At 33.5% G+C, this 72,089-nt stretch overlaps 2 protein-coding genes and 1 pseudogene across 3 annotated transcripts; 2 read left to right on the top strand and 1 right to left on the bottom strand.

Annotated features, from left to right (window-relative positions):
- Positions 1 to 24,581: 24,581 nt before the first annotated feature.
- Positions 24,582 to 30,740, top strand: LOC143560687 (amine oxidase [copper-containing] zeta, peroxisomal-like). The gene is made up of 11 exons (XM_077048934.1): positions 24,582 to 24,813; positions 25,701 to 25,810; positions 25,891 to 26,196; positions 26,819 to 26,931; positions 27,040 to 27,370; positions 27,912 to 28,127; positions 28,209 to 28,445; positions 29,306 to 29,632; positions 29,721 to 29,989; positions 30,060 to 30,141; positions 30,443 to 30,740. The coding sequence occupies exons 1-11, from the start codon at positions 24,654 to 24,656 to the stop codon at positions 30,575 to 30,577; spliced, it is 2,286 nt and encodes a 761-aa protein (XP_076905049.1). The 5' UTR covers positions 24,582 to 24,653; the 3' UTR covers positions 30,578 to 30,740.
- A 5,123-nt stretch (positions 30,741 to 35,863) lies between these two features.
- LOC143560692 (transcription factor MYB86 pseudogene) lies at positions 35,864 to 37,156 on the bottom strand (annotated as a pseudogene). Its single transcript, XR_013140170.1, has 3 exons — positions 36,997 to 37,156; positions 36,657 to 36,786; positions 35,864 to 36,557 (listed from the first exon to the last, which is right to left on the bottom strand). The product of XR_013140170.1 is annotated as a transcription factor MYB86 pseudogene (transcript).
- A 5,158-nt stretch (positions 37,157 to 42,314) lies between these two features.
- On the top strand, positions 42,315 to 45,296 carry LOC143560691 (uncharacterized). The gene is made up of 5 exons (XM_077048938.1): positions 42,315 to 42,448; positions 44,450 to 44,711; positions 44,792 to 45,010; positions 45,087 to 45,179; positions 45,246 to 45,296. The coding sequence occupies exons 1-5, from the start codon at positions 42,315 to 42,317 to the stop codon at positions 45,294 to 45,296; spliced, it is 759 nt and encodes a 252-aa protein (XP_076905053.1).
- Positions 45,297 to 72,089: the final 26,793 nt, after the last annotated feature.

Here is a 72,089-nt window from a genome sequence, read left to right as displayed (position 1 = left end):
AGAGCAACTGGAACGGATGGTTAATCTTAATTTGTATGATTACAGAGACAGATTCAGGACTGCTGGAAGGCAGATGAACGATTTGACAAAATTTCTGCTAAAAGAAGCTAAGAATGGATTCAAGTTCCTAAAAGAAAAGAGAACCTGGAGAAAAGTCCAATTTCACAAGTCAAAGAGGACTGGAAAGCTGAGAAGAATGGACATTGCTGAAAGAGATTATTCAATGAAGGTCAAAGACAAGAATCCATTGTCAAATATGAATACTTGTATAAGTCTTGGAAGAAGAATGACACGCCCCAATTATACAGTGCAAAGAAATGGTGTTATTACAGAAGTTGAATACAAAGAAAGTAATGACCATTATTTGCTGAGGAACTCTGATGGCAAAATACTGGGGATTATCAAGAAGGATGAAGACTTAAACTGCCTGCATGATGAAGATCTAATGGATATAAGGGACTTGGTGATACCAGAAAGTCACACTCACTACCGAGCCCTTAACATCTTTAAAATGAAAGCTGCATCAGTCATAAACAACAGAAAGCAAGTAGCCTACAATGCATGGAAAAGACAGAATTCCTAGATTAGGCTTTGTTTTATAATGTCTTCGGACAACTTTCTGATTATGTAATTTGCTTATATTATTTGAATATGTAATTTTCATTTTTGATTTGATGTGTATTTTTGCTAAGTGTAAGTAACCATAGAAATGTTTTGGGTCAGCTGAGGTGTTCCAATCTAGGGGGAGATTGTTGAGTCAAGAAATTGACCTAAGAGGGAGATTGTTGAGTCAAAGATTTGACCTAAATGAAGTACATGGAAGATTGGAATCTTCTCAACCTCCTCTGATTTCGCTAAGTAATGGATCCGAGCACACCTTAGACATCCGAGCAAGCTTTTACTTAGCCGGGTACGATATTTTGCCTATCGGGCAAGGTTTACTTCAAGTAGTCTTCTTTAGTCGATATCCGAGCAGGGTTTGCAAATTAGTGCATTGCCGGGTAAGGTACACTAGTTTATGTAAATCCGGGCAAGGTTCACTTTATCAAGCAAGTCTGTTCTTCAGAACCAAGTATTTTACTCTTCCGAGTAAGGTTTGGCTGACCAAGTCCAAGAAGCCAAGTGATTGGAAGTCCGGGCAAGGTATTCATTAATAAGTATGATCCAAGTATGCTTGATAATCTAAAGGAATATCTCTAAGTAATATCGGGCAAGGTTCAGCTCAAGCAAGGAACAGTACTCCCGAGTACACTTTGCTAATAAGTTATTTTATAGCAAAGAGCTGAAATGGATCATTGAAGAACAAGGTTGCTCGAAAGGAGTTGTCGGGCAAAGTCTGGCAAAGTCAAGAAGACTGAAGTCTACTCGGTGAGTATTTTACTTGGTGAAATACTCTTCAAGCAAAGTCTACCCGAAAACTGATCCCAAGCACACTTCTATGTTACCAAGTCATGAAGGATGGCAGAATACACAGCGTACTAGGAAAATGAAGATTTATGAAAAGCCTACCCGGAAGACTTGTTTTACACTTAGTTTATTTTGAATATGTATGATTGTATTTAGGGTTTTTAGAAGGAATGACAGCTGTCCTAGGTTGGCAGGCCTATAAATAGAATGTTTATGGCACGCCGCCAAAAAAGAGAGAGAGGACACGGATTTTGAGCCTTTACACTTTTCGAATAAGAAAGAATATTTCTTGAAAGTGACGGCTGTCCTAGGATTCCTAGAACCCTAAATCGATTATCCACTTTGTATGATGAAAATTATATAGATGGAAATCTTTTGAGTGATCCTGTGTGTGCTTTCTACCTTTGATTATTCTTTGCAACCGTATGTTTGTTATTGATTCCGCCTTTAACAAATGGATATCTTTCTAAATATAGCAACCTGTTATTAACTCTCTTGTCAACACATTAATCTGTGTGAGTTATGACTTGATTAATTAAGATCCAGCTAGAATCGAGGGGACTGACACATTTGTATAAGAACACTACGTTGAATAAAGGATGAGTAGAGTGGTTTAATTTGGTTGCGTAAAATGAATGGAGAATTTTTAACTATATTTAAAAAAACTGTTTTTATCCTTCCTTTTTTTAAGTTTTAACTTTTCGTTAGATCATTGAACGTCAAAAAAGTTTTGAACCCACCGGGTTCCATACTTGCTCGCCTAGCTTAGAATGGGTACTCATGATCTGGGGGCGTGTTATAACTTGTTTATAACCCACCGGGTTTCATACCCACGCACCCTATGAGGACGGAAATTGTCACACACTGACTTAGGGCATAGAAATGCGACACCCGTTGGTACATTTTTGTAAATTTCATGAAAGTTGCGTGTTTGTTTTAGCGGATAACTTGTTTATAATAAAATATTAATTTACATTGAAAATTTACTCGAGAATTAAATACCCAAGTATTCGGTTTACAAAACATTGTTTCATATGATTACAAGGATTTAATAACAAAAAGGAGACATCTTCATATAATGGGGGAGGGGAGGATGAGGAATACGTCAACGATGTGCCGGTGAAACGTCTTACTCTTAAAAACATTGAAGTAAATGTTTCGTTAAATACAAATATAGTTTTTTAACAACTAAGCGGGAAAGTCGTTTATTCTCGGGATTATATCACTTCTATACACACACAATTCAAGGGTTCTTCGAGCCACGTAGCCCGTTGGATGTAACAATCCAAAATGTGTGATTAAGAACGTGAACTATGGAAAATTGGGTTTGTCACACATTCGTAAAATGGAAAATGGTTTGTCCGACAATGATAGAATGATAAACTTGTGAGCTCCTTATAAGGAGGAGGGCTCACTAGATGATATTCTTGTATGACAAAACAACACTGTGTGGCATTAGCAAGGGTGTAGTAGGCGTGTGCACGGTTCGGTTCGGTTATTAGCATTAAAAGTACATGAAATGAATTAATATATGAAATTGAGATATTGTACATGAAATGGAGATATAAATACATGAATATGATAGGATTAAATAATTAATACATATAATACATGAAATAGAGGGAAAAATGCTTGGAAATATGAAAAAAAAAATGAAGAGTTCGGTACAAGTCAGTTAATTTCAGTTATATCTGTTTTTGTTTTTTTTCAATTCGGTTTCATCAGTTTTCGGTTAACGATTCGGTTATTGCTCACCCATAGGGTGTAGAGCACCCAATGCGCACGCGCACTATCTCGGGCGAAGTGCGATGGACACAATGTAACGCTTTGATGGCGCAATTTGCACTTTACATCACCGAAAGCCGCCTTAGTATTTTTATGGAGTGGGACCAGGTCATGACATGTGTCGAGCCGAGTGGTAAGTCAATTATGTTGTGCTACGTGATGGATAATTACAAAGCTCGTTGCGATACGCGAAGCCTTGTAATTATCCGGACATTTTGGTGGTCTTCACGCCACGCGATGGTAGGGATGGCAATGGGTCGGGTTTGGGTATTCCCAAACCCATACCCGTTATTAAAGTTCATCCCAAACCCGTCGGGTTTTAATCGGGTAATTACCCGTCGGATTTCGGGTTTTCCCAACGGGTTTCGGGTTTCTTATTGGGTTTGATAAAATACTCGTCGGGTATACCCGGCTCAAAACCCGCCGGGTTTAGACAAAATATAACTAACCGATTACAAATATGGTTATAATAAAGATAAAATATCTCAAATAATTAACATAAACAAGTTTCGACAAATAATATATTTGGAATATAGTATATATATAATATAATAAGCTATATCGGGTACATCGGGTATATAATCGGGTAAATGGATTTATGTTATCGGGTAATCGGGCATATTAGAAATCCCAAACCCGCGAAAAATTTTAAAACTAATCCCAAATCCTAATGGGTCGGGTATTACCTGTCCCATTTATGTCGGTTTCGGGTTTTTTCCATCGGGTTCAGGTTTCATTGCCATCCCTACGCGATGGGTACTCAATTGGCCCATCGCGCTACGTGATGTGCTAGCAAAGTAACCATGGCACGTTGCGTGCCACGTGGCATAGCAAGGGCTCACTCGGAAAACCTATAAGGCCATCACGCTATGTGATAACTTTCCTTTGAGGCCGTAGCAATATGCGTCCGAATTCAGCTATAAAAAGGGAAGTGATCAACGCATTGTTTCTTCGCTCATTCCACTCGCTCCCTCTTGTTTTCTTATACAGTAGTGTAGATATAATACCTCTAGTAGCCGCAACGATACCCTATTCGATTAATCGAAATTTTGAAACACTAATCCAAATCTCTACAATACTAATGGCCATTAATACTAATCGAAATTTTGATACACTATTCGATCTACCTCTAGTATCTGCAACGATACACTAATGGCCATTAATATTCTTTGTATGACAAATTTTTAATTGACTCTATATTTTACAATTAAAAATTGTATAATCAAGAAACATAAAAACCGAAAATTTAAATATAACAAAATGATTTGTTTATTTCATATGAATGTAATTGCCAAGAAAATTAAAAATACTGATGTGCTAAAAGTAGTCAAATAATAAATAACTAAAATTATACTAATCTAGACACTAAGTAATACTCTAGACCCATAAACTACTAACCAGCAAGTGAACCGGTCGACTCCAGTACAACTAAGTAAGTCTGGATATCGAACCCACGAGACTCTTTAAATTACGAAACTAGCAAATTAGACTCAATTACAAGACACGACTATTTATTAATAATATTTGAGGGGGATTTTAAGTTAACAATTACTTTATTTAACTAATTATTAAACTAATTAAAACAAACCCTAATTAATAAAATAAGAATAAAACATAATCATTACTTAAACTTAATTAATTAATTAAAACTTAACCTAATTTAATTTATCTAATAAACAATTTAGAAAACTTGGATTAATTCAGATGATTAAAATAACTACTCAGGCCAGAATCCCCAAAGTTACGGTTATTAATTTAAATGGAAAAACGCAAGTTATGAAACTGGGATCATAAAATAGACCCTTGATAGAAAACCCGAACAGGACCCTTGAACTTCAAGAAGACGCCTATGGATTTCTAACAAGTTTTAAGACCCACCAGTTTATTAATTAAACTTCCTTACGGTTATTTAATCGCTTATGTCTAAGTATCTTTTATGACGAAAACCTACCTTACAGCGCGGAATTCAAAAGATAGCAAAGCAAACCCAATTAATTTAATAGACTAAGCTGACAATCAAACATAGACGGACTCCTTACGAAGAACTAAATCTAGCAATCCCGACAAGCAAAGATCTATTAATAGCCTATCACTTTACAGCTTTTTAGACTAGCAGCTCACTTTTATCTATTTACTTGATTTTAATGTTTCTATGATTTTAATGCATATTAATCACAAACTAGTCAAGAACACACAGTAAATGACCTAACAAAACCCTATCCTATGAAACAATCAACAAGGGCAATGTGAAACAATAAATTCAAGTAAACAAAACCAAGTAATCATACGCATCAACCAATTCAAACTTAACAATTTACTTAGAACATAAAATCCATAACGAAACGAAAATCCAAATAAAAATCAAACCGAACTAAGGTTCATCACGACCTAGGTAGTTTAGGAAATTTAGCCTAGCATCTTAAAGTTTAAATCAAACAAAACAAGTAAATAAGAAAACATGGTTAAAATCTAATAAACGAAAGATTAAAGGTGATAAAACCCGTAATCTCCAAACGTGAACGTGCAAGTCTTCACCGGCTGTCTTCTTTCCTTCAAAATCACCACGAAACTCGAAAGATGGCTTCAAGAACTCTAAAATTCGGATTGTGGCTTTCAGGTTATGTCAGGATTAAGTTTTTAAATACCCAAAACAAGGCCCGACAAGAAGCAAAAACGAAAATAATCTAGCCCAGATGTGCCTAGGCGCCGCGCCTAGGGCTTTTGGCCTTTTGCCTAGGCGCGGCGCGGCGTGCTCCTCCATGGGGGCCGGTCAGACCGGCCCGGTCTGACCGGTTCTCTGTCTGGTTCCTTTCTGATGCGTTCCGGATCTTTGTTTCGGCTCGTTTTTCGCCCTTTTTCATCACGATCAAATCCCGGAACCTACAAAACATAAAAACGTTAGTAGTATACAAATCTTGACTAAAAACGAACAAAAACAATTAAAATATTAAATAAAATAAACAAGGGAAACATATATATTTAGCATTATATCAAATATCCACACACTTATTCTTTTTTCGTTCCTGAAAAAGTTTGATGCAGTTGGATCAGAATCGGAAAATAAAGTCTAACAAACATATAGGTTAATTTTTAAAGCTCAGAAAAACGCAAAAACCGTGATTACTGGTATTGTTGTCCACTTAAACCCGTGCCTTAATCTTTACCGGGAAAATATGATCCGACAATTTTTTACTCAGTGGTTTACACAGTTAAGACCCGCTTATTTTCAGCTTTTACCAGACCAAACCACCCCAACTTGACTTAAACCTCAAAATTAGCAGATTTAAAACTTTTTATTGCTCTATTTTTTCATGAATAGTTAAGACGATCAAGGGTATTGTTTATCCACCTAAGCTTAAGCATCAAAGTCTACCAATCAGCCATTAGATATTATTTAAGGTACAATTATTTTATAGCTAGTGTTCCCCACAACATGACATACCCGCGTTATCAATCAATACACCGAACCATTACCATAGGTGAGTATGCAAAATTTCATCTGTAGGGCTTACATGTGGCGTGTCCCTTGTGGTCCGTTTCTTATTGGTAATGAGACGCAAGCAAGGGGACCCCACATGACTAACAGCGTGGATGATCAAGTCTGTAATGCATTTGTACTTTTGTACTTGTTGTGATCATGGTTAAAGACTTAAGTGGCAGAAAACTGCGGGTTTGCTCCTTTTTTTTAGCTTTATTTAAATATTCACAACCCCATTTGGAATTGTGAATACCCAAATGAATAGTCGGCATACAGATCCATGGTCTCCGGACCCGGGGCATTCCATCAATACAAGATTTAAGGTTATAAAACCATACGCCAATGATGTGTAAAACACTAAAGCTAAGCAGTTTAAGTTTATATCAAAGGCTACACGGCATACTCTAACGTTAAACCTACCCAAGCATCATATGATAACGTATTCAATTTTTTTAAACTTTTCAAACTTTATGATATTTTTCACTTTTTCTTACCAAAAATTGAGGCTTGAGTATGGCTGACCTTTCATTACTTATTTTCTACGGACAAAACGTTTTACCCACAAGAGATTTCCGACCCATCTTATCAAATTTGTCTTTTCATTTTCAAGGCTGAGCCTACCGACACATCCCAAGTTAAGTGCGCTTTCTTTTATTTATCTCATATTATTAGTAGTTTGAAAAACCAATTTCCGATAAATATCATCATTTCCCACTTTAACGCAAAAAACTATATTCAAGGGACATTTTTTTAAACATTTTTCAATTTTTTTTTAATTTTTTTTATTTTTCCCATTTTTTTTGTTTTTCTTAATTTAAAGCAAAATTAAACTACGACTCAAATATCCTATCCCCACACTTAAATTTTGCATTGTCCTCAATGCAAGGATAAGGACGACTTAAAATAAAAATAAAACTAAAATAAAGTCGGACTACAAAAAACTAAAAACTAAAAACTAAAAATTAAAAACAGAAAACAAAATAAAAAAAAATTAACAAGCTAGATAATGGAAAAGACTTAGCTGGTAATATGCGAATGAAACATGATGCCAAAGTCTTCTTTCCATGAATTCCCTCCAACTACGAACGTGCTCAGCAAATAGTAACTCCTTCTCTCTCACACGAACGCAAGCGGCAAAACAAAACAAACATATCTAAAAATGTATCTTATCATAATGATAGATATTATGCAATTAAAGTTTTTCCACAATCCACAAATATAAAACATGAATAATCAGGAGCAAATATATAAATATAAAGTATACGGCTCCACTGCTCCATCATTTCCACGCTTATTATTTTCATTAAATTCTTCCTTGGGGATCGTCTCTAGCTCAATCTTTCTTCAAACTAGCAAAACTTAAAAACACAAAAATAAAGACGAACTACAAAAAACTACGTTGGTGACACGATTAAATATACAAACTGGACCCTATCTAACCCGTTTAGTTCCACCCGGAATTTATCAAACAGTAATATATCAATGATGGAACCGTAAAATATTAAATTAGAATTAAAAATCAGTTCGGGTCAGGCCACCTATATTTAAACTTACCTGGCAAAAGCCGAATGCGTTGTATGTATCGAGAAGACTGGTCGTTTTTGACATTTAATGACTTTTTCCCGAATGCGTTGTATGTCACTTTTACCCGTATCATGAAACCCAACCCAAGAAAACTCGTACCTGAACCAAACTAACCCGACCCGAGAAACTCGAACCTAAGAAAATACTAACCCGAACCTGAACCGAAGTAATTCGGGTTGGTTCTTGGGTCCGAATTTTAGGTTTCGGGTCAACCCGGAAAACTTTTAGTTTTAAAAACATATGTATTTTTAGGTATTAAAAGCTAAGCCTTAGCCGCTGACGTTATTAGGATTTAGTCCAAGTCGATTGTTCTCAATCCACATATTATGAATCGAATGTTTATTGTTTATTATTTTGAATATAAACCATAATAACCACTTTAATTAACACTTCAAAATTCACTAATCGTCTCTTGTCAATCTATGTGGAGAATACTTATTATATGTAGTAATGGATTTAGTTGGAATAGATCTATAATTTTAATGTCATATATTGAAGTGACTTAAAAGATAAGAACCATATATGAAAATTGGTTGAAAAAAGGTGAGAAGGGCTATGGTATTGACAAGTGGCAAAAATGGTAGGTTTTTATTAGAAAAGATAGATGTACTACATTGAATTAAATCAGGTACTTAACATCGGAAAGCTCGTAATTATAAATTTGCAATGTGAGACATTCGAGTTTTTCTACAACTCACATTTGTGTGAGACAATCAATCTTCCAACACTGTCATTGAGATTTTTAAACATGTATAACTCATGACAAAGTATAACAGTCCAAATGTTTTCAAATGATTTTCATTACGTTACAGTGATTAAGTCTTTGTAGACTTAGGGGATGGTTACTATTGATATTGTGGGGGTTTTGTATACAATACTTATTTATTTCGTTACTTATTGGACAAAGAGTTAGCCAACAAGTAATATGATTACAGTCACAGATACGGTTGGGTAACGAATATCTTTTAGTAATTTGTATGCAGGAAAATGTAAAAACATCTTAATATTGTATTGTAAAAATATTTTTTTACAAATGAATTTACTCTTCAGCATTCCCATTAATTGTTTTGAAGAAATAAAAACAATGCTGCAGGACACTCTAGCTTAAATAAATGGTTTGTCATCAAAATAAATAAATATGTTTTTTTTTGTAAATTAGGTTTATCCCTGTAAAACTATGGTTTGTATAAATATGAGTTTTTATCCCTTGTTTATGAAATAAGGATGACGGTGTTTTAAACTATGATAAAACTTTCCTAACTACGATACTGATTAAATTTTCTGCTACAAAGTCTTTTAATAAACACCGGCACCAGTATCCGCAATCCAACCCCCGCCCGGGGTATGAGGTCGGGGTATGTGACAAAGACCTGGTTATGAGTAACATTAGCATATCTGCCCGGGTCAGTTATGTTTGGATTAAGACACATGTGTAATCGGTATGCGTTGCTTTTATTTTCTATTTTATATTATAACGTTTTTTAGAGATCACACAATCTCATATAAATATTTGATAGACTCTTTAAGACAAACAACCTGTTCATCTTATAGAGTAAAATCTATTTGACTGCTTGTAAAAGGTTTAATGTATACTTGTGATAGTTTGTTCTATATGATGTGGTGATTTCGTTTGAAAACCTTTGCGAATGAATAATGCTTAATCCTATAATAAAATAGGTTTACATATATACCTGGATCGTCTCTTAATCCAGCTATAGACCACACTGGACTGGTTTTTTCGTTTCAAACCTCATTTATAAAGACCGGTTCGGTTTATATGTTCAAAACTAAATTTCAATTAAATAATAAAATTTAGCTTGAGACGGACCGCATCATAATGAGACGGTCAGTATAAGTGTGACACGTCGTCACAAGTTGAAAGCTTGACCATATCAAGTTTTGGGACGAGACGGGCCGTCACATGATTAAACAATCTGTCTAATCCTACTGTTTGGCTTGCTAAGGCCAAAATGATTTTGACATCTTTTCGACATCCGATTAAATGCTTTATAACCTTGATTGTTAATAAAAACATTTATATTTCATCTATAAATCATTTGTACCGATGTTAGATCGATCTTAGCTTGGCTACTCTATTAATCATAAAAGATGAACTTTAAATGAGTTTGAATGCATTATACCTTACTTTCAAGCTTAACAACGACCTATGAACTTGGTACTTCTCCTACTTCTCTGGAATCCTCCCTGGGTTGATCACCTTGGTTTGACCTTCAACTTGCTTATGAACACTAAATACAAGGTTTAAATGATCTAGGGTGTTTGACTGTTTGGTATGTGAACCTGATGTCGTGTGTATGTTATGGACGTCCAAAGGCCTAAATGAGCTGACGAGTCAACAATCGTCGTTTGACACGCTAGGGTCAAGTTTTGACACCTTTTGCTAAACTGGGCGGTGAGATGGACCGTCAAAAAATGAGACGGACCGTCTCATACACCCGTCATGAAATTGTAGGCGTATGAGACACCCCGTCACAAAAGAAACTTAATACCCAGGTTATGTTTGATATAGACCATCTGATAATGAGACAGTCCATCTCATCTGAAATTTGAAAACTAACATATTGGACCATGGACTTTTGTTTGGAAAAATGACCAAATGATCCCTCAACTTCTAAAGTTGGCAAAAAATGAGACGAAAGTTTTTAGAATATTACATAAATAAAGAAAAATAAATAAAATAAAAATGATATCACATCATGTACATGGTACAACATTACCCTCCCCTCTCCCCTCACTACTTGTACTTTCTTGTTTCCATTTATTCGACCGAAAGAAAAAAAAAACCTGACACTAACCCATCTCATCTCATTCGTCTCGGTCCTTCACAACGAACGGTGAATCGGCGTCCTTCGAATTCCCTTAGGCGTGCATTAGATATGGTCTTTCTAATGGTCTTGTAGCTTAGCGTATAAATGGCTCTTAGATTCTTACACATGAAAATTTTAAATTTAAATCCTATTGATATTGTGCCATATTTTAGGGGTAATAAGAAAATTAGTAAAGCGTCAAAATTATCCCTAAAGTTTAGTCATTTATACAATGTTCGTCCAAATAATTTTTTTGTAACTGGATTATTGGTGTTTCCCATTTATTGCCAATACCGTCTGTGTTGCAACAAATATAAAGCACCAATAATCCAGTTACAAAAAAAAAAAAAAAAAACTTTTAAATATAAATCACATAATTAACTAAACCTTAAATAACTAACATATTGGATTGTTAGTATTTTACTCTCAAAAAATTCACACCTCTATCTTTAAACTTTTATTAAAATTATATTTGTTGGATTTCCATTCTATGGGCCAATTGATAGCGCATCCATTCAATGTCAATAAACCCCACCAACCAAACTTAATAATTTGAACAAAGAAGTATCGAATCCCATTGGTTGCAAACTAGAAATAATAATAATAATAATAATAATAATAATAATAATAATAAATATAATAATTATAATTATTATAATAAGAATACGAATAATTATAATATAGTGGATAATCTAAAGATTTTGCTATCTATATGTTTCATTTTTCATGCCATTTGATCGCTGTCACGATATTTGGTGATATATGGTTGTATTTAATCCTTCAAGATCTTCTTCCCCACTCGAACCTTCACCACTAAATGGTTAAAAATTTTCATCACGTACCTGTTATTTAATTATCGATTTATTGGCTTGAAAAAGATGCACACACATGGGTAATTTGGATCGATATTGATTTATTGACAACATATATGGAACATGAAAGAGCACATGAAAGAGCCCTAATGAGTAATGACTTAATTTCAATTTGACAAAATATGAAATATTGAACAAGCAATCAAAAAATTGACAACTTGACTTGTAAGTACAAGTTGAATTCGGATTGTAAATTTTTTTTGTTAAAGAGTAATAATATAAAACTTTTAGTAAAAGTTAAAGCTAAAACTTGGTATAGACTATAGACAATAGACATATAGTTAAATGGTTAAGTTCAAACATTATAGTTATATTTATAATTATCATGTCTCTGCAAGTTAAAGTCGAAACAAATTTTTATTCATGTACATAAGTTTCTGACATACAAGTCTGTATCACATAAATAAAGTATACACATAATGTATATACGGGGATAACACTCCAGAAACATCTACATTGATGTCGGGGCATTGTCGAAGAAGACACAAGGGAAGCATCTACTCACTAGAACACAAGAAATAAGATTGTACGAAGTGTAACGGTCACAATTGGAAAAGTGACAATTCTTGTACCACCTAGAGGACCATTAGAAATAATAGTACGATTGGTAGATGTTGTATCACCTCTATAAATAGAGAACATGCTTGTAACAATTCTCAGATTATTCATATTTATCAATACACACCTTTATCCATATGTTTTATTGATACATCATACATATCTTTGTATTCCTCTCAAATTTCACATATATCATTAACTATTAGAGTCGATCTTAACCTACGGTCATAATGGTTGGGATTTGCTTTTGCCATTATACACTTGAAAACACACATGCGCCATATAAATGAGTTATACACTTGTTACTTAGGTGATGTTGGCGAAAGAGACTTTGGCGAAAAAAGATAACGCTCAAAGACAAAGGTTATCTTTCGACATGAACTCGTTCGAACATATTAAAAAAAATTATGTTTCGGTTATACCATCCTGCCATGTTACTTAACCAATGACTCATTGTACCAAGTTTAGAATTTGATGATAATGAGTGAGAATAATTATATTATGTTATAAATATATTAATATTATGGTTATCAATACCTAATATAGATTAGCTTTCTTCCCAAGTTTTCATATCCTATATATACATTTCATTGTACCTCCTTGTTATACACACCTAATTAATGAAATCTCCATCTTTCTCCCTACATCTCTTTCTCACATGTTTGGCTATTAGGCTTGTTTCACAACACGTTATCAACACGAAGTGCTTTTGGAGTTGAATCGTTATAAGGTATGTCACATTATTTACTTTTGTTTTTTTTTCTTCCAACTTAATCCATTATGATTTTGAGTTATGTTTGAGATTAGTTTTGTTATTTTCTTAAATCTCTTAAAACAATCCATTTGCAATCCATACAGTTCTGGATTTAACCGAGATTTATAGTTATTTCAAATATGCTTAAAAATTAACCTGTTATATTTTATAATTAATTAGGAAAGATAATCAATCATGTCATAATAATTATATCGCAATATATAAAATACAAATTTCCGATAGTGCTAACTGTTAATAAATTTGTTGATCGTGCCATGCAATTTTCTTTTAGTTTACTTGTGTTTTCTTAAAAGAATGAAATTCAACTTTCTGGAATGTCACATTAACTATTTGACAAGATCTCTTATATAATAATGCTAGAATTTTGTTGAGTCTAAGATAACGTATAGCTTTTAGTGATATTAATTTTTCTTTTCTCCATGTTTTCCTAAAAGAATGGAACTAAATATTTTTATTGGATGATTTAAATCCTTTTGGATAGTTCATATATTTTCCAACACATTCAATTTTAATTATACGGACTATTTTAAAATAAAATAAAAAGTTAAAATTATATTGATAATCATTGTTTATGTTTGGTGGTTATATGCATAACGTTAAGATAATTATCTTTTGCGATATATGATACTATATATATGAAACCCAACTGATAGAATCTTATATATTTAATCATCTATTGTAAAATTTTCTTTATTTGTGATAAATGCAAAGAATATATTTAAAAATTAAATTTGTTTCCAAATTAGCCCCCACTAAATGTGGATGTAATGTTTTTGAGAAAGAAAGTATTATTACTTATATTAGTTAATGATTTTAACAAATGTTTTTTCTCATATATATTTTATTTATTTATACATAATTATCTAGTTTCTATGATTTAATCATTTAAGATTGATTTTGAACTCTTATAGGCACACACCATTATGGAAATTAGATTACTGTTCGATTAGTTATTATAGACTCTTACAAATTGTATTGATATGAGAATTTGTGTTTTTTTTAATGTGTGGTTGGCCAATATATTAGATTTACATGTTTTATATATTTGATTTACATGCTAAATAAAATTGAAGTTAACAAAATTATGGCTCCAAAGTTTCTTTAGTTATAAATTTTAATAAATATACTAATATAGTAAAGGCAATACAATAGTTGGTTAGTGAGGTTAGATCTTGTATTGTAACATATATAAATGTTTACAATCATGAATGCAATATAGTTATTTTTGAAGCTTTACATGTCTGTTTCGCTATACACAATGCAATATAGTGAGTGCAAATTGTAGATGTGTTTATATGCACGTAATATAAGTTGTGTTATATATAACACCGTAGTATTTTTGTCATAACAAGTTACACTGTAAACTGTTTCTGTTTCTGTTTGAATATGAAACTGAATGAGTTATGTTAAGATATATTCAAGATTTTAAGTTCTCTTTTAATGATTTATCACTTCATATTACATATTTTATTTGTTTATGTTTTAAAGCAAAGTATAATAAAATGGCATGTTAGATACCCATGTGATTTGTGATACATGTTAGAATCAAATACATAATTATATATAGATTCGCTATATATATCTGCTTGATGAGATTAAAAAAAAATTCTTATTTCATGAAGTTCTTGTAATAACTTGTTTAATATGATGACATTTTAATAAAGATTGTGAATTACGTGGTTTAACTTTGTGATATAAATGTCATCTACATGTTACTGATTATTTACATACAAATTATATTAAAGCTAATCATAAATTGGTGTTTTATTTTACTCTCGATGATGCTTAGGTATCATAAAAGATTCAATTATTTAGAATAATATGACACCTGAAGTGTCATTCTCTCTAATCTCATTATTAAAAATTATAATTTATTAAAAGAATACATGACTCATTCATGTAATTACTTCTCTATTGATATCATGCGAAGAGAAAATTAATTATGAGGAAACGCAAGATTAAGACCATATTTCATTTATCAAACCTCAAATATGCCCCTGAAGTGGCATATCATTAAAACGTATGAAGGGTTTGAAGTGGTTTTGTATATATGTCAGAGAAAATTATGAATAAACCATCAACAATGTTGGTTTGATATCATTCCCCGAAGTGAATGTGAATACGCAATGATTGTTGCGATCATGGGCATAATTGAAAATTTGTAACAATTATTATATTAATAATGAGATCGACTATCGGAATTATAATGTTGATCATGCTAATAATGAGATCGACCACCACATGTGGCAAAGAGATTGATCATATATGAGAACAAAATGTGAAAATACTAAAGTGAAATCACATGATCGTTTGAAACGATAATACAATGTTCTTTCATATTTATAGTCTTGCATTAAAGAAGCATACTACATATACGATCATAAACCTAAAGTTAATGGATCATGATTATCTAATGGCATGACCGGTTAGACCACACCGAGTCAATGATGTGAAATATATTGAGGAACCAAGTGATTCTTCATAATACTTATACATGCATATTGCTCTCAAGGGAAATCATTTATTTACCAACTGAAGGAGGGTGTGAATCCCTAGATGTTATGAAATTGAGAAAATGATACACATATCCTAACATGATACCATTTAGTGTTTTGAAAATCGATGCATCGTCTAGATGGTTATCAAGATCGCAACTTCATGTTTGCATGATCTATGGCTTAGCTAATAAGATAGCAAGCAAATTATTCCAGATCGGTATATTACATTCGGTTATAATAATGAATTTGATTCCCAAGTTAATAATGATCATTGGAATAAGTGTTGAACTTCATAACAGATTATGTTCTTACATAAATTGTTTTGTTAAAGACGATTACTCAAAGTCTATAATTCGTTGCAAAGGCAATCATCACGAGAGCAAAGGTTCATGTTTGTATTTTAGTACATATGATTTTACTGTCTTTAAATTAATTCACATCAAGCCAACAAGTTATGATACTTCCTCCCCATTGCAATTGGTTTTTTGTCAGTAACCAAATATTTCTCATCTAATTTTCCGTATGTGTTATATACTGAAATTAATCCACCACAAGACACAAAGATGAGAACTCAAAGGAAGTTGGGAATATATGTCGGTATTAAATATTATATATGATGAAATCCTTAGAGCCATTAATGAGATATTTGCTTGTGGCTCATTAGTTTTCACTTTAGTGAATCAACATTCCCAACATTAGGGGGGATTTAAAGCAGTTGGAAAACAAATTTAGTTGGAATGAATTATCATTGATCCTCAAACTAAATTATATGAATTAAAAGTTCAAAGGATAATTCATTAATAAAGATCAACGAATGAATTACCGGATGATTCACTGACCAAAAGAGAGTGTCTAGCTAAGACACCTATACGAACTGCTAATGCTCCAATTAATAAATGTCCCAGAAGGACAAACGCATATTGATAATAGTATAATGCCCGCGTGTAGCGTGGTAGACTGATCGGTTCCCAAGGTAAAATTTCCTCGAAATTTGGAGAAAGTAATAAAGATGGTCAAGTTGAGGTGCAGTAAAAGGTCTCTTGAAAGAGATTAGACATGATGGTTCTTGAAGAACCTTAGGTACCTGAAAACAAAGAGCTCTCAATAAATTATATTGTATCATGTCTACAAAGATATATGGAATCGAAATAAAGTCGACGTCGTTATAATTTTATTTATATATATAGTTAGCGCTTGAAATGATGATGAGGATCAAGATTCTAAATCTGCCTATAAAAAATGATTAGCCAAAGTGGAAATACGCAACAGGGCAGAGTTGAATTATCTAAATAATGGAAAGTTTGTTGGACCAACAGTCCGTACAACTAAAGTTGTAAAATGTGTTAGATACAAACGGGTCTAGTATATGAGTTATGAAAATTCATCAAGTGATATAAAGCAAAATTGATGGCACAAATTTTTTTGCAAAGACCCATGATTAATTATGAGGATTGAGGAGACACATTCTCCAATGGTGGAAGCAATGACTTTCCGATAACTAAAAAGTCTGGTAATATAAAGAGAGAATTGATATGCGTCCAATAAATATTGTGATTCAGTTGATACTGAAAGTTTACAAGAAAGTTTTTGAACGATTTGAATTAACAAATCATGTAAAGTAAGTTCTCGAGAACACAATGATTTTTTGTGTATAGAGTCATATTTGAATATGTTACGGTTATTGAAAGTTGAACATAAATAGAACTCCTAAAGAGTTTCCTGAGGTAGTTGAATACCTGAAAGGTTAACTAATACATCTTAATGATGGAATTCTTGTGCATCAATAAGCATACGCATAGAATAGCATCTATATTATGAGTACAATATCTCAATAAACAAAGAAATGGTACAATATGGATGATATGTGATACAAAATTGATGTTTTTAAATGAGCAACTTTATGCATCAAAAATCCTAGAAAAGTGAATACACATGCATAATTTGTCAAGTTGGAAAGAAGTTCATGATGGATTGGTAAATGCATGGATTTATGCTTATTAAGTATAGATTAATCGGATTGAGCTTGATACAAATCAAGAGATATTTTGATAAAGAGAGAGATAAGTTGGAGATAAATAGCCATACTTTTTATCAAAATTTCACTATTAAAAGTTCACTAAAATCATACACTGATGATGTACACATCATCGAGAGAAACTTTTGAGCTTTTAAAGAGAAAATTATTTTTCAAAGACCTTGACAAGGTGTGATTATTTCTCGACTTATAGTTCGAGTATATGTGTGATTATATGTTTATAAATCCATCGAATATATAAGAAATGTTGAGACATTTTACCATGAACAAATTTAATCATTTTAGCACGTTAAAGGATGTCAAACAATGACTCTATTATCATTACCTATATGAACATGAAATATTATTGGAAATATCGTAATGCATATATGCATTATGTCATACTGTTAGCTATATAGGATTATTATTTTCTTATTTATATTTATCAGCATGCGTCATGCTAGGAGACATCCGAATGAGTTAAAACATATATTTCAGGTATGAAAGATATGTGTTTATATTTTACTAACCCATCAAAACAAGTTTGGTTAGTCTTGTTTATGCAGAGAAACACATCAGGATCATAGTGTTTACCAGATGAAGAAATAGAAGTTTTCACGTGAAGATAATACAACATTATTCAACTTGAGGATTCAAATGTCAAGGGACGAAGACGCAAATGATTGACTACAAAAGTTTTGGACAACTTCCACTGAAGATCGATATTTACCATTTTAACTGATATATTAATCAGGGGAAGATAATACGCGCTGCACTCTTTTTCCCTTAGCTATGGTTTTGTCCCACTGGGTTTTCCTAGCAAGGTTTTTAATGAGGCACCATCTCCAAGCGTATTAAGTTGATAACCAAGGGGGAGTGTTATAAATATATTAATATTATGGTTATCAATACCTAATATAGATTAGCTTTCTCCCCAAGTTTTCATATCCTATATATACATCTCATTATACCTCCTTGTTATACACACCTAATTAATGAAATCTCCATCTTTCTTCTTACATCTCTTTCTCATATGTTTGGCTATTAGGCTTGTTTTACAACATATTACTGTTAAAAGAATTATGCTGATTAAATAATTAAGTAATTAGTTAAGAATAATAGAATAGCTTAATAATGCATCAGCTGAATCAGTGCATCATCATTCCGATTAGAACACCATTATTTTACAATATGGCGGCTAACAACTATTTAATTATAAAATAAAACATGTTTGTAAGGCTGAGGGGTGTGGGGCGCTAACCTGGGCGCGAGAGCCCCTCCGCTCGCGCCTCGGGGCGCTAACCCCACACCACCGGGGCGCGAGCGCGGAAATCCAGGCAGGCGTGAGCCTGGTCGCGGGAGAAGAGAGAGAAATAGCCGTTGGGAATATTGAAATAGCCGTTGGGAACATCTTAAATTAAAAAAAAAAAAAATTTTACCTAAATAATACCCCATTTCATCTATAAAATACCCCATTTCACCCATATCAATCACCACAACTTCAAAATAAAACCCAAAATCAACCCATCTTCCCAATTTTTTTTTTAAAAATAATGTCGTCGTACTCGTCTGATTCCGACTCCTCCGAAGAGGATGATTTGCTTCTTCATGTAGGGGGAGTTTTGACCGCAACCGTGGTCGATCTCTTGCAAAATCAAGCCCATCAACCTCGACTCCCGAGGGTTAGAGCACCACCTCGTGATCGTGATCGATCGGGTGCTAACGATACTTTGTTTAGGCATTATTTTAGCCCTCAACCGGTATATGAGGAGTCGGATTTTCGAACTCGTTTCCGAATGAGCAGACAATTGTTCATGCATATAGCAAGTGATTTAGAGGCACGGTATCCCTTTTTTCAACAAATGGAGGATGCTAGGGGTCTCCCCGGTTTTACCCCTCTTCAAAAATGCACGGCTGCTATCCGTCAATTAGCGTACGGCATCTCGTCGGACGCTTTGGATGAGTATTTACAGATGTCGAAAAGGGTTGCACGTGAATCCCTTCATTTTTTCTGCCAAGGTAAAAAACATTAATTTTACTTTTTATTAAATATTTATTACATTTTGTAATATATATTATACGTAGGAGTCATATCGACTTACGCTCGGAGATATCTGTGTAAACCTACAATGTATGACATCCAACGCATATATGAGGTGCACGCAGAAAAACATGGTTTTCCTGGGATGCTAGGTAGCATCGATTGTACGCATGTTGGATGGGCTATGTGTCCAACGGCCTGGCGAGGTCAGTTCCACCGTGGTGATCATGAAGGGCCGACCCTTATACTTGAGGCGGCGGTGTCACAGGATCTTTGGTTTTGGCATGCTTTTTTTGGTGTTGCTGGGTCAAATAACGACCTTAATGTTATGGATCAGTCACATTTGATCAACGACCTTATCGACGGGGTTGAACCACCTCAATCTTTTGTTGCAAATGGAGAACTCTTCAAGTACGGGTACTATCTGGTCGATGGTATTTACAACGAATGGGCTTTGTTAGTTCAAGCTTTTACAGATCCAATCGCCGACAAACGGAAGTATTTTACGAAGAAGCAAGAGTCTGCTAGAAAAGATATTGAAAGAGCTTTTGGAGCTATAAAAAAACAATATTATGTTCTGGCGAACCCGATACGTTATTGGACTCGGGAGAGGATAACGGACGTCGTCTACACGTGTCTGATCCTATACAACATGACGTTAGAAGACGAGGGCAAAGCTATCTGCCAAAACTACCAAGGTGACATTCCGCCACAACCGTCCACAATCAGTGATCAACAAAGACTTCATAACATAGCAAATATCAAGAGCCGTGAGATACACGGGGATCTTCGACATGAGTTGGTTGAACATTTGTGGGCGAGGCGACCCGATGATCTTGTATTAGATTAGTGTTATTATTAAGTATTATTGTTTGTTTAATTTTTAGTATGTTTTTTTTTGTAATTTGAATTTTAAAAAAAACGTGTGTTTTTTTTTAATAATTTATAGGTTTTTTTAATAATACGTTTTTTGAATATATTTATAAAAAAATAAAAAAAAAATCCGCTGGAGCCCCTGCTGGAGCCCCTCCACACCAGGGCCAGGGGCTCCAACGGGGGCTCCAACACCCCCCTTATCCAGTTTCTCTCTCTGCCACACGTCACAATATTATTGGCTGGAGCCCCCACTCGCGCCCCCATTAGAGCCCCCCACACCCCTCAGCCTAATAGATGTTTTCAGATTCGTTTTGAAGACCACCTTATTCTTTCCGTATCTTGATTAGACTTATTTGCCAAATAAAAAGTTATATAACATTTTAGCATTTTTCTATCTTAAATATATATAAAACAAAGCTCTCTAAATTCTTTCAAGTTATCAGATTATTTTATTTATAAAGGAATGATTCTCATGCATTTGACTCAAATTCACGGGTATGGGTCTCATCAAACCCAGATAGCCCTTAAACAGGTCATAACATCTTATTAAATTAAAAATTAATCTCACCAAATATTTGATATAAAATTCCTTAAAAATAGGGATATACTAAAAACTAATATTGTTTATAATTAAGAAACAATTTTGTAGTAAAAAAAAGTAAGTGGGTCATGGGTCTCACTAAACCCATATAATTTTTAAACCGGGTATAACATCTCATTTATTTATGAAACTCTTTTATCATCAAATCCTAAGTATATTATTAACTTTTTTACAATAAATAAAATTAAAATCCAAAAAAAAAATACAAATATCATAAACGAATAATGTAAACAACATATGAGAATGCAAATAAATTACAATACATGTTGCGAGCAAAAAAAAAGGAAAAGGAAAGAAAAACTATAGAACTAAGAATCTTAATATTAAATATATATAACGAAATTCGTAAAAGCTCTCTGGTCACTTCTTAAATTCTTTCAAGCCACCAGATTGTTTTATTTGTAAATGAAGGTTTCTCATTCATTTGAACCGAACTCACGAGTATGGGTCTCACTAAACCTAGATAACCTTAAACGCGTTATAATATCTCATTATATTAAAAAAAATCTCATCATGATATGAAAATCTTATAAAACATGGATATACCAAAAATTAATATCCAATTTTTTTAAGAAAATATATTATTTATATTAAATAACAATTTTATAGTAAAAAAATAAGCGGGTCATAGGTCTTACCAAACCTATTGCGTTTAAACGGGTTATAACATCTCATTTATTTGTGAAACCCTTTCATCATTAAACCTTAGGTATTTTATTAACTTTTTTACAATAAATAAAATTAAAATCAAAAAATATAAATATCAGACACGAAAAAGAAACACAACCCCCGTAATACGGGGGGGGGGGGGGGGTAAAAGCTAGTAATATATATAAACGAAACCAAAAAAATCCTATGTGTCGCGATGTAGTCGCCCCCCCTTTTTTTGGAGTCACCAGATTTGCTTGATTTTTAAATAAAGGCTTCTCATGCATTGACCCGAATTCACGGGTATGAGTCTCATCAAACCCAGATTTTTCTTAAACGGGTTATAACATCTCGTTAAATAAAAAACTAATCTCACCAAATATTTGATATAAAAATTCTATAAAGTAGGGTATACTAAAAATTAATATCTGATTTATTTAGAAAAAGATATATATTATTTACAATTAAAAAACAATTTTATAGTAAAAAAAATAAACGTGTCTTTGGTCTCATCAAACCCATATAGCTTTTAAATCATGTTATAACTTCTCATTTATTTGTGAAACAATTTATTATCAAATCATAAGTATATTATTAACTTTCATACAATAATAAAACTAAAAATTCAAAATAAATAAATGTTAGAAACAAATAATATAAAACAACCTCCGTAATACGGGGGATAAAAACTAGTATATATATATTTTTAAAGTTTTAATTGGATATGAGATCAAGAATACCCTTCGGGTACCCCATCCAGGTTCCATATTGTATAGTGACTACACCACCACTATCATTTCGGGTAGGGGGTTGAAATATTGATGCACGGGTAGTATTTGTCGAGGAAGAAGACATGTAATTACAGTTAAACAACGGCTTCATAGCTGTTAATTTAGAAGAAAAACATAAAAAATCAAACTTTCACATTTCTAAATATCTACCTCACATTTTATTTTTCATTGATTTCTCTACATTTTTTACAATTTCACTCAAAATCACATTAATAAGTAGAATACCATCAAGAGTTTGGAGTGATGATGAACAAACGGCATTGGCAACGGCTTTGATGAATACACCAGATAACCAAACAGTCATAACTGGAGGATTTTGGACGACAATTTTAGCATATTTTCAACAAAAGTTTGGTGATAAATAGCACGGAACACCGAATTAGTTCAAAATGGAGGGATTTGAAATGCAAGATTATAATCTTCAACTAACTTGATAATCGTGTAATTGATGGTGGTGGTGACGCTGGTGGTGATGATGGTGGCAGGCGATGGTGGTGGTGGCTGGCCGTGGTGGTGAGAGTGATTTTGTCACACAAACATGTTTTAACAAGTAGGCATGACAGATCATCAACATACCAATGGAGTTAGATGTGTCATTTGTTACCGATTAATAAATAATAGCTAAAATTATTTAAATTCATGGTATTTAAGTGGATTTTGTAACTCAAGAAAAATAAATATATATTTTCCACTAGAAAGCTGGTATAATAAAGAATCCCCATCAACATCACGGGTGTGTTGGATGAACGTGACATCACCAACTAACACTCAAAAAGTTTCCTCCTTTTATCCATGAACAAAATATGTGTTTTGTCACTTTCTCCATCCATACAGACATCCATGAATCATGCAGAACTAAGCCCACGAATTTAGAAATTAAATAAATGGCACTTTACCCAAAAAAGAAAATAAAATAAAAAAAACGTATGGATAAATTCATTGTAACGGTATAACAATTCGTAACACAACCTTTAATATATAAAACTTTGTTAACGTGGGTCATCTAAAAGACGTGTTTTGAGTCCATATGTAGGTTGTAATGAAACTAAAAAGGCCAACTCATCAACTGAGTTAGAACTAGAATTATGAGTGTAAAATATATTTAACTTTACGTCACTTGTCTCCGTTGTTATAAGAGTTTGAAATACAATCAAGTTAAATAGGTTTAGTCAATTTTAGGTCGAACACATGAACACATTGAGATAAATCGATCATTTCTATCCCGTCTTGACGGTTTTACGGGCCAACCCCTCAACTCATTTAATAATTTTATAAGCTTGTTTTACGTTATAACTTAAATTATCTAGGTGTTTTACATATATTTCAAAATTAAACAGACATAGTTTAAACACAATCGCTTAAATGACACCTCAATGACGCCGGTTTGAATCTTGTTTGTGCCAAAATGTTGTGCACGAGCTAGATGTTTTACTATAGTGAACATTCATTTGGCGAGTTCACCTTAAGATTGGTAATAGGCCGGATCACTAATGGTGGCGTGAGTGTCTTTATTTTGTTTTTTCATGTAAAGTTTTAAGTATTTATATAGTATCTTTAAAAAAGTTAATAAATATTTACAAGCCGATAACTAACAGCCCTACTAGTTTGTAGATTGGGCATGAGAATCGGTAACAGCATATTTATTAATTATTAATTATAATTTGTAACATAATATAAATAATTAATCTCCGTTAGTCACGTGAAGTCATCAACATCTTCTTCTTCTTCTTCTTCTGCTTCTGCTTCTGCTTCTGCTTCTGCTTCATATATAATCCCCCAAAATCCTGTTTGTTTTAACAAAGCCGAACGCTTCCTCTTAACATAGTGAGGATAGCTTCTGTATGTCAGTAGATTGTACTTACTACGGTGGATTTAGTGAGCTTGCTAACCCTCTGCAATGGCCTCAGCTTCGCAAAAGACGTCGCATTCCACCGATGATTCACTCTCCGTCCACCGTCATTCCGACTGGAATGATCACAACACCTCCTCAGTTTCAGTTGTTTCGTTGATCAATCCAACCACTGCTGATCCTAACGCCAGTGCCTCCTCCACTAAAGGTATTTTGTATTTAATTGTTTGCGTATTCGTATATACTCTTCTGTTAATGTCTGCGTATTTAGGGCTTGCTTTTGATTTATCGTAACGTATATTTATTCACAATTACGGATACAGAACTTTTAAATTATTTAAAAACTTTATCAAAATTATATCAATGTTTTTTTTACATAAATTTTACAAGGTGTAAACCTGTTATTTATATATGTAATCAAAAATTTATTATAAAATTATGATAAAACTACACTCAAATAATGTTAATAACTAGAAAAAAATTTAAAAAAAAATGTTTGGTTGTTAAGAGTTCTTAAAGTTCTTAACTTTTTTTTGATTTATCTACTTTTATGTGTATGTGTATTTTTTTCTACATATTTAGGGCTTCGTTTTGATTAATCTTAACTTATACGTATATTTTTTACAATTATACGGAATGACGGATACATCTACATATATGTATATATACAGGTATACTGCAGTACATACAGATTTAGATATTGATTTTGATTTATCTACTAGTATGTGCATATTTTCGATTGATTTACACAATAGCATGTGAGGTTTTGATTTCTGCTGGTGGAAAATGTGTTGTAATCTGTTTTTCATTGTTGATTGGTCACCTTAATTTTGTCTTATATAATTTGTCTTCTCTGGATGGTTAAGAATTGCTTCGGTCGATTATTTGTAGAAAGAATTAAATTCAATGTGTAGGTTTGAGGTTTATGAATCGGCTGTTTGTGTAAAAGATGCTTTATTAGTTACTGAATGGTATAAATTTTAATTACACCTGGCATACTACATTGTTATGTAACTATGTTAGGTTTTGAGCAAAAGCTTTCCTTTAATTTTCATGATCATTTGTAGTTGACAACTTTGTGCTCTGTTCTTGTAGGAATCCAAATTCTCACTAAGGTGCAAACTAGCCATCCTTTGGATCCTTTATCTGCTGCTGAAATCAAAGTGGCTGTGGCTACTGTAAGGGCAGCTGGAGCAACCCCTGAGGTATTCATTGGATCATATTATCAAATTTAAATTTTTTTATAATTTTTGTGATTGAAATACTCATTGTGACATCTTTTCAGGTAAGAGATGGTATGCGATTTGTGGAAGTGGTTCTGTCAGAACCCGATAAAAATGTTGTTGCACTTGCAGATGCATACTTTTTTCCACCTTTTCAACCTTCTTTATTACCAAGAACCAAAGGTGGAGCTGTTATACCTACTAAGCTTCCTCCAAGAAGAGCTAGACTTGTTGTTTACAATAAAAAGTCAAATGAGACCAGCATATGGATTGTTGAACTGTCAGAGGTTCATGCAACAACTCGTGGTGGACATCATAGAGGAAAAGTCGTTTCATCAAAAACTATTCGTGATGTTCAACCTCCAATGGTAAGCCTATTATTCGTGCATCTCATGTTATTTTATTGACCCTTGGTGTAAATGAACTGAACGAACACGAACGTGGAGTGTTCATGTTCGTTTCTTTACTTTAACCGAACAAACGGCACTAACAAAAACGAATATGGTTTTCTTGGTCGTGTTTTTTCGTTAAGATAATGAATGTGTTCGTGTTCGTTCATGTTTATTCCTTAAGAGTATAAAAGAATGGACATGACTGAACATAAATGAACAGGCATAAACTAATGTAACTGATCGACAACCAATTACGAAATAACAATCATAAACGATCGTAAACAACTTTAAACTAATGAACATAACCAAATCAATATAAATGAACAAACATAAATGAAGAAATGTAAACGAACGTTCACGAACACAAATGAACGAACAAAAGTCGTGTTCATGTTTGTTCGCTTAACTAAATGTACAAATAGTGTAGTTAGCGTTTGTTCGCTTACTAATTAAATGAACATAAACAAACTTCTTGCCAAACGGTTCACAAAACAGTTCACTGAATGCTCAGTTCGTTTACGGGCCTAGCCCCTTGCTTTGATTCAGTTTTTTCGTTCTCAAAATAGATTTTTGGTGTTCACATTCTTATACATTATAGGATGCTGTGGAATATGCTGAGTGTGAAGCAGTTGTGAAAGATTACCCTCCATTTCAAGAAGCTATGAAGAAGAGGGGCATTGAAGATATGGATCTAGTGATGGTTGATGCTTGGTTAGTTAAAAACCTAATTTTCAGTTTTTCACAAGTGAAATTATATTAACTTATGTATATCTTACCATAAACTTATCACATGCTGTATATTCTTGAAATATCATTCAGGTGTGTTGGTTATCATAGTGAAGCTGATGCTCCGAGTCGCAGATTAGCAAAACCACTTATATTTTGTAGGACTGAAAGTGATAGTCCAATGGAAAACGGTTATGCACGACCTGTTGAAGGCATTTATATTCTAGTTGACATGCAAAATATGGTAATACTTGAATTTGAAGACCGCAAACTTGTTCCTCTACCACCTGCGGACCCGTTGAGAAACTACACCCCTGGTCATACTCGAGGTGGTGTTGACCGAAGTGATGTAAAGCCATTACAAATTCTTCAGCCCGATGGACCAAGCTTTCGTGTTAATGGACGATATGTTGAGTGGCAAAAGGTAGTTAACTTTCAGTTAAATGATATTAGTTGTAGGTGGGAATCATGACCCATTCTTCAACGATTGGGTTGATTTGAGGAAAAATAAGATGTATATGGGTTGGGTAATCTCAAATCAGTCAACAGGTCAATTTGGGTCTACTTAAAATAGTCAATGGTCAAAACGAGTAACTCTTAACTATTATAAAACTTGTTAACTTAAAAGGATCCAAATGGGTTAGCACCACCTATGACCATTGTTTGTCTTCACCTATTCGTTGTTGCCGACACCACTGCCACCGCCACCACCACCCCGTTGCTACAGCTGGCGCCACCAGTTTTGACCCGAACCAAACTGATGCTTTTCTAAAGCATATCGTTTTGACCCTAACCAAATTGTTGCTGATTTTAAAACGACCCGTTTTGACCCTAAAAAATTTGATGTTTCTTTTAAATGACCTGTTTTGACCCAAATTCATTTTGCTCATAACCCATATTTCTATTCTAGTAAACTTAATAGGTTAAACATGAGTTTTAAATTTTTTTATTATTTCTTATAACAGTGGAACTTTCGTATTGGGTTCACTCCAAGGGAGGGTTTAGTTATCCATTCTATTGCATATGTTGATGGTAGCCGAGGTCGAAGACCCATAGCTCACAGATTGAGCTTCGTTGAGATGGTTGTGCCGTATGGTGATCCAAACGATCCTCATTATAGAAAGAATGCATTTGATGCAGGCGAAGATGGCCTTGGGAAAAACGCTCATTCTCTTAAAAAGGTCCATCAGTGTTTAAAATTTTAGTAAACTTATAATGCGGTTGGTCAATCTGAGGCATATAATGAACATTGGTCTTTTCAGGGATGTGATTGTTTGGGTTACATCAAGTACTTTGATGCACATTTTACAAACTTCACTGGAGGCGTTGAAACGATTGAAAATTGTGTGTGTATGCATGAGGAGGATCATGGAATCCTTTGGAAGCACCAAGATTGGAGAACTGGTTTAGCTGAAGTTAGAAGATCCCGACGACTCACAGTGTCGTTTATATGTACTGTGGCTAACTATGAATATGGTTTCTATTGGCACTTTTACCAGGTTAGTTAATTGTGTACATAATATTGTACTCAACATTTAACTTTTTCTTATCAAACACATTCAAATAATGCATAGCCGTAATTTAGTTTTTAATTATTGAACTGAGTTAATAATACTTAAATCTTTTTTTGTTTAAATGAAACTTTTCATATTATATTAACTTTTTCTTAATGGAGCCATGATGGAAGCCACTTTTCTTCATGGCATCAAGTCATCGATAATTATATTTTGGTTTTTCATTATCAGCAATCTTTGGCCCAGAGGGAGAGTGGGGCCAGCCAAGCTGTGTGATAACCTAGTTGACCACTAGATTTAACAGAGAAGCTCAAGGGTAGTTTGGTCATTTTATATAGATTTAACAGAATAGTTCACAGAAGTTAGTGTTAATACGCAAGCTTGTTACAAAATTAAAACCACAAACCCCTTACATGCAACCTTTTAAAGTTAGTACCCAAACCTGTTACTTTGCTCAATCCAAAGGGACCATCGATGTGATTAGCTCTAATTTTCACACACACATATTTATATTTATATTTATTACAATTTACAGTGTTTATACTGATATAATATTAATCTGATGTTTTAAATGAAGCAATTAAGGAAGGTATTACAAATACACTTTTGGCTGAAATCAACCCATTTGACTTATTTTCTTATTTGCTATTCTTTTTTAATTTGTTCCTTTTACCCTTGTGAGAAAAGAAAATATCACCCCAGTTGATTATTAATTTGTAATTCTGCCACCTCTTTTGATTATTTTTGGCTGTTTGACACCATGCATTTTCTGGTCTTGTTTTACTGTTTTTTGATAATTAATTTTTTTTTTACCTTTTTATGTTCATTTTTGTAATGTATTGCAGGATGGAAAGATTGAAGCTGAAGTTAAACTTACAGGAATTCTCAGCTTAGGAGCACTGCAACCTGGGGAAGTTAGAAAATATGGTACAACTATTGCCCCGGGATTATATGCACCGGTTCATCAACATTTTTTTGTTGCTCGTATGGACATGGCAGTTGATTGCAAGCCTGGAGAAGCATACAACCAGGTAGTTGAAGTTAATGTCAAAGTTGAAGAATCTGGTGAAAATAACGTCCACAATAACGCGTTCTACACCGAGGAAACATTGCTGAAAACCGAATCACAAGCAATGCGCGATTGCAATCAGTTATCCGCTCGTCATTGGATAGTAAGTGTGTTAACTCTTACTTGTCAACTTAATTTGACACAAAATTATTCTTTTTATTATTTAATAATGTTTTATCTTTGTACTTTAGATTAGGAACACAAGGACCGTGAACAGAACCGGGCAGCTTACAGGATATAAGCTCGTACCTGGTTCAAACTGCTTGCCTCTGGCTGGTTCAGAGGCTAAGTTTCTAAGAAGGGCTGAATTTTTAAAGCATAATCTTTGGGTAACACCTTATGCACTTGATGAGAATTTTCCTGGTGGTGAATTTCCTAACCAAAATCCACGTGTCGGTGAAGGACTCGCCTCATGGGTTAAACAAAACCGTTCTCTTGAAGAAACCGATATTGTGCTATGGTCAGTAAACTTATTTTGTTAAGTTTCATTTAAATTAGCCTATATATGGACTAAATGATGGATATTGCAGGTATATATTCGGGATCACTCATGTTCCTAGGTTAGAAGATTGGCCCGTTATGCCGGTTGAGCATATTGGTTTTATGCTTCAGGTAATTTAAATTTGCATAAGTATGGATTTTATGTGTTGAGTTTGTTAAGAGAGTGAAGAAAATTGATTTAATGGTTTTTTTATAATCTCTAGTAAGATTTGTAGATGAGCATGAAACCAAAAAAACTGAACTGATGTTTGGTTTTATGTTTTCGTAAAAACTGAACTTTTTGTTCGGTTTTGGTTTTGCATGTAATAAAAACAGAACCGAACCGAACCAAATGCACATATTTTCATAAGTGGCAATGACAAATTATATGTTTTAATTTACTAATCGTAGTTAAAACTCTATGTGGATGCAGCCGCATGGGTTCTTTAACTGCTCACCAGCAGTTGATGTTCCTCCTGGAGCATGTGAGTCGGATGTGAAAGACACGGAGCCTAAAGATACCGTTGCTTCAAAGTCTGTTACAAATGGTTTGATTGCCAAGCTTTAATTGATGTGTTCACCAACAAACAGACTTTTACTGTCCTTGTTCTTTTACCATGTGGTTAAAATTTGTTTGGGTTTGAACACTGGACTTTGTTTGTGTTATGACCGCGTGTTGGGTTCTGGTAGTCTTTTGGTCTTATTATCTCATATAGTAACTAGGTAAATTATTCACTCATTCAAACTTGATCGAATTATTTCTTTATATTTTATGTTTGAAATTTCTCATTATTCTTATACTTTTGTGAACAATAATGTATTGGCCGTTCAAAAAATATAAAATAAAAGCTGTATTACCTTTTTTAGCAAAACCACAGAAGCCAATAACAGATGAGTGTCTGAAACCGAGCTTAAAACTGTGGTTTATTTGGCCCATTAACATTAATAAAGTTTGACTCGATGGTAATTAAAATGTAAAGCAATATGATTTTGAAAGAGCCCAAACTAAGTGAGTAAAAAATAGTCTGAAACCCAATATCTAATATAAGATTGTCGGGTTTCGTTAAATCAATCAAATAGGGTTCATCCTCAATATAGAATGTTACATGAGATAAAATTATAATTATTTTTGTCATCATCTTCAATAGAGTAAATGGGTTTCCGGTAAGTATATATTTGGGTGACGCGTGGAGATGGATCGGATTCCAACATTATTGGCTTTATCTAGAAGAAATATACATGTAAACTCACGATTATGTCCTTTATGTTTTCGAAGAGAACGAGACGATGGAACATTTGTTTACCTCATGTTATATTGCAACTAGTTGGCAATTCATGAGTAAGATAAACCAAATATATGCTTTTTTGATAATAGTTTTGTTTGAATGGCATAAAGCGGCTCAATTAGGAGAAACGTATAAAGATATTGTTCACGGTTTAATCGTTTATAGGATGGTGGTGCATATGGAAAGCTCAGGACGTAGTTTAGTTCTCAAACAAAGAGATAAAAGTGGCTCAAATCTTGGATGATCTTAAATCTTTTGGTTTTTATGGTTCAAAAATAAATCAAAGCACACAAAATCTCTTTTATGGAAGGATTGGTGAGATTTCTTTATTTTTGTATATTATAATCTCTCTTGTTGTCTCGGTTGAATTTTTTTTTGCTAAAACAGGGGATTTTGCAAGAAAAAAAAAAGTGGTTTTAGATGGCTATTTCATTTAAACGATTTTAGGTAAGTTGGTATCTCAGATAGTGAATAGGTTGACACATCGCTATGTGGTCCCAGACATGTGGAACCCGCTATCTCCATGAACAATGAAATTTTGCAACCAAATCCGTAGCTTTGGACATGTGTCGTAGCCCCGTGGAACCCACTATTTGAGATAGTAGGTTCTGATAGTGCAAGTATTCCACTTTAACCTATAAGAGTTAATATGTTTGCACGCTTAGAGTTTTCTGCATCAATAAGACCCCTCAATGCTCATGACATATAGCAAGTTTTACCCCACAATGAACATGTGATGTTTACATATAGACAGTTAGCCAATGGGAGGGTTGAGTTATAATAAAAATATTAGTTTTCCTAGAAAGGATAGGAAATAATTTTATCCATTAATTTTAAAATTGAATAATTGAGATTAGATTAGAAAGGTTATCAAGTGTAAAACAAGGGTAAGGGCATGATAAGGATAACACATTTGTTGACTTTCTCTCACCACATGCAAGACACATGTCAAATTTCCTCATCATTTTAAAACGTCAATAACTTTTTTATACGACATTTTTTTTTCAAAACAATTTCACCATAAAAACGAATGTTCTTTTATCTTTTATATGAGTACCATATTACTTTATAAAAAAAAAATTCGTGGGTTTTTACAAATTGTGTTTTACCATAATTGTGTTTTACAAAATTGTGTTATACAATTATGTTTTATTTTTTCATAGTGTTTTTTGCATTGTGTTTTTTACATTGTGTTTTTGTCATTGTGTTTTTATTTTCATAGTGTTTTTTCTATTGTCTTTTTCATTGTGTTTTTTCATAGTGTTTTATTTTTCGGCGAAATTTCCGAAGACTTTTTCGGCAAGGTGGTGGCGGTGGGCGGTGGTGGTTGTAGGAGATAAGTGAAAATTTAAGTGGGTTTTTGAAATTAAATTAAGTGGGTTTTCAATATTAAGGTATTAGACAAAAATACCTTCATTCCTAGTCTTTTTAGCAAAATCAAACTTCTTATTTGATCTTTTCTCATAATATAAAAGAACAAGAAATTCAAAAAAATAAAATAAAAAATGATAAGGTGATTTTCTTTCACTTCACCAACATTGCAATGATGTGCTTTTGAGTTTTAGAGGTGAATTTGACACTATAATATATCATGTGCCGTAATCTTATCTAATGTCGATGTTGGAGGAACTGAATGCGGCAATTTTAGGCATTACGTTTGTGATACCCATGAATGAAGGCCTTATACATGGCTAACCTCTTACGCACCATGAGAGATCTAAGTAAAACTTTCAAAATCATTCAAGTGGTTTTTAAGGCCTTATACATGGCTAACCTTTTACAAATTTTGTTATTATTATAATTCATTGTTCATAACCCGCTATCTGAGATAACGGGTTCCACATGTCTTGCCACCTCACAATTTCTCAATGATATGAACTGGCCACTTAAAAAAGGTCGCTAAAGTGTCAATCCATAAATAGCAACGTGCCTACAATCACTTAAATGAAAGTGAGCCACCTAAATAAACCACTTTTTTTTTCTCATGACAAACCCCCCAATTCTAGCCCCCCCCCCCCCCCCCTCCTGAAAAAAAAGTCTCAGTTGGCCTAGCTTTTGCTTGGGTTGTTTTCTGGTTATAAAATTTGTCTTTCGAATAAAAAAAGAGTATAAAAAATTGCTAGACGTGTAACATTCAAAAACTATTAGATGATGATAACAATAAATAAACTATAATAAGTAATATATAACCCTTATATATATCATATATATCCGCAAAAAGTTTACAATTATATATGGTCGTTTTTCCTTCTTGATTGGTGCTCATTATATCTATTTCAAGACATTATCCATCTTGTTGATCTTACTCGATCTTTTTCACGTTACAAACCTAACCGACTTGTGGTCATTTAATTTCCGTGGCGTTTTTAACTAAACCAATGTCTCTTTCACTTTAATGACTAGATTCTATATTCAGGAGGTGAGTTCTCTTTTCAAGATTTCAAGATTCGACTTGTTTCGTAAAGTTTTCTTGTGAAGCTATAATTGGAACATCCTCTTTTCCCATACTAATCTGTTCGAAATCCGAAAATGGAAACAACAAGTAAGTGATGTGTTGTACTTAGCTGAGTTTGTGATAAGACTGTCAAATGCATTGTATTTCACTCAGGTAAGTCCATTATTGAATTCCAACATTATTAAGATTATTCAAATTAAATTGGCTTCTTTGAATAAGCATTTAATTATTATGACTGCATCTTATTAATATACTATTAATGGCAAATTTAATTTGATTTAATGTTCTTCAAGTGACACAGTTTATCATACAATCATACCCTTATCCAAGTGAGCCCCATTCTTTGAATTTTAAAGTCAGACTATAATCAGGTTGGGTTAATTACAATTTTTTATCCTTCATTATTTCTATACAAAAAGTTGTTTTTTCCCAAAAATAAGCTCTGATTATATAATGCATACACAAGAAATTTTCTCATAGGGTCGGAAATTTTCTCAGTGACTATCACGATATACTCATATATAGGGATCAATCGGGATTTTTACACTATAATAGTACTAAAAGATATTATACGAGACGTACGACAACCGTACCGCAAGGGTAGATCCGCCCTTAATATTATGATGATTAACAATACATGAGGGAATGGAAGTTTATGATCTAGCCATTGACACACACCCTCACTCAATATCCAAGTATTAGATTTGAACTCAATATCCAAGTTTAGCTAGTAGAAAGATTTGATATTTATTTAGTGTCTTAAAAGTGTGCCATCAAACACCAAATTTGAAGTGATTAATATTATTAGCTAGGCTGGCTTCTTACTTTAAAAGCAGCTGAGAAATAATGAAGGGGAGACTTTCCTTACATTGGCTATTATGTTTACAACAACTTATTGCAAAAGTTTGGGTTATTGTAGGGCTATTTTCTGGTGAACTAATTAAGGCAAGTGAGAAAGTTTGGTTTGGTTGGGGTTTTTGCCATTCTAGCCTTCGCTTTTCCACGTGTTTAGCTTGTCATTATCATTTTTCATGGTTAGATGTCGATCTTTCATGTGCATTATCTTAACCTTTGGTATTCATGGTCGACCCCACTCTAACAAGACGTACGCTTAAGCTTTAACCCGTCTTTCCCTTGCATTTTGTCATGGATAAACGATGGCATCATGTGTGCATCTACTTATCCTTGGTTATTATTCACTATTTTCGCATCAATATTTTTTAGTTTGTTCATAATGGATCATTTTATGAACTGATCAAGGCTTGGGTACACGCATATATCATCCAAGACATGATTTTAAGGGTACCAATAGAGGTTTTTGCCACTTCTATTTCGGTTGCATAAGATAATTTGCGATTAAAATAACATTCACAAGTGCTAATTAGTTTTCCTAGTATCGGGTGTTTTCTCTTTTGATCTTCAAGGAGATGTGAAAGTAGTGAATTTGAGTCAAGTTATTCATGTTATGACTTGTGTTAGTAAGCATATATATTATTATGAACTTTTGTCACACACTAGGAAACTTGGCCTCACATCCTATCTTAAGGAAGTGTGTGAGTTCTGAAAGTTTGGACCCACCTACACTTTCAAAGCCTGTTTTCCAAAATCTGACTTTATGTATAAACCTTTTTACCATAAAGCCAAGTTTCATTGTCGACATTCATACGATCTATATTTTGACAAGCATGTACGTAGAGCACGCGGGAATGAGTGGAATCTCTAGACGATTGTGTGAAGTTACTTTTAGAACACGAACGATACCGCCATTAACACTGAGGTGAAAAGGCATTAAAATCCTCAATTTTTAAGTCACTTCCATCAAAAAGTAATTAAAATGGAACCGTTAAAACCACGATGTTGACATGGTTTATTAGGCCAAACTATGCACAAAATGTGTATACCCAAACTTTTGAATAATCCAAGAAAAAGCAAGAGAAATTTACAAAGCCTTTAATCATATATCTCTATATATATAGAAAACAAAAAAACAAAAAAAATATTGTACCTTGGAGCAAACCAAATAGTATTAAACTAGTTGTGTACCATATATCCATCAACCTTTAATTTGTTGATAAGACAAAGTAAATAATAGATTGAAAATTTACATGATGAATCATATTATGACCTGATGGAAGGCATCACTTGGTAGTGACCCCATTGGGTAGATATTGAAATCTGATTCATTATTGACTTGTACATCATGCATATGATGTTGCCATTGACCCACACACTTTTCTTCAGATTTGACATTGAGTTGAAACATATCCCCTTCAAATGCCATGGCTTGAAACCTTGTGTTCATGTTTGAACTATTGGTGGTACTTGAACTATTGGTGCCTTGATCATTGATCATGAATGAATTTGCGGTCACTTTCGACCCCGAATTATCAAAAAACTCACCACTTTGATGATCCAAACTTGCTAAATTTGGTAATGAGGTTTCATAGTTTGTTTGGTAACATTGAGCTAATAGATTTGAGTTGTAGCTCGATAGATCAAATCCCGATTGAAGTCCAACCAAGAAAAATGGATCGCGTATAGAACGGTTCTCCATTAATGATGATGATAACATTAGTCCATCATTGTTGATATTGAAAGAATTCATTAATTCAACTTCCACCGGCATTGATGATGAAGAACTAGCTAACTCAATCCTTTTGTCTTTAACATACGCGTTACTTGTAATCGGCTTGTGGGTGTTCGGATCAATCCCTTGTTTCATTAGTTTCTTCTTCAAGCACGAGTTCCAGTAGTTTTTGATCTCGTTATCTGTTCTTCCAGGCAACTGAGCAGCAATTTGAGCCCATCTGGATACATATATACCAAATTTAGAAAAAAATCAACAAAAATGTACACTATTTCGTTTAATTGAATAATTGAATGTTTCTTAAGTGAAATTATATTACCTGTTGCCAAGAACTTGATGAAGATCAAGTATAATATTTTCTTCTTGTTGTGAAAATGTTCCTCTTTTAAGATCAGGCCTCAAATAATTTATCCAACGAAGCCTGCAACTCTTACCGCATCTTTGCAATCCTGCTTTTTGTTCGAGATTCAAATATAAGTCATAAATTTTCAAACTTTCTCTAGGTAAACATCTTTGTTGACAATTCAAAAAAAAATAATAATAATAACTTTATATGTATATTCTCAAAGAATAGCAGCAAACTGCAATTTGCATTACAGGAGAGAAAGCAGAAAGATGTGTGTGTGTGTGTATATATATAGAGAGAGAGAGAGAGAGACCAGCATGTTTAGGGACAGAACTCCAGCAACCAACACCAAATCTTGTAATGTATTTTAGAAGTTTTTCATCTTCTTCAGGAGACCATAAACCTTTATTAAGCTTTTGTTTCACATAAGATGAATGGCGGCAACCCATGAGAGTGTGTGTTAAGAGGAGAAGTTGCTTGCTGTTATTATCACTACAAATATATAAACAAGCAAAGGGGGCAGGGTGATATATATGGGATATGTAGTCCTTTTTTTAAAAAAAATATAATATTTGGTTTGTAAAGGTTGCGTCTTTTTTTGAAGTGACAAATCAATAATTATAAATTTAAAAAAGATAAACAAAATAATATTTTTTCTAGAATTATTTTATGACAAATTAAGAAATAACAAATATAAAGAAAATCATACTTAGAATTGAAGTTAAAGAAGAAAGAAAGAAAGAAAAAAGAATCAAGTGGGATTGAAGCAAAAATTTAAGATTTTGCGTTCGAATGGATTAGATTTCAAGATATCTTTGTCTCTCTAATTTTAATTATTTTTCCATAAAAATCCAAATTAATAAAGATAATTATCTCTTAATTATTGATGTTATCTACAATTTATCAGAACTTAAATACGTATCTCAGGATATTTTTAAGGATACGGTATGTTAGGGACATGTTATTCTAAAAATCATGAGAAGAATGAAAATTATTCATAGCAAAAAAAAAAAATAATATAAAATAAAAAATTAATTAAAAAAATCATAACTTAAAACTTAATAAAAAAATAAAAAAAACAAAAACACAAAAATGTTTCTACTGTCTTCTTTGATCTTAAAAAAAAAGACACGATATTGAGGAAGAAGATCATTGTATCTTTTTATTTTTCATTGTGTGTTTTTAATCTAGCTAGTTCATCATTGATTGTGTTGTTATTTCCTTGACATTGTGTCTTTTTTTTTCTTGATATTATTTTATAATAGTCAACATTGTGTTATATTTTGTTTGACATTGTGTTATACTTTGCGATCTATTGTGTCTTTTTGCAAAAATTTTAAACACCTATGTCTTACACATAGTGTGAAGCTTGCTTTTACATAATTTAAGATTTTGCAGATTCATTTGTAGTCTTTGGAGAAGATGAGTTGTTCATGAGCCACGTTTAGCACCGTATAGTCATTTATGTCCGGTGATTTCGGTTTCTTAATTTATTTTGTTATTTTAGTTTAATTGTTAAAAGTGTAATTGTATATTTAAGTGTTAGGACCATCAAATTAGATCCTAGTTTTTAAATTGTTAAATAGTCAATTTCAACCCCGTCTTCTAAGTGCTCATTACATGCTTTAAATTTTTAACATTAAGAACAATGTCAACCTCAAGTTTGGGATGGGGGGAAATTGAAAATTTTATAGCCTAATAGTAGCTCGAGGGTGCTTAAAAACCAAAATTGTTAACTGTTGATTACTGTTATTAATTCCAAGTTAGATATTTTTGGTCACGGTCGGTTTTTGATAGTTTCCTGTAAGGCCCCGGTCCCGGTGCCCTATTTTGGACGTTGAATTTATTCATAAACACAGTTCTAAATATCAGAGTTCATTAAAACTTTTCGCGGAATATAAAACTTCACCCATATATTACATAGCATGCCAAACCTTGTCTTAACATCATTCAAATTTGTCTTTCAGAGTAAAAACATAATTAAATATAGCATAACATTCTTCTCAAGATACCACTATCTTTAGTCCAATGCCATGTATCTTTATTCAAGTGATCTGCCTTAGCCTATTCACTTGTGTGCATACTAAAAGTCAGTTACGCTGAGCGAGTTCTAGTTAATCAGGCAACATACAATACATTCATAGCTGACTTTTAGTATGCACGCAGGTGAATAGATTGAAGCAGATTGCTTGAGAGAGGGACACATGGTAGGATTGAAGGAACTGGCATCCAGAGAAGTTTTGTCATGATGTTTTAAATATACCATTTGTGTTACGTTTTTAAGACAAGTATCGAATGTTTGTAATGAATGGTTGAGTATTATAATTATTCCGCGAAAGTTTTAACTCTGATATTTAGAACTGTGTTTATGAGTAAATCCAACGCTAATGTAGGACACCGGGAACGTGGCCTTACAACTTTGGATAATAATAAATAAGGAATTTCGTTTATTTAATAGTGTGTTATTATTTAGTTAAGTTAGATAAAAATGATAAAGTGTTGGCTTGGTCAATAAAAGATGGAAAAAGGGAAGTGGATGAGCCTTAGGTCCACGGGCTTAAGAGTATATAAACCCCTTAAACCTCCCTAAAACCCTAAAATCCTTATTTCCATCAACCTTGCCTCCATAACACACTCAGAAACACACACAAACACTCTCATCGTTTCGGACCTAGATCCGAGCTGAAGAAAGGTTGGGTTCGTGTTCAACATCATTAAACAACAAGCTAAAAACGTCTAGATTCACGTATTGAATCCAAGCCGAAGCAAAACCAAACCCAAAAGGTATGTTTTAGATTAAAGGTTGAGTTTTTGAGGTCGGTTTGCCCTAAGATTTGATACTAAGGCAAATCGGGCATTATTATGCAAGAAAAGTATAAACCTGGATGTAAACGAGATGTTTGGAATGAAATGGGACAAACAGGTAACGTTTGAAACAAGTTAGTGTAAGGAAGCAATATGGTTAAAGTCTTAAGCTCATTTATTATGCAAAACGGGCAAAACGAGTCGAAGAGAAAGGCTGGAAAATGATGAGAATAAAATCATATTCAAACAAAATGTAATCGAATCGAATTGACAAAGTAATTGAATCGAGTGGGCGAAGTAGTTAAATTGAATAGGCAAAGTAGTTGAATCTAATGGGCAAAGTAATCGAAACGAATGGACAAAGTAATTGAATCAAATGGGCCAAGTAAACGAATCGAATGGGCAAAGTAATCTAATCGAATGGACAAAGTAATCGAATCGAATTTGATTCGATTAGAATCTGTCATTCGATTAGAATCTGCCATTCGATTAGAATTTGTCATTCGATTAGAATTTCCATTCGATTAGAATTTTCATTTGATTAGTTCAAACTTAAGTTTCTGATAAATTTTTAGTAAATGTCTGTTAATTAAAATAAAATTTAAAGGTTACTTCATAATGTTAGAATAACTTGCTTAATTAATCACTTTATTCTAAAATCAAATCATTGCTAGTGTGATAAGCACTCTTAATTGGTTACTTCATAATGTTAGAAATTAATTGAATGTTACACTGATCACATACTTCTCATGGTTCGACACCCTACTTGCTCTAACTAGTTTAAGATTATTGAACTTTATACGATCCAAGATCTAGCGGCTAACCCGATACATCAACACGAGATTGATACTTTAAATAATACTTTATTGATAAACTACATTATGGTGAAAAATAAATTATGGAGAGGATAACTTATAACTTAGATCTCTCTCTTTTTAATTATGAACATGAGCTACTTATTTATAGGCCATCAGCTCCATTCGTTAAGTTAGCCTCATTTGTTATGTTCTAGTAACGAATGAGACACCATTCGTTATGCCTTTATAACGAATGGTAATAACTTAACGAATAGCCTAGTTAACTAACGATTGGACCCATTCACTATACAAACCATAGCGAATGGTCATTTTGCAATAAATAAACATACTAGACTATCTATAACTTATTCGATTGCTACGGACACCAAAATCGTGCACTAACAAAGGTTATCATGACACTTGATTATTATTGTTTTTGACGACTAGATCACGGCAATCTAGCATCAATAACACATGATTTATAAACCGACCCCATCCATTTTATTTAACATGTAATATAGTATGTAAACGGCTTATATAATATTATATCAGTCCAGTCCAAATTTTGGTTTAATTATATACTTTTTTAATTATATATATATATATATATATAAATAAGGGAAAGTTAACGTACAAATTAAATTAACGTACTAGCTGTGAGAATCAAATAGTGTAAGTATGTAATTACATCGTAGTGTAATTAAACTATGTTGTATATATAATTACAATATTTAATTCTAAGAGTTAACACGTTAATTTGATTTGTATTTGAACCAACATATATATATATGTGTGTGTGTGTGTGTGTGATTGATTTCTTTTGAGAACCACTTTGAGATTTAAGAACTGAACGTAGAAAAAAATATGTAATACGTAAGTGTTAGTAACGTAAAAAAATTACAGTATTTTTTTAAATACCGAATCTACTTATTACACATGTGTAACTAACATTTAAACTTGTGTAATTATTAAAAATCTTTATTCTTTCTCCTAATAAATTTTTTAATCAAATTTATTATTAGCCACATATTCAATACTTATTTAATTGATTGTGTGATAATATTGAGTTCTTAAATTTCTTACAACTCATTAAGTTCTCAAAAAAATCCTTCCTATACACACACACATATATATATATATATATATATATATATTGATACAATATATGATTATACTAAATCACATTTTAATTAGACCCAATTACAAATTTTGTCCTTTAAAAAAAGCCAAATTACGGTTCGTGTCCTTTTTTTAGTTTCCTTGCAGGCGGTGTACTTTAAACATTTTTTTCCTACAAGTTTTGTCCTTTACGCTAACTGGGTTAGAAAAAGTCAGTTAAATACCCTCATGCGAGGCGCATGTGAGGGTATATTGGTCTTTTCAACGAGATGATTCAAATATATTATTGTAAAAAAAATAATATATATTAAAGATATATTCTCTCTCTCTCTTCTCGTCTTCTTTCTCTCTCTCTACTCTTTCTACTCCTCTCACTTGTACAGTACCCAAATTTTGAAGATACCGAGCTTGTGGATGAGTTTGATTTGATCAATCGGCGGCTGTTCTTCAACCATTGTGATCGGATATTGGATTAGATGAAGATGAAGTTAGGGTTTAAGGCCATGACTCAGATCCACCACCACCACGATTTTCCGGCGATAAAGGAAACCGCCGTGGGTATTCAGTGGTCTTGAGAGTGGATATAGGGTTCCGACGATAAAGGAAACCGAAAACGGCGATGCAGCCACATGATAACATGTGACGTAACCCAGATCTGAGTGCCGGAAAGGGAATTGTGATTGGCGTTGTCATGGGAATCCAGATCTTGTGTCGTCGTTGTTAAGTGTGGTTGTAGCGGCGGTTGTTAAGTCTATGACAATGGTGACGGTGGGTGTAGGGTTTAGATTTGGGGATGAGGATGTTGGTAAGTGTGGTGATGAACCAGTGGGCCTGACGGTGGGGGCAGGTGGGGGTGATGATGGCTGATGGTAAGTAGGAGGCGGCGGCGGAGATTAGTCGATCGATGAACATGAGTTGTGTTGTAAGAGGACAGAGATTGGGTGGACGGTGGTGGAATGGTGGTTTCAGATCTGCTTTGTGCTCGCCGGAAAATCAAGATCTCCGGCTCGCTGGTAGTGGTTGCCGGAGGTTGGATGGGGGCAGGTGTGGGGGTGGCTGGTGGTGGTGGTGGTGGTGGGTTATTAAGAAAGAAAAAGAAACAGGGAGAGAGAGTAGAGTTTGATAGAAGAGAAAGAAAGAGTTTTTATCTTTTTTTATTATGTATAGACGAAAAGACAAAAATGCCCTCACATGTGCCTCACGTGATGGGATTTAACTGACTTTTTCTAACCCGGTTAGCGTAAAGGACAAAACTTGTAGGAAAAAAATGTTTAAAGTACACCGCCTGCAAGGAAACTAAAAAAAGGACACGAACCGTAATTTGGCTTTTTTTAAAGGACAAAATTTGTAATTGGGTCTTTTAATTATTAAAAAGAGCATACATGGACCTATCACATAAATGAGTGAATTGCTAGGTGTCCATATTTCCATGCAAGCTTAATTTCCTCTGCAGCCCTACCATCTTGGTTGGATTCCTTCTTGAAACATCTTATTTCATGTTATCTTATATTTTTATTACTTATATGAAACACTATAACTTAATTTAGAACTCATATTTTTGTGTTACTAACAAAGATGAAAATTAACCAATAATCAAATAATATCTTTGTATGTTGATACGTGGTAGAAGGTTGGAGATGGAGGTGACTTATTTTTTAATTTAAAATAAAGCAGGGTACATATGATTGTTATTAAAAGTATTTTTATAAAAACTGATAAAATTTGGTGGCTATTGTACTTGTATCGAGTCGGTTTCTAAACTGAGAAACTAACGGGAGTGCTATACAATATATCATGAGGGGACGGAACAAACTATCATAAACAAGTGCGAGAAGTAAATTGTTGTCGTCGTCGCATCACCCGAATTTTTTACTAGTTTCTCACTACTAGAAAAAAGGCCTTCCTTGACATGTGCAAAATGACACGCGTCGATTTATGACGCGCAATTATGCGAGTCATTAAAAAAATGTCATAAATTTTGTAAAATTGAAGATCTATGACACTCGTTTTTAAAAAATGTCATAACTTGCCAAAAAAAGATGTGCGTGCCATTATCTTTCCGTCTAAATTAAAAGCTTATTCTCGTGCCAATATATGCGTGTCAAAAACCTTTGACCAAGTTTGACCAATAAAATAATAATAATAAAATTAGTATGACTACCAATAAACCTTAACATACATGAAGTCATAAACCTTAACATATACACATACCACACACACGCACCATACTCATAAACGGCCATCACCACCACGAACGAATTCCGGCCACCACCACGAACCAACGCCAACCACCACCACGAACGCCGGCCATCACACCGAACACCACCAGTCACGAACGGCGGCCACCACCACGACCTTCTGCCTGATTTTTTGAAGAATTGAAGCAAAACTTTGAGTTTATTGAAGGAATTATTGAAGGATTTCATCTTCTTTGAGGTAGATTTCTTCAATTTTATCTTATTCTACCATTAATTGGCTAGGGTTTAACAATAGAGTGTTAAGTTATTTCTGAAACATAATTTTTTTAGTTTTATAAATGTCGGATGCTAAAGCATAATTGATAGTTCATATGAATTTTTGGTCTTAGGGTTACAATTGACAGTGAAATCTCCTAATTTTGAAACATAATTGAACCATTATATAATAAACGGTTACTCCAAATGTTGAATTTTGAAACGTATATTATATTGTACAGAAGAAATATAGTATAAGGTTAGAGCTTAGAGATACAAAGCTTATTTACTTATCGAGCCCGAGCTAAATGGGAAGCTCGCCGAGCCTTAACTAGCAATGTGTTTTATAATTAATAAAAAATGTATATAAATTAATTACTATGTAATAAATGACACGAGCCCGATCTTGAAAAAATAACCCATGAGTCGAGCTATGATTAAATTTTAGAAATGATTCGGATACGCTTGGGTGTGTTTAATTTTATTTTATTTTATTTCTTGGCTATGATGAAATTTTAGAAATGATTCGGATACGCTTTTAATATAATTGCGTGTTAGTAACTAATATTTTCTTTGAATAAGTTTGAAACAGGTTGTTTGGTGATATGGATTCGAATTCAAGTTCCGATCATGAAGAATGTTCCAAATCACAAAGAGGTCCAACTGTAAATTCTAAACCTAGTAGAGGGAAAGTTCTTGTTAAGTACAATAAAAAAGGGTTCCCGGTTGGAGAAGGAGCAAAAACACTTACAACTTTTGAGGGGATGGTAGCAAGAAATTTGGTTCCTATAGTTTATGTTGGTTGGCCGGATATTGGTGCGGATACAAAGCAAGAGCTATGGGAATATGTTTTAGTAAGCCTCACTTCTTATCTTAACTACAAATTATATTTTATTACTGTTGTAAATAATATTGTTTTCATGTTATGCTTTAGGAACATTTCATAGTTGACCCAAAGAGCAGGAAAAACGTTCTCCAGTCAATTGGGAGCAAATGGAGAAACTTCAAACATCATTTATACAAGAGTTTCATTATGGATCATAAAGATAACCCGGAGTCGGAGAATTTACTCAACCCACCTCCCGCGTATCCTTCCGTGACAAAAGAGCATTGGAAAATTTTTGTAGCGCAAAGACTTTCAAAGAAGTGGCAGGTTCGTTAAACTTTCAAAAATATATTTACTTATTTGTTTTAGAAACATGCATGACACTTTAAAGTTTTTAATGCAGGAACAAAGTACGAAAGGTAAAGAAGTGCGTGCAAATAATATATATAATCATCGTTTAAGTAGAAAGGGATATGTTGGACTCGATGTTGATATTGTATGTAATAAAATAATCAAATAATTAACTTGTATTTTTTTGTGTTAATCCACCTTTGTTGTTTAGATGCAAGAAACCGGAATGAAGGAAGACGATATTGATAGATCTTCGTTGTGAAATAAAGCAAGAAAACGGAAAATAGGAGGTTTCGACTCAAATGTCCAGGAAATTGTTGATAGAATTGTAAGTTTTTCTAATTGTTGATAGAATTGTAAGTTTTTCTATATTAGTCAGCAGCCCGAAAACACTGGTAACATAGTAGTTTTGTATGTTCATGAAATAGGCCCGAATTAAATATTAGTCAGGCGTATCCTTCGGTTCGGGTTCTATCTGATGCACAGCCCTATGATATATAATCCAAAATAGGCCCGAATTAAATATATTTGTTTATAATCCAATTACAGGATACACTACAAAAGTTGGAATCTAATGTAGAGGTTAAATATGGACAAAATGACGTGCTTACACAGGCCCTCGGTACCAAGGAACAACGTGGCCATGTACGTGGGATGGGTAAATTTGTTACGCCATCTCGGTATTTTTTCTTACCCAAGACGGTTAAGCAGTACTTGGACGTGGAGAAGAAGCAGGTGGATCAACAGTTCGGTGTACTTGAAGACGAGGAGATAAACTGAAAAGGGGTTTGAATTATGCTTCCAAAGCTGGAAGCTGCCAAATGTGGGGCAATGAAGAATTTGAAGACGAACCGCCAGACGAAGCGTGTGTAAGTCTTTTATAATTAGTAGTAAAAATGTGGGGCAATCACGCGTTGTTTATTACGTATTTCATGGAGCTGGACTAATTGCGTATTTCATAAATTGCGCGTTGTGAGGGTCGCTAAGCATAATAGGCAATCGCACCTTTGTTTAGCCTGTTAAACAACGCGCAATTTATGAAATACGACCGACCCAGCCCGACTAACTGTTCAAACAGAAACATAAACAGTCACAGACTGTTAAAAACAGGATCAGTTAAAAAAACCGCGATCAGTTTATCAATCGACAGGTGGTTAGACAGAAACAGACTGACCCAGCCCGACTAACTGTTCAAACAGAAGCAGAAACATAAACAGGCTGTAAAGTGTAAACAGACTGTTAAAAACAGAAACAGTTAAAACAGGTCGTAAAACTGAATTATTTAAACTAAATAAAGGTAATGAAATCTGGGTTTATCGGTTCAATTTGTAGGATCATTCGTGTTTTCTTGCGGTGGACGTTGCCTCGAACATAGTAGCCATAGGAACGATAATGGGAGAAATAGACGAGAACATGAAGGTAATGATGGAATGTGGTTTAAAAGGAGAATTTATGCTACCGATTCCACTGGAAGATGAGCTCATTATTCAAGTCAAAGATGGAGTGGGACACATCCTTAGTTGGCCAAGACATCTTGTGATTCGAGTATCGGACTTGGTAATATTATTTACACACGTTTAATGCATCTTGTATTTTAATTTATGAACAACAGGTTATGAAGTTCAGGTTAATAAACAAAAATATTAAGTCAAAGTCAAAAGTATTTACTTATATTTTTGTAGGAAAAGGCAGCGAGGAAACCAATTGAAAAACCATTACCGGTTCTTCAAGGTGAGAAAACCAAAAAACGGCTACGAGAGCCTGCTGATGAAAATGAAAAAAATGATGGAAAAGAAAACGAGACAGCGGAGAAAAAAAAAGGATGGAAAAGAAAACGGGACAACGGAAAAAGAAAAAAAGAAAGGAAACATAATTGAGACAAAGGAAAAAAGAAAAAACAAACCTGTTGAGGGAAATGAAAAGGCGAAGAAAGGAAAAGGAGATGAGAAAAAAAAACAAAAAAGCCGATTCAAAGGAGGACGAGAGAAAAAATGAAGAACAAGGGTAAGAATCGAAAAAAGTACCATATTGACGATGGCGGCAGTGATGGTTGATGGACAACTTGCAAAGGTTGATTCTATAAAAGTGCAGACAGATGATGATTGTTTCGGGTACGATAGTTACATGTACCTACATATGGAAGATTTCGAAGCCGTCTTTGCAGTAGATTGGCTGACTGGTTCTGTTATTTCTTCATATATGATGTAAGTTTATAGCTTTAATTTAATGAATTGTTTGTGAAATACAACATTGTTAATCAGTTTCGTACTTGCATGTTAAAAGGAACTTGTACGAGCAAATCAAGAATGGACCGATTCAAGATCGTGGAATATGTTTTGTTACAGCGACTGCAACCATGACGGATGAACGTAAAACGAAATCCAGACATATTGATGACTCAAGTAAACTGATTGCAAATCGGCTAACCAAATGAAACAACAATGACAACGTCATAGCGCCCTACAATCCCGGGTCAGAATTTTCATTTAATTAATGGTTCGAAAAAAATTAGGACTCTGATGTTGACTTTTTTTTGGTTTTCGTTTTTTGTAGAATACACTGGGTGTTGGCTGTATTAGACATGAAAACTACAACTTGTTATTATCTGGATTCGTTAAGACCTATCGATGTCAATCCGGAGCTAAGACAAATTATTGATGCGTAAGTAATACAAATTATCGAAACATTATATATCATATTCTTTTATATTTCATTATTTTGTTTGTAGGGCAATGGTATTGTACGCTGTAAAAATCGGATCTGACATGCGGGTAAAAGTGAACTGGGTCAACCGCAAGGTGAGAACTTAATATTTTTGGTATTTTTGACTGAATGTAATTATAAGCCTAAATTCTTAACTTTGATTAAGTCTATTATATTTTTGTTTTATAAATCACTACATGCCTTAATTATGTATTAATAATTATATTGTTTGTAATTTTGTAGGGTCTGATTCAACCGGGAAGTACCGAGTGTGGTTATTACGTCTTAAATTTCATGAAGGAGATCGTTCATGAAGGACTTCAAATCCTCATTGATAACAATGTAAGTGAAATTTATTTATTTTATTATTTTTCTGTTATATTGTGGTTTATATGCCCCCTTTTTTTGTATAATTTTCAACTTAGGTCGGGGGAGGCAGACACGAATACACGGAGGCAGATTTTGATGCGGTTCGAGAAGAATGGTTGGTGTATACCACCCGGTTTATATTTCGTTAGTGATATGTATTATTCTAAATATTAACCGATACTTTTGTTAACTTAGGGATTATATGTAATCTTTTGATTTAGGATGTTTATTTTGGAAATGGAACGCATTTTGCTTCTATATTTTAAATTATTAATTTAAATATTATTAATTATGCAAAACAAAAAAAAAATTCTAAATTAAAAGTTATAAGATGACATGCATACATGAATGTCATTAATTGTTGTCATAAACACCAGTATTAAAAGCGCGTAATAAATGTATGTCAAAAACGTGTGTCATAAATGTGTGTCATTAAATACGACACACGGAAAGCGTGTCATACCCAATTTATGACAGGGGCTTCCTTGACGCGCATTTGTGTGTCATAAGTACCCTTTAATGACACGCAATACGTGTCAAGGAAGGCCTTTTTTCTAGTAGTGTCTTGATTCATGTAGATAGATAACTTATTAAGTAGATAAATGTTTATTATATAAAATGTATTATAACTATTTGATAAGTTTGTGTTTGTGGCGGTTCAATGTTGAGTAAAATTTATGAAAAACATAGAAAAAAATAAAAATGACCAACAATATAATCAGAATAACTAAAAGATCACGTTGTTGTGTGAATGGGCATTAAAAAGAAACGTAGATAAAATTTATTGGAACTGGTACAAATTCTGCTTTGTAACAATAAATAAGCAGGGTTGAATTATTTTTGAAATCTTAACAAAAATGAAAAGCGTGAGAAACCATAATTAATATACATGTGTCAAGTGGAGACTAAAGGAAAAATATATAAAACTAATAGTACACATTTTCTATCTCCACATACAATTCACATGTTAATTCCTCCTTTAATATGAGTATATGATTTTGTTATATAAAAATAAAAAAAATTACGTCATTTGTCTTTTTATTTACTATTGTGTCTTTTTCCGTCATTGTGTTTTTTTTCGCTAAATGTCTTTTAACTCGTTATTGTGTTTTTTAAATACTAATAATACCGTTGTGTAATAATAATACGTAAATATAATGAAAAATACCATAAATTATCGATTACATAAAACACAATGATGAATACATATTACATAATAATATAAAACGTAAAACACAATTATGAATACATATAACATAATGGCTTAAAACGTAAGACACAATGGTAAATACATATAACACAATGATTTAAAACGTAAAACACAATAGAAACTAAATATTACACAATGACTTGAAGGTAATACACAATTAACATAATACTATTTTTCTCAAATGAAGTGAATGTTGAGCACAATGACTAAAACATAATGATAAGTAGAGAAACAAATGCTAAGCACAAAATAATGACGAATAAAAAGACACACTGGCGTAATACTTGTTTTAATTTTTAGCTTTAAGATGAGTACCAATTGAAAAAAATCATAATCAAAATCTATAACACAATGCATAAAAAAACTCGATTAAAAAACACAATAGACAAACAAAAAACCAATTATTTATTTTTATTTTTATATAGCAATATGATATTCATATTAAAGATAAAAACACGTTTGTTATTATGGTACAAAAATTTCTAAAAAAATGGCGTATGAAAAAGTTATAGACATTTCAAAATAATGGAGAAATTGACATGCGTCTTGTATGTGAAGAGAGAAAGTAATCATAAGTGAGTTATTACCTTCATGTCCTTTTCATCAATTTTTATTCTAAAATTAATCTCCATCATCTAAATTTAATATCAATGAATTAGATTCCTTCTTACTATTCTCATTTTTGTTGTACTTTGTATTTTAACTATACCCTAAATAAATAATAGCAATGACTATAATAACACTTATAGGATAAAGTTATAATACAAAGGAAGATAAAAATGAGAAGTGTGATAAAGATTTTTGATCACACAAAAAAAACCCTTAAAAAATAAATTCAAAAAAAGTAATAAAAAAATCATAATTCAAAATATAAATAAAAAACGAAAAAAATTTAAAAATTAAAATGTTTTCACCTTCATTCCTGTTCAAAAAAAATAAATAATAAAAAATACAAAAAAATTAAAAAAAATTGACAAAAAGACACAATGGTGTAATCAAAGACATATTGACGAAAATGAACAAAAGACACAATTATAACTAAAAAAGGCACAATAGATCGCAAAATATAACATAATGCTGAACAAAATACAACACAATGTTGAGTAATATATCACAATATAAAGAAAATAAGACAAAATGCTAAAGGAAAAAAAGACACGATCAATGACGAAAATAAATACAAAACACAATAATAAACAAAAAGACACAACGACTTTTTTCACTTACCATTGTGTTTTTTTATGAGAACGAGAAAGACGGTGGAAAAATTTTCGTGTTATTATTTTTTTCGTTTTGTTATTATATTTTGAGTTATGGTTATTTAATTATATTTTGAGTATGGTTTATTTATTTATTTATTTTTATTTTTTTAAGGGATTTTTTTTGTGTGGCTATAAATCTTTCTTATTTTTTTTTCTTTTGTAAAATAACTTGACCCAACACTTATAATAATAATAAAAATAATTGAAATAAAGTCAATCCAAAAATTAAGTCTTTAATTTTATAAATAGTAACTCTATAAAACTGGTTCTAGAAACAAAATTGTTTTCATGAATTACGCAAAAGAAAATTTGATGTTGTTGAAGAAGAAAGAATTTATGATGTACCTCAATGTGGATAGAATGTTCAACATTCTCAATAAAATAACAAGCTAAAATTTGATAGTTGAAGATGAGTAAATTTATTTTAAAAGTGGTTTCAGGGTGAAGGAAGTGGTCACCTAATGGTAATGAAACTATCATTATTACCAGGGATGCAAACGCGCTGAGTCAAGCTCGAGCTCGAGCTCTATCAGGCTCGAGCTCGGCTCGTTTAACTTATACGGTGCTTGAGCTCGAGCTCGGCTCGTTTTTATCTTTATTTATAAAGCTAGAGCTCGGCTTGGGCTCGGCTCTTTTAATATTTATTAATTAATTTTTTATATATTTATAATTATATTTGTATATTTATTTTTATAATAACTTTATATCTAAAATAATAAGTTATTTAGTTAATTTTTTCATAAAATTATATATATCAATTAATAATTATTAAATATATATGTACCTATTAATATATCTAGTTATAAAAAAATATATAAATTACATGCTCGTTTAGGCTCGCGAGCTGGCTCGAGCTCGATAAGTGAAGCTCGGGCTCTGACTCGTTTTAAACGAGCTTTCATTTAGGCTCGAGCTCGTTTAAGCTCGGCTCGATCGAGCTTTTTCACGGGCTGATCTTGAGTAGCTCGCGAGCAGCTCGGCTCGTTTGCACCCCTAATTGTCACTGACCAATCATGCACTACCATATTATTTTTGTCTTCAAATACCAATCATGCACTACCATATTATTTTTATCTTCAACTACCCTGAACTATCATAAGAGCTAGTAATGATGCGTTTAGAGTACCTAAAGAATTTTATTTTATTTTTATAATTTTAAACACAAATAAATAAAAACTTCCATTAAAAATTACATAATTCTTAAGAGAAAATTCCAATTTGACTCCCTGAATTATATTGTCGGGAGACAGAATAGCCCCTGAAAACTAATTTGCGAAGTTTCTACCCTCATGTTTTTTATAATTGTAACATAAGCCCTTGGTTGAGGGTATTGAGCCCCTGGTTGAGGGTACTTTAGTAATTAGACAAATAATAATAATAATAATAATAATAATAATAATAATAATAATATCTAATAATAATAATAACAATAATAGTAATAATAATAATACTAGCAGCTCATCATCATCATTATCATCATCTCAACCATCATCGTCATCTTCTCAACTCTCTCATCCCTCCCCCGTCGCCACCGTCGCCGTCGTCGTCCACCGGAAAACTTCCCACCACCAAACCCATAGATTTTATACAAGATTTTTAACAAAAAAAGCATAGATCTAGATCTAAGGTGTGGATGAGATTTGAAAAATAAATTTGGTGATGCCACTTTGGTGAGCAAGAATGGTAGCGCATGGTGTTTGGTGAGTAGTAATGTGATGATGGAGGTTGAAGATGTGAAAAGGGCCGAAATCCGATTTTCCGGCGGCCGGTGGTCGGAATCCGATTTTCCGGCAAAGAGGTACGGCGACGGGTTGCGGGTGAAGAAGATGGGTGGTGGTGATGAAGATAAAGATATGAGTAGTGGGTATGTTGATTTCTGGCAACGTGTTCGTGATTTTCCGGCTACGGTGGTGGTGGTGTGGCAAAGGAATGGTGGTGACGGGGGCGGTGATGGGTTGCGGGTGAAGAAGATGAAGATGAATGATGAATGATGAAGATGAAGATATGAGTTTGTGTTTGAATGATGATGTTAATTTATGTATTTGTATAAGATTTATGGGTTAGGGTTCTTAGACGGAGATGATGTTCTTGATGTTCTTGATTTTTTGGGTTTGTGTTTGTGTTAGGGTTCTTGATGTTGTTGATTTTCTGGTTTATTGATGTTCTTGATGTGTTTGAATGTTAATGATGAAGATGAAGATGAAGGCTATAATGGTCATTTAACCAATTATTTAACACTGCAGGGAGTCATCTGATCATAATAAAGACTGCAGGGAGCCAAAAAAACCCGCCCAGTAAACATAGGTGCGCAAAATGCGCAAATTAGTTTTCAGGGGCTATTCCGTCTCCCGACGATATAATTTAGGGAGTCAAATTGGAATTTTCTCAATTCTTAATTCAAACTAAAATTAAAAATTACATGATTCAAAATAAAAAAACAAAAATAAACATAATAAAACTAAATCTAAAAATCACAAGGCAACCCATATTTTCTTTCTGTAATTTGACGTTTTCGGTCAAGAATTAAATCCATCAACATGCCGGACAAACCTTCGTGCGACTGATCCCTAAACTCCTTCTTGACGTTGTCAAAATCTTGTTGCGCCATCGCCGCCCGTTGCTCCTCCACCGCCTCCCGTTGCTCCTCAATTAAACGCAAGATTGTTCTCATTGTTTCCTTTTCATTTCCATGTCTCATTGTGATGTTCTTGCCTCATTGAGGTGTAGGAATCAAGTGTGTCAATGAAACTTTGTTTCCTTGAAGTCTCGGACTTCTTCTTTGTTTTTGGGTTGATCTTAAGGAGCGGGATCATTGAGGTCCGGCATACGAGCATTGAACTCTTGGTCGGGTGCCGGCTTCTGACGACCGTCTTCTTTTATCCGAGTGACTTTCAGACGATTCATCAACCCATGGGACTTGAAGCCATTTAGGATGCTTTCTCATAACCTCCCATGCATCAACATGTTCAAACCCACCCTGATGTTTTTTCTTGAATTCCTTCATAGCTTTTTGCATCACTTGAAGATCATTACACCCGCTCTTTCTCACACGATATATAGTTAAAAAATATAAATTGATACAATAGTAATAAACAAATAAACATAACTAGTATACTAAAAAAATAAACACTTACCACATGTTGCCATAATCCGTTAAAAAGTGTAACTTTCCTAAGCATTGTTGTCCACTTTGAATTGAGTTGATTAACGGTTCACTCATTTCCGTCTACGAGGTGGTTGAAATGTTCAAGAACTCTTCCCCAAAAACTATCGGATCTTTGTTAGTTTCTGACCTTTTTGTCCTCGGAAATATGCACCCATGTTTTTCCCAACGCCTCCTCTTTATCGGATGTCCATGGTACACTCACCATCTAACTTTGGAATTTTTATTGTTGGTCGGATTTTTCCTCCTGAACTTCCATTTCATCATTCTCCGCCTCATCATCATCACCTAAATTATATATTTGAAATTGAGGTTCGTACAATGCTTGCGTTTCTGGGACTTCTTCATCATCCTCGTTATCTCCATACAATAGGAGTGGTCGATCTTCGGTGTCTCGAGGGGATCTATAATCCGAGTTTCTCATTGAAAACGGATCGAACGCCATTTCATCCTCCATAGAATAGTGGTATTGCCCATGTGAAACTAGAGGAGAAGGTCTTATACCGAACGGTGTCGGTTGGCTAAAAAACATAGGACGGTAACCTTGTAATTGTTGATTAGAACCGACGCTTACCGAACTAGAATTGACACACCCACCGGTGCCTCTACTGGTTCCTTTATCGGTACCTCTACTAGCTCCTTTACCTGCACCTCTCGAATTGTTAGGATCCATTGGCTAGAAAGGAGATGTATTTTGTAGAAAGGAAATGATGTAAAATTAGGTAGAAAGAAAATATATTTGTGTATAAAAATTAGAATAGATGGAGATTTAAATAGAAAATAGGGGGTATTTAATGGAATTAATGGATTGTGTGTGTGTGTGCGGGGGGGGGGGGGGGGGGGTTGGGTTAGGGGAATAAATCCGTTGTACGATTCTTTGGACAAAAATATCACGAGTATTAGTATCCCTCAAAAGTCACCGTCGGCAAGAATCAAGGGGTGGCGGCGGTGTTCACCGCAGGGAACATCACCCCTAGCCACTTACCTGAGAAGCACTCCCTCCACCCTTAACTATAATTGAAAAAGATTTATTGAAACAAGTGCAATTAGTTTTATTCCAAATGGTTTAACAATAATATTTATGAAAAGTTAATTAAATTAATTAAAATTTAATTATGGATATAATACATGAATATTTAGCATTAAATTTGGTTGAGTATCATAGAATATTTTGCATTAAACTAGCTCAATATCAATGTTCTTTCTACAAAATATGAAATCCTAATCATTAGAAACAGAATTCACTAATATTTAATCAAAGCTATACACATTTAGAATCAATTGATTTGTATAACGAAGCAACAACACAAATCAAAATACTAACCTAACTTCAAACAAAACATAATCGAAATTAAGAACACGTTTACCTCAATGCTTGAATTCCTCTTTTGATAATCGCCTCTTGATTGATAATGTGTATAACGGTATAACCCTATAAATCGTGAATATTGTTTAAATACATATGGAATGAAATCAATAAGAGCAGCGACGATGAATGTTGATGTTGATTTAGTGGAAGCAAATATCATACCTCGATTAATTAATTTGGTTGCAGAAGATCGTAGATTGAAAAAGGTGGTTACTTCTACTAGGGCTTATTAGAGATGAATGCGTGATACGATATGCTATAACCCGAATGAACTATAAATGACCCATTTAAGTTGTTATAAGTCGAATTACTAAAAACGTATTCCCGTACAATACATCTCTCAAAACAAAAGAATGATTTCTAAAATGTCATGTGGACAAATAGGTGTTTGAGAATGTTATGCGACATTTAGATCAATTTGGTGAGGTTTGAAGGGGTAGGTTGTGTGACATTCATTAATTTCAAACCCGAAGTCCGACCGATATTTAAAATTTCGATATAATTTGGATTCACGTTTATTAATGAGAGTATTGAATTTCATATCATTTATGATTCATGTTTATGATTTAATTGTCATGTTTTATATTTTTTATGTTTACGATGTTGCGAACCCGATCGCAAACTCTATTTCATGTATTTAATTCTCAAGTTTCATTTTATCAAAGTCCGGGGACAAAAAATGGCAAATTCCAAATTAGATGCCCTTTTCATTCTCCTTTCATGACACGCGAAAATCATAGGGTTTCTCCCGTCTCTAATTGGGTAGCGATACGAGAAGCTCGGTGCTAGGAACTTTCGTGACACGCGACGCAGCATCTGTTACGCAAAAATCATTGTGGAATGAGATAGTCTTTCGGCTTGGCCAATTAAGCACCACAGTCCATTACTTGGACTTGTTTGACCGATAAGGAACGAACCTATACCATTTCCCTACATTATAACATCAACTTTTCATTAAATTTGGTCAAAATCTCTTAATTATTCATTCAATTTGCAAGAACTAAGTGTTATTAGGCTTAGCCTTGACCAATTAAGTCCATTCAAGCCTAGTTATTAATAATCTGAAGTCTATTAATTGATCACTCCTCTGCCCATCCTTAGTGTTTTTTCTACACATATTAATTGTTTAGAATATCATACTTGTACCAAAATTCATTTAGAAGAAGTGTGTGTTCATAAAAAACGAACTTGGTTCGCTTATGCAACCGTTTGGTCAAGGTTGAGATTTTTACATATTCAAATTTTATAAATTAATTCTTTCATCTTAATAACATCCTTTCAACACTTTTAAAATGTTGGAACCAAACCTGACATAATGCTGAGTTTGTGTTCGACCAAAACCAAACTACTCGCTTAACTTTTCTATCATTACCATTTAGGCTCGTTTCGCCCTTTTTGAAATGAGTCAAATAAACTAACTTGACTTATCAGATTTTAACATAAACTTTCATTACAAACTAAAACTAAACGAATTATAACTTTCGATCAAAATCTAAAACAATTATAAAGTAATATATCTTTTCCTTGCAAAGCTTAAAATCCAAAACAATGAAACGAACTCCATTCCTTTTCAATTCCTTTTATTTCACCTTAAACTTTCATTGAGCCGAGAATCTTTTACATTTTCTAGGATCACTCGTCGAGCCGAATTTGTCTGGGTATCTCATTTAAGTGCATTCTTCATCTTTACTCGCGTAGCATACCATGTGAGTTTCATAACCACCTTTCTACATTTTCATCTCTTTTGGGGGTGTAGCACATTATAAACTGTCATGTTACTTCATGTTTACCTTTTTGCAAACAAATTCACAATATGCATTGCATGCAATTGTTTCTTTCATATTGTTTATGAATTATGTGAATTACATGCTACTTGTTTATTGTTTTATGATGGAAGAGACTCATAAAAATACTCATACTCATAGTGGGAGAGTCTGACAGGACATACCCGCGCCTCCAAGTAATTCGACTATATATCGGAAAGAACGGTGATCCTCATCTATCCTTGTAATTTGACATGTGAATTATTGCATTTTCATGCTAAATATAATGCAAAACTTATGAAATCTCACCAACTTAATTGTTGACAAATTATATTATTTTAAATGTACTATAAGTTGAAGGTAGTCAGTGGCGGATTCAGAAAATTTAGTCAGTGGATGCATAAAAAAGTTCAACCTAGAACTCGTCAATTCAAACTAAGACAAGTCAAACCAAAATGGTTCGGGTCAAACCGAAACAGGTCGAGTAAAATATTTACATTAAACAAACTACGTATAGAAATGTAAACAATAAATTTCATTAAAGATAAACAAAATACATATTACAATTGACCTCTATGTGATTTCATCTTTTAAAAACGGCCAATTACAGTTTCATTCGTAACACTTAAAAGTGCTTCTTTTTTAACACTACAAATTACACAAGTATTCAAAAAAATTTCACCAATTCGATTACGTAAATTTGTCTTTATGATCTTCATTGCCAAAAAAACATCTCTCAACTGTTGCGGTTGCAATAGGCAAAACTAATGTTAGCTTTAATAATCGATAAACCAAATGAAAAGAGATATGTTTCCTTGTTTCCACCATAAGTCTCGCAAGATCCGCAATACCTTTCAGATTAGTAAATCTTTCATCTTTTCGCACACTATCAATGTACAAGCCAAGTTGAGATGCAAAAACTCACACAATCTCATTAACTTTGATGCATCAAACTTGAAAAATGAATCATACGAATTGAAAGCCAACATGTTTTGATGCGTCAAACTTGGAAAATGAATCATACCAGATAATCATTCACTATAAGCCAACAAAGATCACATGCATTTTGAATTTGAAGAAAATGGCACTATTTTTTAAAACAGAAGATCGAAATGGTTACTAGACTTGCAGTTGAAAAATTCAAATACAAAAGAAATAAATTAACAAGTGATGAACCATAAATCATGAATGTTTGTTTTATATTAGAATAATATCAAGAATTCGAAATCACAATTTACAAAATAAATCTAATTTGAGATGTCACATGTGAATCCGCCATCACCCTAATCTGTTCGTCTCCCACTAATTTCAAATTTTCAGTTATAGTGGTTGAACAATTAACTATTATGGGCTTTATTGTTGTTGTTCATAACAAAATTAAATTTGGGTTTAAAAATATTCGCTTAAAATTTAAAATGTTGAATTTGGTGGTTGGGGCACTAATTTTTTTTTGGATGGGTCACTTGGGTCTTTCGACCTAATATATTACATATTTATAAAGGAAACTATGGACTTAAGTGGGTGCAAACGCTCCCCCTGATCGAACACTGGATCCGCCCCTGAAGGCAGATTTGAAGTTAGAAGAAAACTTAGTCCAACCTTTAGGATATTTTAACAAATGTCATATGGAATGATGTATTGTTTTGTTTATTTTCGTATGTTCAAGAAGAAATTAAGAAAATGTGATTTGATATGAAATAAAATAAATATTATTGTCATTTTTAATAGTGTCTACAAATGATGAGCAATCAACATACCATCCCGACGTATAATCCATCATTAATCGGGGTGTTACAGGTTGCTCAAAATCATATTCTTTTATTAGAGAGGAAGATTGAACTGGCACACTATTAAAAAGCCTAATAAGGTGATATTAAATAATTAGGTTTTTATCAGCGTTTCTTTTATTAATTGAGTAGCGCCGTTGTGCCAGTGACCAGAAAAACCCATGTAGCCATTTTTCTGGAATTATACTCGATCTTGAATATTCATTGGAAAGTTTTTGAAATTTCATAGAAACCGATATCAAAATTTTATAAGAGTCGATGTTAAAATATCATAAGAAACCTGACTCATGTACCATAAGGATGGGTGTACCCCTCTTTGTGTATATTTATGTTATCAATCATAACTAGTATAGCTCTCTTAAACCTCTAGGATTCGTGATTTCCTCAAATGAACCAAATCCTCATTGAATTTGATTTTTCCATTAGAAGGGGCTCGCACATGTTCTGCAGTACCCCCTGTGAATACTCCGCCAGTATGAAAAGTTCTTAATGTTAATTGAGTGCCCGGTTCTCCAATAGATTGACCTGCAATAATACCTACAGCTTCTCCCAATTCGACCAGGTCGTCATGAACCGGACTTCGGCCATAACATAATTGACAAATCCAAGATGTACTCCTACAAGTAAAGGGGGTTCAAATAGAGATTGGTTGTGCTCTAAAAGTTATGAATCTATTGACAAGTCCAACCCCAATATCTTGATTTCTAGTAGCAATGCATCGCGAACCTATATATATATCATCTGCTAATACACGGCCAATTAATGTTTGGATAAAAATCCTGTCCGCCATCATTCCATTTCGAGGACCTACAGAAATACCTCGAACGGTGCCACAATCTGTTCGACGTACAACAATGTGTTGCACTACTTCAACAGGTCTGCGCGTGAGATATCCTGCATCTGATGTTCGTATAGCGGTATCCACAACCCCTTTACGGGCTCCATAGCAAGAAATAATATATTAAAGGATAATGTAGGCCCATGTCTATCTTTTGAAAGGAGAGAGCCAAAGACAGATTGAAAGAGAGATGTGATATGCGTGTAGGGGGTATAATCACACCCCTTCTTCTTTACACAAATAATAATAGTTACAAATAAACGACTTAAAATTAGTAGTCAAGATTAATATTATTAGTGTCATAACACTATAACAGTTAAAAAAATCATATTAAGAATAAACACGCAAAACTTAGTTATTCACAATAACCACAAAAACTTTAAGATCATGAGTAGTTATAAAGCCTCACCCCTGGGCATTATGCGTCATGTGGCCCCTAGTCAGAGTTATGGTTTTTTACAAAAAACAAGTGTAGTTATAAAGCCTCCATAGCTTTGTTTATTTGTTTTTTTATAATTCTTAAAGGTAAAAGTAACGACTCTTTTTTGATTTTGGTGCCATAATCGGGCGTTTTATGTATAACTTGCAAAAAAAAAAAATCCTCACAACTTGGAGGGGGGCGGTGTCTACCAGAGTTATGAACTACCCCATAACTCTCCACTACGGATGGTCTAATAAGCTTAACTCATCGAAAATGATAGTAATTTAAATGTATTTCAACATAATGGTCATATTACGTACCCACCGACACTAAAAATGTCCATTTTTTTATAATGGGGGTCCGTTTTATATAGACACATGCGTGCGTCTGCAAAGAGAGGACAAAATGTACTTCTTTTATATATTCAATTCTAAAAGTACTTTATTATATAAAAATATGAGCAATTTAGATCAATAAGAAAATTAACAGAATTTTTCATATTTTACATGTTCCAGCGAAAACTACAATATTTTAGAGTATCCTTTGGGTATATAGTTCAAAAGATGTGCCGTTAAATAAAAAAATGTAGCTTCAAAGATTTTCCATGACTTAGAAAAATAATGAGATAGATCTTTAAATAACCACCTTATAAATCAGGTTAAAATAAAATGTATATTTGTTTATGCGCATTTCACTATTCTCTGCTCAAACTCAATCTAGCCATGCAATGAAATGTCTACAAATATATATAAATAACTTTTAAACCCGTGTGTTACACGAGATTTGTCAAATAACCGAATTTTAGGTATTTAATCATACGCAATTCAGAGATTTTCTTTTGAGTTTATAAATGAATTTTAATATTATCACACACACTTCATATGTTACATATCTAAATTTTACATTTTCCTAAGATTGAAATAATGTTTTAAGATGACATATAATCAAACTTTTGTTATTACCTATACATATTAAAGATGTTTTATATGATCAATACGAATGTAAGTTAAATAATGTTTTGCAAATTATAAGATTATAAATATTGCATTTATTCAACGAAATTTGAAGTACACATGTAATCAAATATCTATTATAAACATAAGTCACTAATTATTATACGATAATAGTTCGTAAATTATTATTAAACTAAATTAATCATTCAGTGTTTGATTTTTAAAATTATTATAGATATTCAATAGTTTATATATTTTTTTAAATAAATCATGGACAAACTTTTAATTTCTAATAGTAAAACCAGATGTACCATGTTAGTAAAAGTTAGTGTGATTTAAATTACATTAAATACATTCCTTTTTTTATATGGTTACAATTAATGGGTCATACCAATTAAACCTATGATCCATGGGCATGGGTGGCTTGTGGGACAGCGAAAACAAGTTAAGGCTTTAAGCCCACAATTAATTAAGGCCCCCCCAAGTTAAAAAAAATGTTACATAAAGATATATTATAATGGGTAGAGTAAACCCAAAGTAATATATTTGTTTAGTGGTAGGCTTGGTTGTTACTAAAATATAGGTTATGAGTTCAAAACATGTAATACACAAAAACAATGTCTAGACAATTTTCATAAAAAGGATCGAAAATCTTGTTTCGATTTAGGCATCCACATTCGTTGAGCCGGCTCTGTCTATAAATAATATTGATTAATGAGAGTAGATATTATAAAATTTGAGTGAAATTAAAGTTGAAATTAAATGTGCTTAAAACAGATCATCCTCATTATTTTTATTTATTAATATATAGGTACATAGGTAGATATAAAGAGAACTTTTCAGAAGCATTGATTTGATTAATCAAAAGTTGCAAACGACCGAGGATATTAAGTGTAATTAATTGGAAAATTGATGGGTTAGATATTAGAAAGTTGAAAACGAACAAGGGTATAATCGTAAGACAAACAAATTTAGAATTCAAACAAACCGGTTTCAAGTTTTTTATCCCTTGTTTTACTCCTAACTAGTGTCACATTGATTATCGCGACCGAAATGAGGGATTTTGATACGAGAAGAAATGTGAATTAAAGAGAAGTTGAAATATACATGTCAATATTATTATTATTATTATTATTAAATTGTATTAATGCGTTTGTATGAGTGTTAACATGTTAAATGAAGGAAAACGATATACAATTGACATGTAGCTTAGGGGAAACACTAGTTGTTTGGTTCCTAAGCGTCATGCAGGTATCTCGATTCTAATTGTGCATTATTGCAAGCAGTTTCATTATTATATTTAACTATTATTTTTCTCTGCGTGTTGCGCCAGGCAGGTCGGTAAAACACGAGTGGTGCTAAAACACAAACATTGATTCGGTAAGTCGACACGAATTCGGTCGGTTTCAGTTACTTGCGTAATTGTATCGGAGCTAAGAAAAAATAAAACAAAAAAATATAAAAATTGGGGTAGCCCGATGGTGTGGCGACGATTGGTAAAACTCAATCATTTGTAAAACCCGTTATCGATCCCGAGTGTTGAGGCAATTGAGTCTACGTGAATTCAGTTGGTTTTTGTCATGTTGGTTACGGTACCGGAACTAAAAAAACAATATTCGGTCGGTTTTCGTTACGGTAACGGAACTAAAACAAAATGTGGCGAGTCTACGCGAATTCGGTTGGTTTCTGTTGCGTTCGACACGGTACCGTAACTAAAACAAAATAATAAAAAAAAACAAAAACAAAATCCACATTCGGTAGATTTTCACTACGTTCATTATGGCCGAAACTAAAACAAAACAAAAATACTACCAACAGGGTGCCGCAAATCGCCCAATCGGAGCTTTGCGGCACCAAACTTGTTAATTATATTATATAATAATAATTCCATAATCTCTGTTTTTAATTACCCACCATTTAATCTAACCGCGTTCTTTGAATCAACATTCGATTTGGATCTTTCAAAAAAGAACATTGTTCATGAAGACTAAAGGAGGTTTTTTTCTTGACTTCTAAAGACTAACTCGTGAGTTACGTATGCGTAATTTGTGTTTTCTTTATTCAGCAACAAATCGTTGATTTGAAAAAATTTTGTATAATCGACAAGTTCAAAGGCATAAAATCGCCTCTAAATTCTTGACTGGTCGCTATGAAAATTGCAAATTGGCATTTTTGATTTCTGATTTTTTATGAGTGGCGCGTGTAGTTGATGACAACAGACTACGTTATAAGTTCTATGGTTTAATTTCTATGCTAATGTACCTAAACACCAAATTTAGTGTTTCTATATTATGAGTTACACATGTTTAATCAACTCTCATGTGTTTTTTTTACTTGATCAAGTATTAGGACCTTTTTTTTCTCATTGCTTCCATCTTAACTTTCAAAAAAGGTATTGTTATTTGATTTATGCTACTATAGATGTTTTGGCTTTTCGTTCGTTTTGTCTATGGCAGAGTATTAGCTACTTATAAATAGATTTTTTTAATGATAATGAAAATCTTATGAAAATTGTTCACAATCAAATGTAATTAAAAAAAATAGGCTTGTTTTTTTATTGGAATTTGTTCATTGTATCAACCATTATAATTACATGGTTAGGTCATTCTAACAATTTAGTTTACTAATTTTGTTAGTATAGTCTGTTCATCTACAAAAAGTTAAAGCATTATGCCAACAACGAAGACATGTTCTTGTTAATTAAGAATTAATGTTAGTATGTTGAATAACGGGTTTATCATAAAACAATGATTTTTTTGAGGTCGTAAAATTAAGGAACTCGGCAAAATAGCCCCGTAACTTCGGGAGAAGGGGTGCCTCCTCACAAAGGGGGTCGCAGTGATCAGGCCCGGGCGACTGTTTACCAAAAACACGGGTCTCCCTGAAGACTTCACTTAACAGGTTTAAAAATGATAAATCAACATAAAAAAAATTAGGGAATTTGAAGAAGGATTCAATGAAACTGTTAAACCTTAGACAAGTGAATCAAGAACATCAAATACGATATTACATAAAACGTTTATGTAACTATTTTCATTAATAAGAAACATGAACAAAATACTTTCTACTCTAACTAATGATGGGTTTATATAGCACCCACAATTCTAATCCTACTCAAACTAGGAAACTTAATCATACTAGACTTCTAATTTATTTAATAAAAAATAAAAGATAATTATGACACCAAGTTATTCAACTTGGTCCCTGAACTTTGGATCTCCACCAAACCACCCCTTGAGATCTTCCGTACCACCCTTACACTTTTCGTATTAATCATTCAGGTCCTTCAAGTTGGTGTTGCTCCAAGTTTTACACTCCCTCTCAATACCAACTTCCATTGTTCCTCCAAGATCCTTCACATCTTGTAAAGCTTGCACTTCCTTTAGCTTGATTCTTGGATTCGACTTCACCACACTACCTTCAGGTTTCTTTTTCCTGGTTATAAATAAGCTAGTTTCGAGACTACCACTATTTAGAACTGCATCACTCAGTTTTAGAAAGGAAACAACTTTTGCTTTCTCAACTTCATGACCAACTATCATGGTACTTAAAGCAATCCTTCCATCCCCACTCGATGCATGCTCCCTCTCAAACTCAACTATTTTATTCGTTCGTTCGTTCGGATCACTCGAACTTTGCATGAACTTCATGCGAAACCCCACGTCAACTTTGTTGGTTTGTTGATCTTCAACGTTTACTATTCCATCATGACAACCCGTAACATGAGACGGAGCTACCTCCTCGTGCACTTCATCCAACACGATTTCTCTCTCGTCTTATTCGATTACTGTCACAGTTACATCTTGATCAACCGTACTTTATTCTTCAACCACAATTTTATCATCATCTAAATTCAAAATAACAATAGATGATTCCATGGTTACCTTCAACAGATTTGACTCCGGCACTACTTCCTGAGTTGTCCACCAACAGGAGCCTACTTCAAACCATTCATCTACCAGGTTCGGTTTGAATTCGTTGACAACTGCGTAATTTTTCTGAACCTCGGCCATATTAGCCTCCACATCCCACGGTTCTTCTTCTTTAAAAACAACTACATTACCTTCATCCCTAGGTTCTCGACAATATTTTGCCATATGCCTTTTTTGTCCACATTATGGCACTTAAAAGGAAACTGCTTTGGTTGGTACCTTGACTCCTTGTCTCGGTTCTCTTTGTCTGAAGAATCTTCTTCAGAGTTGTCATCTCGGCTCTTTCGGTTCCATTCTTTCTTCTTCGGTCGTTCACTTTTCTCGTTCTCCCAGTACTTACTCTTGCCTTTCTCGCGATAACGGTTCTTATATTTGTTGAACTGATGCTTCTCCTTCCTTCCGACATACAAGGCTTCACTCTCGGTTTTAATCGACACATCGGCTAACTATTTTACCAAGGCTTCTTGTCCAGAAAGAATTTTCTCGAACTCGGTAATACTCAGTTGGGTCGCCCACCCTTGAATAGCGGTAACGAAGCTAGGATACTCCGGCCTTAAACCGTGGATGAGTATCCGCTTCATACGAGCATCGCTAACCTGAGACTGTGGATCGAGCTCTCCAATCTCGCGACACAAATTCTTTACCTTGCGAAAATATTGTGCGATAAGAAGATCACCTTGGGAAATCATCATTAACTCACCGTCAACTAGTTCAATCGAGCATCGTTTTTCTTCGTGAATAAGGTATCCAACGTATCTCACGCTTGCTTTGGGTATTCGAGATTTTGAATGTGATCAAGAACGTCATCATCCACCGTTGTCTTGATGATAAACATCGCACGACCCGCTTTCACCTGCCACTTTCCGATACTACCATTAATATCGTTTGCGGGTTGTCTCGTCTTGGTACCGTTCGTTACCTGCCAAAGATCTTGACCTTGAAGATACGATTTGATACTTGTCTACCATTGTTTGTAGTTGCCCTGGTTCAACTTCTTGATTCCTCTTACGACTTGGAGTTCTGCCATTGTTTCGGTTTTTGGGTAACTTCTACATTGCGATCGGATTCTTTTCTTGCGATCTGGAACTCGTCAAAACTTGTACCGAACAACAACCGAAATTGCTCAAAAATAATCCGTCTTGATGCCCTTAATATTATGGTGACTTTTAAACATAAAATTATGGAATATGAATGATGCTTTTGTTTGACTTCTGATTCACAAATTTCAAATCAGATGGGCAACAACAATTAAAAACACACACACAACAATTATTATATAAATAAGGTAACTAAAATTTTCTTCCTTGTGATTCGATGACAATAGCAAGCAAACCAAAACCTCAATAATAATATATTGCTTCTTCCTTTATTTTGTGATCCACTAACACCAACAGCAACAAATTAACAATAATTAGAGGGACGGCAGTGGGACTACCAGTTGAACCCTTAACCACAGACCTTTCATTGCTTTTGGAAACGTACATGCAATCAAGTTGCGATCGTGAATTGTATCTTGTCCATGATCGGTTTCTTGGCCTCTTATGTCTTTGATTGGAAACAACTACTTCAATCAAGACTTACCACAGATCAGAAATACGAGCCTGGATCTTTAGGCTCTAATACCACTTGTTAAACCGTAGACAAGTGAATCAAGTACACCAAACACGATATTGCATAAAACGTTTATGCGACTCTTTTCATTAATAAGAAACATGAACAAAATACTTTCTACTCTAACAAAAGAAAACTAATGATGGGTTTATATAGCACCCACAATTCTAATCATACTCAAACTAGGAAACTTAATCATACTAGACTTCTAATTTATTTAATAAAAAATAAAAGATAATTATGACACCGAGTTATGCAACTTGGTCCCTGAACTTTGGATCTCCACCAAACCGCCCCTTGAGATCTTTCGTACCACCCTTACACTTTTCGTATTAACTATTCAGGTCCTTCAAGTTGGTGTTGCTCCAAGTTTTACAGAAACATGTTCGATTACTAATTATCATCTTTACATATGTGTAAATCTGTTAATTTTAAAAAGTTTTTGTTTATTCATTGTCATAAATATTGTAGTAGTAGTAGTAGTAACAAAGCCGAGAAAAGTAAAAAGACTAGTTAAACATGTAAAAGTTGCAAATGGTAAGGAATATTGTGCAATAAAGAGCATAGGAAGACGAATTCTAAAGGAATGCTATGAACAATTGATTTTCTATATATTGATTATTAAGGTATTTGTTATTTTCCATATGTTTAAATCTGTCAAAGTTGGAGTAGAAGCATATTTGTGTGTTCTCAAACTCTACTGGAAATGGGAAATAGAATGTTATGACTTAAGCCATACCAAACAATATTAAAATTTGATTAGGTAACAAAAAATAACAACATTGACGGTTGTCTCTTTTTCATGATGCACATGGAAAAGTGCAAGTGAAGTAAATAAAGAGACGACTTGGATTGTGGCTTAAACACTATAAATTTAGGTGAAATTGCAAATAAGGGGATCGTGGAAAAGATATGTTGCAAGGAGTACTCTATGATAAGAACATCCATAGAGATGAGGTGATAAAGGGACAATGAACTTGTATAAAAATGAGAATGCGATGAAAGCATTAAAGATTTTGGAAGAGGGCGCGGAAAAATAGGTCGTCTGGATCATGTAAAAAATATCTTGGTGTTTATTATTAATTGTTTTGTTTAGGAATTTCTGGTATGTAAGGCTTCTAAACCAGGCACCTTACATCATAAGACCCCGATCCTAGTAAACGGTTGGACTTAATTATGAACATATATTCATAAACAAGGATTTCTTTATTTGCATCGAAATTTGAACATTTAAACATGCGTAAACATGTGCTTGCCTTTAAACATACGTAACATAAGAAAGTTTTAAACTACGAATGCTATCGGTTTATTTGGATAGTCACCTATGCTCCTTAACTCACCACGTCCTCATGCATTAACCTCTATACATACTAAAAGTTAGCTACAATGAGTGAGTTCTAGTTTAACATAGGTAAACATGTTATCTTTATTCGTTTATTAACATCCAGGTCAATAGATATACAAACCATACTTAACATGTCTAATACTACAAGAATTACCTTAACATAACATACTTAAAACATTCACATTCTAACCACGAGCATGTACATACTTAGCAGTATATCCCTATACTCATTGTTATGAATACATACAAGGTTCGCAGTCCTTTCCTATGTTCAGACATTCATGGTACGCACAAGGTTCTCAGTCCTTCCGTATACAACTACATTCACATTCACGATACGTACAAGGTTCACAGTTGTAAACCCCCGGTCCCGGTGCCGTATTTTAGCGTTATATTTACTCATAAACACAGTTTTCTAAATATCAGAGTGAATTAAAACTTTCGCGGAAACATTAAACTTCAACCATATATTACATAATCATTGAAATATTCATAACAACCAAACTCTTGTCTTAGAACATAATTGAAAAGTTAATGTTAAAACATCACAACATTCTTCTCAAGATGTCAGCCTCTTCAGTCCAATGCCATGTGTCTTCATTCAAGCTAGCTGCCTTAGCCAATTTACCTGCGTGCATACTAAAAGTCAGCTACGCCGAGTGAGTTCTAGTTAATCAGGCAACATACAATACGTTCATATACTACATACTTAACCCGCTTTACTTTCTTTTGTACATACATAAGTATATATCTTCATGCTTACTTTCATACTTTCGTTCATTCATACGTTCATATTTTGCTTTACATACATACTTATACGTTTTAAAGAGCCTTTCGCCCTATAACCTCACATATATTATATGGATTTGGTCCCTATCCTCTTAGATATTATAAGGGTCTGATCCTATCCTCTCAAGTATTATTAGGGTTTGATCCATATCCTCTCAGATATTATAAGGGTCTGGTCCCTCCTTCCCACTTAATCATAAATTCATACATATATTTCTTCATACTATTCTTCATATAATTACATACATACTTTTAATCTTTTCTATATCATTCATTAAACAATCATATCGCATACACTTACCACTTAAGGTAAGTATATTAACTAACCACACTGGAGTATGCACACAACCCCGAAAACATGACAGAGAAAGGGGGCTAGAAACTCACTTGTGTCCGGTTTCTTTCTGAGTTTATGGTCACTCCTCTTCTCAACTGGGCACGACTAACTGTTTAACAATTAATAAGTATCACTTAACTATCTCTAACTATATCATACTTCTAGGTTAGTGAAACCCCTAGCTAACGGGGGTCCGGGGGCAGTGCCCCTGGCAGCGGGGTCTAGGGGCAGCAACCCTAGCAGGGTCCAAGGAGCAGAGCCCCCGGATGGGGTCGAGTTGCCAGGTCAGCTTGAAAAAACATTCATTTTCATTAATAAGTCATTACTAATAACTTCATCAGAAAACTGAAGTTCAAATCAATCGAATTGAATTTTCAAACCAATCGAATCGAATTTTAATTCAATTCAATTCGTTTTACAGTTTGATTCGATTCGTTCTTCTTATTCGATTCATTTTACAGTTCGATTCGATTCGTTCTTCTTATTCGATTTTAATCGTTTTCCCAGTTTGATTCGATTCGTTTTCCAAACGAATCAAGTTTCTTCCAGGACTTGATTCAAACGTGGTTTTTCGTATATTTCCATTCTAATAACTTCCTTACATCCAATCATGCTCGTTTTATTGATAAAACGAGTTATGGGCCATAACAACTTTGTCTACTAATTCTAACACGATCCAAACGTCACATGTTTTGTCCCGTTTATTCCAAACAACTTGTCTACGTCCAGCTTTACATTTTTCTTTCATAAAAAGGTTCGATTTGCCTTAGTATTAAATCCTAGGGCATACCAACCTTAGAAACATTACCTTTAACCTAAAACACACCTTTTTGGGTATGTTTTTGAGTGTGTTATGGAGGCTGAAGGAATGAAATGAGGGGTTTTAGGGAGGTTTAAGGGTGTTTATATACCCTTAAGCCTATGGGCCTAAGGCCCATCAACATCTCTTATTCTATCTTTTATTGTCCAAGCTCACACTCAATTATTTTTTGTAACTTAACTAAGTAATAACACACCATTAAGTAAACATAATTCTTTTATTTATTGTTATCAAAAGTAGGATACAACAGTCCTTCCCTAAAGTTGTACACACACATTCACTTTTTTATGTGCATGATAGTGCAAAGTTCACAATCCTTCCCTATACTAGCACATGCACATACTCATTCAATAACAACTAAGTAAAATATCTAGCTATCATTCATTGCACATTACTTTAAAAGTCATTTTGTGAGTATACACATAGCCCTGAAACATTAAGAAAAAGGGGTATAGAAACTCACCTGAACTGCAAAACACTTTAATAAGTCCTCGAACATTTAGACACCTGAATAACTATACAAAGTCTAAGTATAAGAACTAATTACTTACATAACAAAACTCCATCCCGCTTTCTAAGACTATCATGCCAAATTTATGATCTCGCCATTACTCTGAATTTACATAATTACCCATCTCACAAAATTTACGATTTTGCAACCGATCAATATCGTAGTCGTTCTATCTCACAAGCCACCTATGTCGCAAAACACCTATCTCCCAGAACAACTGTTTAGCGATACGATCATCTTTGCGAAATGCTTATGTGAGAGACTACTAATTTGCAAGATGCCTAGTTTTACGAGACCATTAGTAATAACCTAATCTTCGAGAGAAGTGTATTTCTACGAAACTAGTTGTGAGATAGCTTACCTTTTGCGAGACAACTTGCGAGATGGTCGATATGCAAGACCCATGTACTTCTCTTTATGAAATCCTAGGTTTAAACCTTGTTTTCTTGATCATACTTTATACATCTAGGGGACTAGATCCATCGCTATGCAACCCGCTAGGCTAATCCATAACCAACAAGTAATCCTTTTTGCTACAAGCATACCTTGCGAAATCTTCACTTGAGATCCGGATGTCTTGATCTTGAAAGGAGTATATTTGCTTGATGATTTCTTGCTATCTCGAGGAGATCAATACAATGGTTAGCTTGGATCTTAATTCGAAGATGAAACCGAATGGTCACATTTGAAATCTGATTTTTGAGAGAGTGTTTGGATGGTTTTGATTAATACTATAAAGGTTTAGGGTTTAAGGATTCTTATACTCCCTTGAACACAAGGCACCTTTCCTTAAACTCTCTTATGCCTTAAAGCCTATTCCGTCATTATTTATTATTAAAATAATACTAAATTTCTATAATATCTGGATGTTACAAGTATTCCCTCCTTACAATAGGTTTCGTCCTCGAAACCTACTACCAAGCGCGGGTAAAACTCCCTCATTTCGTTTTCTGATACCTAAATTGCCTCAAAACCCTTGAAATGTTTATACAAGATAAATAATAGATTTTCGGTGCCACGGTTATTTTCTTTGAACTTCACCTAATGCAATTATTTCCATATATCAACCAATCTTATGTGTTGCTCTGATGGCTAGGTGTAGTATGTGTTAAGCATGACTTGGTTTCTTCCTCGCAGGTTCAACTGCTTCTTTCTTTTGGTTGCCAGTTTTTTTTCGTTTAATTCTAATACATTGGTGGACCTATCAGTCTATTGGTCCTAAATCCATATTGATATCTTATACGTTACTTTCTGGTAGCTTATTAATTTATGATTATGGCTCGGTGTCGTAACTCATTACCGATTAAATTCGTATTGGTTTATCGTTGTAAAGGCGCATGTTTTTTTATTTATTTAAAATATGTTAATTTGTTGTGTTTGGTTGTTGATGAATTTACTTTTCTTATTTAGCTCTGGTGCTGTAACTTAATACCGATCAAATTCGTGCCGGTTTGTTGCCGCAATGTGTATGTTTTGTTTTCTTTTTTCTTTTTTCTTTTAAGTATGTTAATTTGTTGTGTTTTTATGTTAACGAATTTATTTTTTTTGGTTTAGTTCCAATGCGTTAACCTGATATCGTTCGAATCTGTGTCGACTCGCAGTCATTCTAAGCGGGTTTTACCAATTGACTACAAGCTGTTTTAAATGTGTTTTTTTATCATAAGTTATACGAGTTTTGCCAATACTATTTCGTGTGTTCATTTTTCTATGTTTATTATCGCTACCGTTACGAACCTAACCGATACAAACCGAATTAGCGTCGTTGCGTCACCGCAAAGCGGGGGGTGTTACCTAGTTACTTTTACTAATGAGATGACCTTTTGACGGAATTGCTTCTCTTTCGGTCGACTATTTTCACGGGTTCCTCGATGT

Source organism: Bidens hawaiensis, unplaced genomic scaffold (genome assembly GCF_021521415.1).
Source record: "Bidens hawaiensis isolate Kalapana, Puna unplaced genomic scaffold, B.hawaiensis_p1.1 tig00020425_1, whole genome shotgun sequence".
NCBI lineage: Eukaryota > Viridiplantae > Streptophyta > Magnoliopsida > Asterales > Asteraceae > Bidens > Bidens hawaiensis.
The sequence above is the reverse complement of the archived record's forward strand: the minus strand, read 5'-3'. Positions and strand labels throughout refer to the sequence as shown.

Bases quoted from the DNA above. Each gene is read 5' to 3' on its own strand.
- LOC143560691 (XM_077048938.1), top strand. From the start codon at position 42,315: ATGAGTTGTGTTGTAAGAGGACAGAGATTGGGTGGACGGTGGTGGAAT. The intron at 44,712-44,791 runs GTAAGCCTCACT...GTTATGCTTTAG, and splicing joins AGCTATGGGAATATGTTTTA to GAACATTTCATAGTTGACCC. The intron at 45,180-45,245 runs GTATGTAATAAA...TTTGTTGTTTAG, and splicing joins TTGGACTCGATGTTGATATT to ATGCAAGAAACCGGAATGAA.
- LOC143560687 (XM_077048934.1), top strand. From the start codon at position 24,654: ATGGCCTCAGCTTCGCAAAAGACGTCGCATTCCACCGATGATTCACTC. The intron at 24,814-25,700 runs GTATTTTGTATT...CTGTTCTTGTAG, and splicing joins CAGTGCCTCCTCCACTAAAG to GAATCCAAATTCTCACTAAG. The intron at 29,990-30,059 runs GTCAGTAAACTT...TGGATATTGCAG, and splicing joins GAAACCGATATTGTGCTATG to GTATATATTCGGGATCACTC.